The sequence below is a fragment of the Hibiscus syriacus genome, unplaced genomic scaffold (genome assembly GCF_006381635.1).
Source record: "Hibiscus syriacus cultivar Baekdansim isolate YM2019G1 unplaced genomic scaffold, ASM638163v2 tig00111708_pilon, whole genome shotgun sequence".
Classification (NCBI taxonomy): domain Eukaryota; kingdom Viridiplantae; phylum Streptophyta; class Magnoliopsida; order Malvales; family Malvaceae; genus Hibiscus; species Hibiscus syriacus.
The window spans coordinates 2,661,645-2,733,733 of NW_024063159.1; the positions used below are offsets into that span (position 1 = coordinate 2,661,645).

General features: G+C 36.1%; 3 protein-coding genes and 1 pseudogene across 8 annotated transcripts; 1 reads left to right on the top strand and 3 right to left on the bottom strand.

Moving 5' to 3' along the window:
* Positions 1-5,975: 5,975 nt before the first annotated feature.
* On the top strand, positions 5,976-7,096 carry LOC120167922 (non-specific lipid transfer protein GPI-anchored 6-like). The gene is made up of 3 exons (XM_039176811.1): positions 5,976-6,383; positions 6,480-6,573; positions 6,875-7,096. Exons 1-3 carry the CDS (start codon positions 6,050-6,052, stop codon positions 6,885-6,887), a joined length of 441 nt encoding a protein of 146 aa, XP_039032742.1. The 5' UTR covers positions 5,976-6,049; the 3' UTR covers positions 6,888-7,096.
* Positions 7,097-16,764: 9,668 nt separating this feature from the next.
* LOC120168009 lies at positions 16,765-19,370 on the bottom strand (annotated as a pseudogene).
* Positions 19,371-22,726: 3,356 nt separating this feature from the next.
* Positions 22,727-26,796, bottom strand: LOC120167919 (glucan endo-1,3-beta-glucosidase 4-like). Of its 6 annotated transcripts, XM_039176804.1 has the most exons (6): positions 26,633-26,796; positions 26,403-26,472; positions 25,249-25,395; positions 23,761-25,008; positions 23,178-23,205; positions 22,727-23,095 (listed from the first exon to the last, which is right to left on the bottom strand). In XM_039176804.1, the coding sequence occupies exons 3-6, from the start codon at positions 25,313-25,315 to the stop codon at positions 22,954-22,956; spliced, it is 1,485 nt and encodes a 494-aa protein (XP_039032735.1). In that variant the 5' UTR covers positions 25,316-25,395; positions 26,403-26,472; positions 26,633-26,796; the 3' UTR covers positions 22,727-22,953. The 6 variants fall into 6 exon arrangements, with proteins under 6 accessions (XP_039032735.1, XP_039032733.1, XP_039032734.1 ...); XM_039176802.1 differs by lacking the exon at positions 26,403-26,472 and having other exon boundaries at positions 25,249-25,392; XM_039176803.1 differs by lacking the exons at positions 26,403-26,472; positions 26,633-26,796 and adding an exon at positions 25,841-25,972 and having other exon boundaries at positions 25,249-25,392.
* A 4,506-nt stretch (positions 26,797-31,302) lies between these two features.
* LOC120168080 (serine/arginine-rich SC35-like splicing factor SCL30A) lies at positions 31,303-33,362 on the bottom strand. Its single transcript, XM_039176915.1, has 7 exons — positions 33,338-33,362; positions 32,768-32,819; positions 32,442-32,606; positions 32,181-32,183; positions 31,867-32,004; positions 31,437-31,762; positions 31,303-31,398 (listed from the first exon to the last, which is right to left on the bottom strand). The coding sequence occupies exons 1-6, from the start codon at positions 33,360-33,362 to the stop codon at positions 31,513-31,515; spliced, it is 633 nt and encodes a 210-aa protein (XP_039032846.1). The 3' UTR covers positions 31,303-31,398; positions 31,437-31,512.
* Positions 33,363-72,089: the final 38,727 nt, after the last annotated feature.

Sequence of the window (72,089 nt, forward strand, 5' to 3'; positions counted from 1 at the left end):
CGGTTTTCAAGGCTTTAGACAGCTCCTTGACTTCACTTAGCTCCACCACTTTCTTTTCCCATGGCTTTAATCCGAACATGAAGGTGAAGAACCCATCTTCTTCAATCAAACTTGGGACTTTGAGCATGAGTCTTCTGAATCGGCTCACATATTCCTTAAGTGTCCCTTTATGCCTGAGACGCCTTAACTTGGACCAAGCCTCCATCCTGGCATACTGTGAGCGGACTAGCTCACTTTGCACCCTCGGCTTGACGACTTTATCTCTTACTATCTCACCGAGTCCTTTCCTGTGCTCGACTGCTTTGACACCTGCAGTCTCGTTACGCCTCGATCTTAGATTGACTACTTGAGAACTTGTAGTCACACCATCCTTGGCCCTTGATTCATCTACTCTGGAACACGTAGCCTCACCAAGTCTTTCCCCTAACTTGATTGCTTGAACACTCGCAATCGCATCGGGCTTTCTTTTGGGTTTGGCTGCCTCAACATCAACAGCCTTGCCTCGTCTTGTTCCTTGCTTGGCCGCATTGATCCCCTCAATCAGACCAAGTCTTTTCCCTGGCTTGACAGCTTTAACACTTGTGCCTGTGCCAACTTTCGCTACTTCTCCTTCTCTCATCCTCTTCATGATGGTTGTAAGGCGACGCTTCTTGGGACATCCTCTAATTAAGTAAGGACCATCACAGAAGTAGCATTTCAATTTTTCCTTGCTCCCCTTCTTCTTCGCACCAGACTTAGCCTTGACATTCTTTCCCGATGGCTTTCCTTGGCTACAAACAGTCGATGTCACCTTGGCCATTCGAAGAGCTTTCCTTACCATCTCCCCACTGCACCTTTTCCCGGTCTCCCCCACTATTGCCATTATCTCTGGGCATGGGCCTGGACAACACATTGCTACTTGGCTTGTCACCTGCAAGCTCAGTCAGCTTTCCGGCTACACCTATGGCCACTGAAAGTTTTTGGGCATCTCATTCCTCTCCCCCGAGCATAGCCCATGATCTAAGTCCTTCCAAGAAGATCTTGAGCGCACCCCATTCACTCATTGCTACCTTGCATATATGAGCAGCTCCCTCTTGAGCTCATCCACTTCGTTTCTCAAAGTCATCGCTCCCACTCGAATCTGGCTTCTTTTGGATCGTTTTTGACAATTCTTGTGAACCACCGTGTATTAGAACACCTCCATCGACAAACTCGTATCGCCAACCAAATTTTTTTATTCACAAAATTCATTATTCACGTGAATAGTAACCTCGTAGAAAAATCGACAAAATTAACAACCAAAAGCTCTTGATACCAGTTGTTGGGAAATAAACGAGTAATTTCCCTATAACCAGATTAGTGAGAATGCGAAAAAAAAAGTGAAAAAATAATACCCGAAATTGATAACGGAGTTCAACCAATTTTGCCTACATCTCCGGACTGCTGCAGATCTTTTACTAAAGAGAGAAAATTTACATGTGTTTACAAAACACTCACAACTCACAAAAAAACTCTCTAAACTCTTTAGTATTGGGAGAAAGAAATGATTTGGGATGATTTGGGATGATTTTGAAGCTAAATGGGTTAGTGTATTTATAGGTGAAGCTTAATGACTAATCTTGTAAATACCCTAAAATATACAGGGACTAAAATATAATTAACCCTATTTTAAAAAATTCAACAAAAATAAATACACCGAATTCCCTTTAGCCCCCTTTATGACTTTTCTAACAAGCACAACAGCCAATCAATCACTCGTCGATTTAGCTATCCGAAACTCTCGATGTTCTCAAGTCCAAGTTTGCTACCGTGGGGCTCAATACCACTACTGATCTAGTTGCACTTTCAGGTAAACCAGATAATGTATTTGATCGTTCAGGGATATGTACGTTTATATAATATGTTCTTTACCCAAATATTTGCAGGTGCGCACACTTTCGGACGGGCTCAATGTAGTTCTGTCGTCGACCGGCTATATATTTTCAACGGCGCCGGCAATCCCGACCCGACATTGGACAAAACGTACTTAGAGACACTACGTGAAGCATGTCCTGAAGGCGGAATTGAGACAGTCTTGTTGAATTTAGATCCTACAACACCTAATGCATTCGACAATAACTACTACTCGAACCTTCAAGCTGAACAAGGACTTCTTCAGAGTGATCAAGAGTTGTTTTCGACTAGTGGGGAGGATACGATCGACATTGTCGACAGGTTTAGCAGCGATGAAACCACTTTCTTCGAGAGCTTTGCGGTTTCGATGATAAGAATGGGAAATATCAGTCCAATAACAGGGAGCGAAGGAGAGATTAGATTGAGTTGCAGAGAGGTTAATGTGGAGTGCACAAGTTCAAATAAATGGAGCTCTATCTAAGGTCTATCTATTAGAAAGTGTAGAATCATAAATATATACGCGATGAAAGTAAGTCCAACAATAAGAGAGTTCAGGCATGATAGAGAAAATGTATCTTTTGCTTATGTCTAAGTCTAATTATTTGTATTACTTACCGTCTTGTACTGTCTTTTCTTTTATATGATTAATCTATTAATCGAATAATTTAAATTTGATATTGTATAAAATTAGGATAAACTATACGGATGATCTCCTATGTTTTTTATTTGACCGATTTTGGTCACCGGTTAAAAAAAATAGTTTTGGTTTCTTATGATTTCGGTCCGGTTGGTTTTAATCTCTCAATCGTTAATTCCCGTTAATCTTTTAACAAAAGTGTTATGTGGCAATAAAAAAAAGGTAAACTATACGAATAGTCCCTTTTATTTTTTGTCTGACCGACTTTGGTCATCGATTTAAAAATTAAGTGTATTTAATTTTTTATGTTATCTCTTCATTTGATTTTGTTTTTGAGGTATTTATAATCTACTATGTCATTTGTCCAAAAATCTTTGCGTACCAACCAACAATTTTCCCATCGTTAAGTTTTTGTGCAGAAATTTGAATTTGATGCTACGTTTATTGTGCCAAACGCTATTATAATCATTGACTGTTTTCTTCCTGGAAACAAATGAGAAAGGTTTGAATTTGTAGGCATAACCATGTGTGATCTTTCTTATATTTTTTTTCTTCAATATTTATTGACCGATAGCTCCGTATTATTGACGGCGAACCAAGTACCATAAATGTTGCGATCTACAACTAGATTAATCATGTTTGAACTATCTTTACTCGCTGTTAAAACTGGATCAGCTCCTTTTTTTTAATTTGTAATTGTCATGTAACACTTTTTTTAAGGGATTAACAAGAGTTAACGGCTGATAACATAAGGGACCAAACGCATTTAATTTTTAAATCAATGATCAAAGTCGATCATACCGAAAATAAATGGGACTATTCATATAGCTTACCCTTAAAAAACTAAAACAAATCCACGTTTCTAAAGTTCTTGGAACTTTAAAGATAAAGTTTTAGTTTTTCATTTTGATTCTTTTATTGTAGTTTTATTTACATGGATACTTGAGAATTTGTATGGAGACTAGCGGTAGTAGTTTCAGTTTCCCAAATTTTAAGCTTTAAGCTTGTGATATAGCTTGAAAATAGTTGGAAGATCTCGTTCTTCATTCTTTTGATGTTGGCAGTGTCCATGGGAGGCTTGTGTCTGATGTGTGGTTGAGGTACGAGAAACAAGGGGTAGAATTTATGGCTAACTTGCTTGCAACTTGTGATAAGTGAGCACAAGAGTTTAAACTGATAGACGTTTTTTAGTTTCTGATCGAGGAGAAGGAGACACACAACACATATTGAGGGACTAAAATCAAACGACCGATAATATAAAGAACCAAAATTACTCTTTTTTTTAATTAGTAACCAAAATTTGTTAGACAAAATATTGATTATAAGTCTTTTTTAAAAAAATCAAATTAGTTTGACAACATTTCAATTTATTCATTTTTAATAAGTTTTGTTCCCAACCTCTCTGCTTCTTCAGATATCTCTGCTCCATTGTTCTATTGCTCCATTGTTCTATTGTTACATTTGCCTTTTTTTAAGGGCTCATGTTGCATTTCAGTAATAATGAAAGATTTCCAACTTTCGATAACAAATAATAACACCACAAGTTCAGAGAAGAATGATAGGGTAGACATCTAGAGATAAAATGAAGTCGTGTAATCTTAATTATACAAACTACAATTCAATTTCCAAATATTGAGATTGCAGAATGTCAAATCTAACAATGAACAAGAAGAAAAGTCAATGAATTCAAATAACACGATAACCGGATATCACTCTTCATGGTGATTTTTTCCTTGAGAAAGCGCCTCCGATGAAACATAATCAATGGATCCAAACAACCCTGATAATTGGATCCGTGAATTCATCCATTGAATTCAATCCAAATTAATGATTATTCAATGTCGAATCTTTGTTTTTTCTCAAGAATTTTCCGATTCTAGATCTCTATGAATCATCGTTAACTCTTATGACCTGTGTGATATGTCACACCACCGCCATCACGCCGGCCTCCGAGTATCTCATTCTTGCAACGACTTGATCAAAAAACTCACTGCCAGAGCAGAGGTCCAATACTAAGTGAACGTCGGTTTGGTCTTCATAAACGTCATGACGGTCGATCACGTTTGGGTGCGACGAACGTTCTCGACGATCTTTCGCATCACGAGGATTTCATTGGTCAACAACGTGTCGGAAATGGAAACTTCATACTATGTCGTCAATAACACCTCTATTGAAAAAGCTCTTGTTTTCTCGACTCGAGGTTCTGGCGTGGTGGTGGTGGTGAATCTTTTTTTAAAAAATTAATTGTGAATTCTTTGCATTTTTCATTATCTTCATTACTTATTTTATACCTTTTCTACAAATGAGAACCGTCTAATTTGACTTCAAATAATTACAACTAGTGATTAGAAAACAGAAGGCTATTGCAATGGAGCAAAGATGTTTGAATAAGAAGCGGATAGAAGATGAGCAATATTGGGGGTTGGAGAGAAAAATATTAAAAATGGGTAAATTGAAATGTTGTCCATAAACTAATTTGAATTTACAAAAAGATTCATAATTAATATTTTGTCTAAAATTTAGGGTTAAAATAAAAATTAAATCATTTTACTAACGGGTCACCAGTCACGTCATCAAACTAACAACATTCAACGTTCAAGTGATCAAACTTAATAAAATGATACTATAAGTGACCAAAATTTATGTTTCTTGAATTTGGTGAGCAAAAGTGTACAAATATGAAAGGAAAGTGAATAATACTTAATCCACATATAATTTACGTAGAAATGACGTAATTTTAATTTTGTATATTTACCATGTCACGTCAGTAAACCGTTAAAACTTTAACGGTCATTAACCTTTAGTGACCAAATCTTAATTAAAACGAAATGAAAATGACCAAATCTTATTCTTTTTTAATTCAGTGAGAAAAATTTATAAAACTCGAACCAAAATCACAATTTCTGCTGTTTACCCTTGGTTTTATTTTAACCTTAGACTGATGTGTTCTACGTACAATAGTTATGTTTTAATTTATGTTTTTTCCCACCATAAAAACGTGTCCCTCGCGGTCTGGTACGTCTTAACTTACATCAATGTCATTTAAATTGATAACGAAGTCGACACCTCATTCTCACTTATATATATTGTTTAGAGATGAAATAAAAGAAATTGGTTGCAGTAGTACATCATAACTATATAAGGCCAGTCCCTTTGAATAAACAGGTAAAAGTTGCATTAACAATTACTCAAGTTGAATTGATTTATATATAACAAATGCATGCGAGGACCAAGATCAAAGTTAGTTAGGTTGTTAGTCTTTAAAAAAAACATAATAATTTAATTTCAAATTTTGAATAACAAATTTAGTTGAAAAAATGGGATCAAACTAACTTCTTTCGACTCCATTATTATTTTTGCCCAATAATGTGATTTATGTTATGGTTGGATCGGACAGTTGCCACTTGCCACTCTTGAATGTATTTTATCTCTGTTTCGATATTTATAGCATATAAAAAGCCCTGCGACAATCTCTTTACTTCCAAGTTCCACCCCTTACATTTTCTCCTTTGATTTCCTTGGTTCCTACCGATATATCTTATGGAGTCCAAACGTCAAAGTTTGACACTCGCATTCATCTTGCTTCCGATGCTGCTCGGCTTCGCAAGGTCCGATATCAATCAAGACAAGGCGGAATGCGCCACTCAGCTCGCAGCGCTCGCCCCATGTCTCCTGTACGTCGGCAACCAGGCGAAAACCCCGACAGTAGACTGCTGCGGTGGGATCAAACAGGTGCTGGATAAAAGCAAGAAATGTCTCTGTGAGTTGCTTAAAGATAAAGATGATCCAAGCCTCGGCCTTAAGATCAACGGCACTCGTGCGGCTACCCTTCCTAGTACCTGTCATCTCCCTGCTAACATAACCGACTGTGTCTGTAAGTAAAACATATATATATATATTAACAACTTTGATTTTCCCTTTATTCTAACATTGGGTTGCCTTTTATATTTATAATTTTTGGTGAATTCAGCCCTCCTCCACTTAGCACCCAACTCCCAGGACGCAAAGTTATTTGAAGGATATCAAAAGCTGGAAGAGGGACATGCCACTACCCCAACTTCCGGGTAATGGACAGAGGTCTCAGTTGGGATGCTCGCTCACCTAAAAATTTTAAATTATCATATATATATATATATATATATATATATATCATTGTTAATATGTTTTCGTCTTTAAAATTTTATAAGTTCACCCCTCCTAAAATTTTAAAAATTCGCCATTAGCGTATGATCCAATCTATGTACATGTATATATTATTGTTTATTTGAATCTTGTGAATGAAAAATACACGAAGAAGATTATTCTTTTCATTTGGAGACTAATCTCTAAGATTGTAAACCGATTTCCTTTTTATGAAATATGTAGGGAGCTCGAGTAGCAGACCATCAAGTGCTGCAGAGAAGAGTGAGGGAGTAAGAGCGAAGGCATGGGTGGGAGTTGAGATGGCTTTGGCACTTTCACTCTGGATTTCCTATATATAATATTTATGAATTTGTAAATCATGTTTTTTTAATAACTTTCAAATATAATATTTATGGAGTGTAATTCATGCTTTCATACCTTCAAATATAATATTTATGAATTAATTCATGTTTTTAGATCTTTTTCTATATATAAAATAATTATATAATTTCAAGTTTCAACTAATTATTCTCTCATCATGTATATTTCATTTTCATAATTAATAAAACTTTCCTTAAAATAAACCAATAGAATTAGCACACCAGTGGTATACTGAAAACACCAGTTTTTTAGTGAAGGAACTTCAACCGGAAATTAACACTGTCGAGGATTTTAAGAGACCATGATAGTCGGTATTATTTCAATCTTAAACTGATATCAAACAGTTTAAATTTTGTCGTAATAAAAAAATTTGATGTATTTTGATCACTTCAGTATGTTTCATCTCATTTCAGTTAATAAATCATTAATTAATAATTTTACATTTATATTTATATGAATGTTTTTATATACTGATATATTGATACTAATAAATAACGTCTAAGAAAATATTTATAAATCGATAAATTTGAAAATATATCACTGATGTTAGAAGTCAATTTCGGTGGCCAACAATTGTTGAAAATTGACAGAAAGTTTGGCACCGAAAATTGAAGGTGAAATTGTTGAAAAAATATAGAGGGGATAATTGCACATTTAGTCCCTAAATTTTAAGATATTTATAAGATTAATCCTTAAGCTTCAACTATAAATACCCTAACTCATTTAGCTTTAAAATCATCCCAAATCATTCTAACTTTTTCCCAATACTAGAGAATTTATAGAGTTTCTTGAGAGTTGTTTTCTCCTTTTTATTAAGAGAGAATTGTCATTGTTTTTTCCTTGTTAGATCGAGAGAAGTTGTAATTTCTATTTTCTCATAGTGAAATTCTTCTACCATTACCCGTGGTATTTACCCTATATTATTTAGGGGTTTTCCACGTAAAAATTGTGTCTTATTTATCTTCATTTTTATTTTCTCAATTTATCAATTGCGATTTTGCTCTATCCGATAGTCATATTCTGCAACAATTGGTATCATAGCTAGATTTGAGTGTGTAATATCTACTTATTGTCTTTGTGGTTACCACAAAAAAGGTGGATCTCCAACATAAGAAAGTAAGAAGGTATTACCCATTCTTTGAAGATTCTAGAGAACTATTCACGATAGTGAAATAGTGGGAGCTATCCGTAATAGAAGCTATGACAACGAAATTTGATATTGAAAAATTCAATTGGAGAAATTTCTCATTGTGGAAATTGAAGATGAAGGCTATCCTAAGGAAAGACGGGTGTCTAGCAGTTATCAGTGAAAGACCGGTAGATTTCACAGATGACAACAAATGGATCGAAATAGACGGTAATGCTATGACAAACTTTCATCTAGCATTAGCAGATGAAGTATTGTCAAGCATCTAGAAGAAGAAGACAGCTAAGGAGATATGGATCATCTCACCAAGTTGTACGAGGCCAAATCGTTGCACAATAAAATTTTCCTTAAGAGGAAATTGTACACTCTCTGTATGCCAGAATCTACTTCAGTGACGGAGCACTTAAACACACTGAGCACTTTATTTTCTCAACTTACATCCTTAAGATGTACAATAGGAGAACAAGAACGTGCTAAACTTATACTTCAAAGTCTACCTGATTCGTATGATCAACTCATCATCAACTTGACAAACAGTAATGTCACCAGTCTAGTCTTCGATGACGTTGCAGCTGCTGTTCTACAAGAATAAAATCGACGCGAGAACAAGGAAGACAGACAAATAAATCTACAACAAGAAGAAACGTTGACAACGATGAGAGGGAGATCAACAGAACGTGACCAAAGCAACAGTCACAAACATGGTAGATCGAAGACGAGAAGCAAAAAGAATTTAAAGTGCTACAACTGTGGAAAGAATGGTCACTTGAAGAAGGGTTGTTGGAGTCTAAATAAAAACTTCAATCCACAAGGCAATACCGTAAACACTTCAGATGATGAAGATGCTCTATGTTGTGAAGCGTCAACCACCGTGGAAGGTAGAAAAGATTTACAATATATGGCTCATTGATTCAAGAGCAACATATGACCTCAAGAAGAGAATGATTTCATCATTATGAACCTGTCTCAGGAGGATCTGTGTATAGTTGCAATGATCATGCTTTAGAAATCATTGGCGTGGGAACCATCAAATTGAATATGTATGATGAAACAATTAAAGTTGTTTGAGATGTGCGGAACGTGAAAGGCCTGAAGAAAAATTTATTATCCTACGGATTGTTGGATAATAATGCAAGAAAGATTGAAACACAGAAATGAATCATGAAGGTGTTCTGTGGAGCGCTTGTGGTGATGAAAGGCGAAAAGATAACAGCAAACTTGTACATGCTGAAGGGAGAGACTTTGCTAGAAGCATAATCCTCTGTTGCCTTATGTAGTTCAGATTCTGCAATGTTATGGCATCAGAAACTTGGACACGTGTCAGAATAAGGAATGAAAGTCTTTATGGAGAAAAAGCTACTACCAGGCTTAACAAAGGTATCACTTACTTTGTGTGAGCATTGCATAACAAGTAAGCATCGCCGGTTGAAATTCAACACATCAAATTCTAGAGGCAAAAGTGTTCTAGAATTGGTTCACTCTGACATATGGAAAGCACCAGTTGCATCTCTAGGCGGAGCAAAATACTTTGTCTCATTTATTGATGACTACTCCAAGAGATGTTAGGTGAACCCTATTAAGAAGAAGTCAGACGTGTTTTCAACTTTTAAAAACTTCAAAGCGCGGGTGGAACTTGATTCTGAAAATAAGATCAAGTGTTTCATAACAGATAATGGAGGAGAATACACAAGTGAAGAATTTGACGACTTTTGCAGAAAAGAATGCATCAAAAGACAGTTCACAGTGGTGAACACTCCTCAACAAAATGGAGTGGCAGAGCGGATGAACAGAACCTTGTTAGAAAGAACAAGAGCAATATTGAGGGATACAGGCCTAACAAAATTATTTTGGGCAGAAGCAGTCAATACTGCCTATTATTTTGTGAATCGAGTTTCATCAACTGCAATAGAGCTAAAGACACCAATGGAGATGTGAACTGGTAAACTAGTTGATTATTCAAACCTCCATGTATTTAGAAGTATTGTGTACGTGATGTACAACTCCCAAGAAATTTTAAAGTTGGATCCAAAATCCAGGAAATGCAAATTCTTGGGGTATACTGATGGTGTGAAGGAGTATCGTTTGTGGGATCTCATTGCCCACAAAGTGATCATCAGCAGGGATGTTATCTTTGTAAAAGATAAACTACAAAGAAAATAAGATGATGATAGCGTTGAAAAGTTAGAGACGACACATATACATGTGGAAAATGAGGTTGAACAAGGAGATTCTTATAAAGCAGAACCAACACATGATGAACAAGAACCAGAGAGTTCTGAAGCTCCAACAACTCGTCAATCAAATTATGTGAGAAGACGTCCCATTTGACACTTAGATTATGTTATAGAAGGAAATGTTGCATACTACCTTTTAACATATGACGGTGAGCCATCAATATAACAGGAGGCAATAAACAACTCAGATGCTTCACTGTGGATGATGGCGATGCAAGAAGAAATTGAAGCCCTTTAAAAAAAATAATATATGGGACCTTGTGCCACTACCACAAGGAATGAAGCCAATTGATAACAAATGGGTCTTCAAAATCAAGCGAAATGGTGACAATCAAGTTGAGAGGTATCGTACAAGACTGGTGGTCAAAGGATATGCTCAAAAAGAAAGTATTGATTTCAATGAAATTTTTTCTCCTGTGGTTCGACTAACAACAGTTCGAGTAGTCTTGGCAATATTTGCTACATTGACCTTACATCTAGAGCAGCTAGATGTTAAAACAGCTTTTTTCATGGAAATCTTGAAGAAGTGATTTATATGCTCCAGCTTGAAGGTTTTGAAGAATAAAAAAAAAGAACTTGGTTTGCAGGTTAAAAAAATCTATGTACAGTCTAAAGCGGGTGCTGAGTTGTTTGTATAAGAGATTTGATTCCTTCATTATGTGCCTTGGATACAACAGACTTAATGCAGACCCTTGTGCTTATTTCAAGAGGTTTGGTAATAACGATTTTATTATATTGTTGTTGTATGTGGATGACATGTTGGTTGCAGGACCCAACAAAAATCATATTGAAGAATTGAAGGTACGACTGGCTAGGGAATTTGAAATGAATGACTTGGGATCAACAAATAAGATTCTAGGGATGCAAATTCACCGAGACAGAAGTAATAGGAAGATTTGGCTTTCACAAAAGAATTACTTGAAGAAAATATTGTCACGATTCAACATGCAAGATTGTAAGTCAATTTCTACCCCTCTTTCTATTAACTTCCAATTATCCTCCAGTATGAGTCCTAGCAGTGAACAAGAGAGGATGGAGATGTCTCGAGTGTCGTATGCATTGGCAGTGGGAAGTTTAATGTTCGCTATGATATGCACAAGACCAGACATTGCACAAGAAGTGAGAGTGGTTAGTCAGTACATGGCGAATCCAGGCAAAGAGCATTGAAATACAGTAAAGAGGATCCTGATATACATCAAATAGACCTCAAATATTGCATTATGTTACGGATGATCAAACTTATTAATCAATGGGTATGTAGATTCTGACTATGCAGGGGATTTGGAAAAAAACAAGTCTACTACAAGATATGTGTTCAAAATTGTTGGTGGAGCTGTAAGCTGAGTTTCAAAATTACAGTTAGTTGTGGCTACATCCACAACAGAGGCAGAATATGTAGCAACTACACAAGCCAGTAAAGAAGCAATTTGGTTGAAAATGCTATTGGAGGAGCTTGAGCACAATCAAGAGATGTCTCTTAGTTTTGTGACAGTCAAAGCGCCTTGCATCTAACAAGAAATCCAGCATTTCATTCAAGGACAAAACACATATGAGTTCAGTACCATTTCATTCGTGAAAATGTGGAAGAAGTGACGGTAGATATGCAGAAGATTCATACCAAAGACAACATAGAATATTTCACGTCGAAGGCAATCAATGCTGATAAATTTACTTGGTGTCGATCCACTTGTGGCATGTCAGAAACGTAAGCAACATGAAGGTACAAGGTAGAAAGAATGGTGCGAAGATACGATTGTTCCAATCAAATCTTCAAGTGGGAGATTGTTAGAAGTCAATTTCGGTGGCCAACAATTATTGAAAATTGGCAGGAAATTTGGCACAGAAAATTGAAGTTAAAATTATTGAAAAAATGAAAAGGGGATAATTACACATTTAGTCCCTAAACTTTAAGATATTTATAAGATTAGTCCTTAAGCTTTAACTATAAATACCTTAACCCATTTAGCTTCAAAATCATCTCAAATCATTCTAGCTTTCCCAATACTAGAGAATTTAGATAGTTTCTTGAGAGTTATTTTCTCCTTTTTATCAAGAGAGAATTGTCATTATTTCTCCTTGTTAGATCGAGAGAAGTTGTAATTTCTATTTTCTCATAGTGAAATTCTTCTACCATTGCCCGTGGTTTTTACCCTATATTATTTAGGGGTTTTCCACGTAAAATTTGTGTCTTCTTTATCTTCATTTTTATTTTCTTAAATTATCAATTGTGATTTTTCTCTATCCGATAGTCGTATTCCGCAACAACGGACACATGATTTTATGTTAAGGATAAGTTTATAATTTTTTGGGTAAAAAACATTATCGGAACACAAGGGAAACTTTTGCTTGGCAAAGGATGGTCGTGTGTATATATCGAGACATGTAGTTTTTGATGAGTTCGCTTTTCCGTTTGCTACGTGTAGTAATGTGAGTTCTTGTCCTGTCACTTCTATGTATTTTAATTCGGATATTTTATGGTACCTGGGGTTGTGGAATTGCTTCGTCGTTACCTGTGTAATGATCTTTGTTGTCTTCTACTGAAGGTGTTGATTCGGCACCTTTATTAATGGGTGCATTAGATTCAGTAGCTACAGGGCCTGGGGACATAGTTTGTTCTACTCCACTTGAGCACAATTGTGACAATGTGGCACCTTCATGCATGGGTGTTTTAGATCCTGCGCATGAGACTGTCGTTGCTCCTTAAATTTTTAGGCGGTTACATGAGGATATTATACAAGACGAGTCAGCACGAGATGGTACTTCATCACGTGATGATAGGCATGGGTTAGCACATGAGTTTGATGATGCTGGTCTCAATTAAATGCAAGGTAGGTCAGGGTAAGATGCAATTAATTCTCTTGGTGAGGGTGATGATATTACTTTTGTGGGTCATGAGGAGTCTCGGGTTCCTTCCTCGGTTTTATTGTTTGTGGTTCAAAATAGTCACCCTATGGTGACTTGTGGTAAGGTGGGTATTTTTAGGCCACGGGACCAACGTAGAGACTGAACTGACAATGATACGACTAACTCTTACTTCTCCTAAATGGAAACAAGCAATTTTGGAAGAGTATGATGCTCTCATCAAGAATGGGACGTGGAAGGTTGTTTCATTGCCAGAAAATCGTACTGCGATTGGTTGTAAGTGGTTATTTTGCATAAAGAAAAATATGGATGGTTATGTAGCTCGTTATAAGGCAAGGTTGGTGGCAAAGGGATTTGTTCAAGTCCCGAGTCATGATTTTTGTGATAAGTTTAGTCCGTTGTGAAAGCATCCACGGTTCATGTTGTGCTAGCCTTAACAGTTCAACATAATTAGAAGCTTCAACAAGTTGATGTTAATAACGTTTTCTTACTGGTGATTTGGTTGAGGATGTTTTTATGGTTCAACCATCTGGGTTTTAACAAGAGTTTGTCATAGGTGAACCTCTTGTGTGTAAACTTCAAAAGGCTCTCTAAGGGTTGAAACAGGCACCTCAAAGTTGGTACTCAAGTTGATGTGTCACTCTTTATTAAACGAGATAGTACCAAGTGTGTATATGTGCTTGTTTATGTTGATGACATTGTTATCACTGGTGATAGTGATGATATTGTTGAAATAGAAATTTGAAGTTTTTGACAAGTTTAAGCTGTGGAAAGATGAGATAGAGAACCAAACTGGAAGAAAGATCAAGTATTTAAGGACTGATAATGGAACAGAGTACACTGATTCAAAGTTTTTTAAATTCTATGAGGAGCTTGAGATTCAGATGCATTTTACAATGCACAAGACACTACATCAAAATGGTGTTACAGAAAGGATGAATGAAAGCACAAGATGCTTGAGACTGAATGTAGAGCTTCCTAGAAGCTTCTGGGCAGAGGTTGTGAGCATGGCATACCTTATTAACAGATCATCAAGGGCATCATTGGGTGGAAATGTTGCAGAATAGGTATAGACAGGTAATGCAGTTGATTTTGGTCACTTATGGATTTTTGGTTGTCCTGCTTATGTGCATGTACCTAGTAATAAGAGATCAAAATTTGATGCAAAGTCGAAGAAGTGCATCTTTCTGGGCTACAAGAAATGTGTCCAAAGTTACAAGTTTTGGGATCCGATTTTAAAGAAAGTAGTGATCAGTAAAGATGTTGTCTTTGATAAGCAGTTCATGTTGCAGTAGAACCAAGACAAGACACTGATGGATTTAGAACAATATCCAGTAGCAGCTGAGAGAGATAAAAGTTCTAATCCAACTTCTGGTGATTCTAATATAATTAATTTGCAGGATTATAATTTAGCCAGAGACAGAGAGAAACGCACGAATATAAAGGCTCCAGATAGATTGAGTTTTGAATATATGGTCTCATTTGCACTTCACATTAGTAGTGATCCAACTACTTTCCAAGGGGATATTACTAGTCAGGAGAAAGGGAAATAGATAGCTGCAATGGTTAAGGAGATGGAGTTTTTACAGAAAAATCATACATGTGAGTTGGTTCGACTTCCTGAGTGAAAGAATGCTATTGGTTGCAAATATGTGTATAAAAGGAAACCAGCAGTACAAGGAAAAAAAAGAGGAAAAGTTCAACGCTCGATTGGTAGCAAAAGGTTTTTCACAGTAGGAGGGAGTAGATTATGATGAAATATTTTCTCTTGTGGTTAGGCATACTTCAATCAGGGCATTAGTCGTATTAATAGCTACTTGAGATTTGTATTTGGAGCATATGGATGTTAAAATTGTATTTTTGAATGATGATTTAGAGGAGAAGATTTATATGCAGCGGCCAGAAGGGTTCACTCAACCTAGACATGAGCATTTGGTTTGTAGGTTGAAGAAATCCTTATATGGGTTGAAACAGTCTCCAAGACAATGGTATAAACTGTTCGAATCCTATATGATTAAGATTGGCTACAGAGATGTGAGTATGATTGTTGTGTTTATGTTAAGAGCCTTGATGATGGTTCTTTTATTTTTCTGTAATTGTATGTTGATGATATGTTGATTGTTGCAAAGAATATGCATGATGTTGTTGGCTTGAAAGCTTTATTGAGCCAGGAATTTGAAATGAAAGACTTAGGTGCTACAAAGAAAATTCTTGGAATGGATATTCACAGGGATAGAGGCTCAAGGAAACTGTGGTTATCTCAACAGGGTTATGTTGAGGAAGTGTTAGACAAGTTTGGGAATAGCAATGCAAAGCCAATAAGAACTACATTGGCAAATCATTTTAAGATAAATAGTGTCCTAAGACAGATAAGGAACTTGTAGACATGGCAAAGGTTTCATATGCCAGTGTTGTTGGTTGCTTGATGTATGCAATGGTATGTACTCGCTCTGATTTAGCTCATGCTGTTAGTCAAGTATGTAAATACATGTCTAAATCAGGTAGGCGACATTAGGAAGAAATCAAGTGGATTTTCAAGTATTTGAAGGGCAATGTAGGCAATGGAAATGTTTTTGGTAATCAGCAAGATAATCCTTTGGTATAGGATATGTGGATTCAAACTATGCAGATGATTTGGATCATAGAATATCTACAATTGGGTATGTTTTTACTCTTGGTAGAGGGCTTATATGTTGGAAGCCAATTGTTCGGTCTATTGTGGCATTATCTACAACTGAAATTGCAAAAGAATTTTTATGGCTTACTGGGCTAACAAAGGAATTGGGTATTCAGTAAGGTGGAGTTCAGTTGCATTGTAACAGCCAAAGTTCTATTCATTTGGCTAAGAATCAGATGTATCATGCTAGAACTAAGCATATTGGCGTAAGGTTTCACAAGATTAGAGAGTTGATTGCATCTGGAGAGATATTGTTACAGAAGGTTCATACTAGTGAGAATGCAGTTAATATGTTGACCAAGCTAGTTACTACTGACAAGTTCATGCATTGCTTGGACTTGTTAAATGTTTGTAGTTGCTAGAGAAACATGGTAGCCCAACCCACTTTGATGTTTGGTAAACTCTTGGTTTTCTATTTCATCTCCTAAGGGGCAGGATATTCACCAAGGTTGAGATTTGTTAGGTATGGCTCATATACCAGCTGGAGGACAGATGCTGGAGTGAAGTGAGCGAAGCGAACGGAGTGATCAACATATGTCCATTGGGAAAGTTTTGTTATAGTCTGTGGGCTAGGATTAAGTGGGTTGGGGATGCGAAGTCAAAACCTTTATGGTACGATACGGGGTTATTTTGGTAATTATATTGGGGCTGTTTTTATATTATGTAATTGTAATCTAATTGTTAATTATTGTTGTTAATAATAAGAAAAAAACTGCTCATCGCTCCCAAGGACGTAGGCACCTTGCCATACCTCGTTCAATCTTTTGTTCTTTTATTTTATTTATTGTTCGTTTATTTCCTGTGTTACTTACCTGATTTCCCAACACATAGCAGCTGGTAGTTTTTATATTAACATCAACTCGCCTACATGTGGTTTAGTTCGAACTTTATTATTTCTTATATTGCTCCGTAAACCATTACTCACGGATTATTTAGCAAACCGCAGCGTCCACTCTGCAGCCATTTCATCGTGTTTAGCTTTATCAGCCAAGTACAAGCAAGCAACACCGAAGAGGAGAGGAGTATCTGTTATACAAAAAGAACAGCCATATCTTCAGCATGATCATGGCATATTTTACACGAGCAAACTCATGATATTTGAAGCAGTTGCAGAATTGCAACTTCATTTTGGCTTTAGAGAGCTTAAAGATAACAATACTGTGAAGTGTTGAACACGAATCAGATACTGTTTGTTGCTACTTGTGCAAAAAGTTGCACCTACCTGTTAAGAAATGATAGACAAATTCAAGAGGTATTGGAGAACGTACAAGGGTCGGGGTTTGTGAAAATTGCTCTGACTGTCGTTAGAACCTTTGTAATCGTTAGGGCAGGGCTCTAACTATCCTTCAAGATGTCTAAACTAAGATTGCAAGCAGCATCGACATTGCAGTGATATATTCGAGTTATGAATACTACCTGAAAAAGAGACATGTAATCAAAAGGAATAAGGGAAAAAGTATGGAAGTAGTGCAAAAGAATTACATAATTTTCATAGAAAAGTAACTCAAAAGAAGCATCAAGCTTTATGTAGAATATAAGATATTTGTTTGGCGTTACACGTATCGAGTAAGACCACATACAGCTCTCATATATAAAGAGAACCTCATATGCTCATGAATCTTCTAGCCCTTTGTTTGAAGGTTTTTGAGACTTGGGAAAGTGCGGCACTATTTAGTTATAGTCAAAGGCTCAAAGCAAAGCTAGTGTGGATCCAGGTTTGTAAGCGGGAAACAAAGAAATTAGGATTTTTCAAGCCTAATTCTTTTATTGGCGCTTGTCGAACCCCCAACTATTTGAAATCTATACAGATATAACTAGAATACCATGCATATTATTGATTTAATCTCATTTCCAATTTACCATAGAGAAAACAAGGCTAATGTTAGTCAAAATCTATACTACCATATAGAATACCATGCATATTACAGATTTAATGAAATTTCAAGTACCTCCCACTTTCATAAAACATTCCATCACCCTCTCCTTCCAACATAACTAAAAATTTGAGCGGCAAGAGAAACAGCACGAGAGGAACAAGAAAAAAGATAAAAAAAAAACCGTAAATTATAAGTACTTGATCCAAAGAACAATATTAGACAACAAAAATATTGTTTAAGAATCTTCAACAATATGATTAATGAGAATACCTTGGGAGGTTTATAGGGATAATGACTTGGAAATGTTATGTCAAGGAAAAATATGCCACCTTGGTATGGTGTTCCTAGAAACGTGAACATTATGAAGTTTGTCAATATAAAGTTAACCTTTTTCATAGGACAATAACAAAAACAAACGACGACCAATTTGGGAAGCTAGAATTGAAACCAAATTAATTCAAACATGCATCTGTTACCGAAAAACACATTCACAAAACTTTTCAATTGTTTGTTTTCTCTAAAGGAATCTGTAATTTGTGTAAGGTTCAACTAATCTTCCCTTCAGCTTTTCATCCTTTCTCATTTTAAACAAGTAAGTTTCAATCTAACATTCAAATCCAAAGGTGTTGACGAAAACGGGTAAAGAAAACAAAAGAACACGAGAATTTTACGAGGTTCGGCAATGTGCTTACGTCCTCGGTGCCTAGGCGGCGCTAGAAGTTTTTATTCAATGATTTAATTTTTTAGGTCTAGGTTACATCTCTATTTATAATAGAAAATCCTGGTACATAATTACAAAATTAACCCTGTACCGTACCGCGGGGGCTGCGCCCCCGCACCCTCAACCCACATAATTCGTAACCCCACAACGAGACTTTCTTTGCAAGGACATTTGATGTTCACTTCGCTAACTCCATCTCCTGTCCTCTTTACTGGTATATTTATGAGCCATACCTAACAAAAGGAAAGTACTACAGAAGTAACAGAACAGTAAGTTCAAGCAGGAAACAAGAAAACACGTAAACTGAACAAAATCCAATTTCTAGAAAAGCAAGAATTTGGCCAGAGATTAGAAAAAAGAGATTTAACAAGCACCCATTTCTCAGGAAGGGGGAAAAGTTTGAAAAGAAAAAGGAAAGGGAGATAGAGAAGAAGAGTTGTAAACCAGGACCAATGATGGTGGCGATCCAATGGAAGAGATTATCACCGTTGGGGGCAGCAGAGCAATGGGGAGGAGGGTCCGCGTTGAGCTCCGACATCTCCCTTTGTATCCACTTCCTTGAAGCCGACACCGAGGTTGTTGAAACCCATGTTCCTCCGGCTGCTGTCGCATTTGTTGAAGACGAGGATGATCTTCCGCCTCCTATCATTTTTGTGATCTTCCCTCGGTCTTCTTTTTGCTGTAATAAAGGAAACATCTAATTTCTTCTTATATCTTTCACTCACTAACAAATTCCCTGCTGATCAGAACACAATCTGATTTCTCATAGTGCTTTCTCGTCGGATTAATTTAAATTGATGTTTATAAGCTGAAAAAACTAAAGAGATAAATTAACATTTAGTCATCAAATTTGATCTTTTAAAAAAAATAACCATCAAATTCTTTTATATTAATTTTAAAATTTGATAACCTTTTCAAGAGCTTTAAATTTTACTTAGTACTTAAAACATCGTTGTTATTCTTAGAGGTTATAGATTCGAACACCAGCAATTGTAGCAGGATAATTGAGTGTTCATTATCAAATAATTAAAAGTATTTAGAACATATACTACTTTGTAATCACCTTCAGTTTACTCAAAAAAAATTAACTTCAGTTTTCAAGCGTTTACAATAGTTGATAATTAAAATATTATATAAAATCTAAAATTATATTTTTTAAAATATTGATACCTCACAACATTAAAATGGCACATCATTCAATTTTAAAATCAAATTAAAATAAATTTATTAAACTAACCGAATGATAAAAATAAAGATTTTTCTCTCTATAAAGTTTCAAGTTCAAACAGTTGTATCTATGTAGTATATATCATTCATTGTTAAATACTTAAAAAATTAAACAAATATCACCTTATAATAAGATATATCTCATTCTATATTGAGTTAATATATTATTTGGCATAATATCAAAATGGATAAACTATTTGGATGATTACTTTTATTTTCAGTCTGACTGATTTTGATTACCGGTTCAAAAAGAGAGTGGTTTTAGTCTTTTATGTTATCGATTCGTTTGATTTTAGTCCCTCGACAATTAACTTATGTTAACCCCTTAACAAAAGTATTACGTGAGAATTAAAAAATTAAAAAAATCACATGTTGCATCTCTTATTATTATTGTTAGGGTAAAGTATAGTAATGGTCACTGAATATTTTTGAAGTTTGCATTTAGGTCCCCCAACTTTTAAAACTTGCAATACAATCCCCCAACATTTATTCCGTTTGCAATATGATCCCCCAACTTAAATCACTGTTAGAAAATTATGGTAAATTATATAAACGGTCATTGAACTTTTCAGGCACTTGAATTTAGGTCCCCAACTTTTAAAACTTGCAAAACAGTCATCAATTTCATTCTAAACCCCAATTTTCAAAGTAATTCAATTTCATTCTAAACCCTAAATTCCAAAATAATTCAATTAAATTTAATTATGTCAGATTTATTATTATTTAATTTCATCTTATTTCATGTGATACGTATTTTTTATATAAATATAATAGTATAATTCTTATCTGTTGAATAAATTTTTTAATTAAAAAAAGTAGTTAGGATATAGAAGAGGTTGAAAATAATTCGAATTTTAAATTTATAAAATGTTATTTTGACGTATAAATAAAAGTGTAAACTACTAGGTTGACAACTTAACTATCTAGCCCTTTTTACTTTTGTCATCGATCTTTTAAATTTATCAATCATACAACATGATTATTTAACTGTTTCAACTAAGCCACTAGTCGTTACCAATTGATACAAATGATGAAGTGGCAGTTAAAAGGAATTGACATTATTATACATTCAGTCTTTATTATTTATATAATCAATTTGGTCCTAAATTAAATAGAATTTAATAAATTAATCATTTAATTAGGATCTGACATGTGTTAACACATGATCATGACACGTGTCATTGGTGACACATGTCACCACCTAATTATTTATATATGCTATCAATTTGGTCCTAAATTAAATAAAATTTAATAAATTAATCATTTAACCATGATCTGACATGTGTTAACACATGATCATGATATATGTTATTGGTGACACATGTCACCACCTAATTAGAAGAAAATTAAGTTACAAAGAAGTAAAATTTGGGTCTTGGGCAAACTCAAACTTGAGTCACGCAAATGAAAGATACAGGGTGGAGCCACTAAGCTAACACCATCGTTTGTGTTAAGAGATATACAATAATACATATACTAATAGTATGACCAATGCCAGAAAAAAAAGAATATAATGGAAAATGGAAATAATGAGATTTGAACTCTGGCAAAAAATTTGAAAGCAATAAATGATGGGAAAATATTATATTTCTTTACAATAAAAATATTATATTTGATAAATTGTTTGATAGATTTAATATATTTTTAAATATTAGTTGATACAATATTTTAAAAGAATAAATTTAAAATTTATATATTTTAAACTAAATTTAATAATTATTTTTCATATTTATAATTCATGATTATATATATAATCTTAAGTTGAGTATTTCTAATATAATTAATAATTTTAATTTCTTATTAAAAATAAAATATTCAAAAATATAAATGATTCATACATTAATATGAATATATTTTTTTATTTATACATCTAAATATAAATATACATTTATATAAATATATTTTTATTCGTATATTGAAATATTTTGATTAAAATATAAACATATTTTAAATACTAGTTTATACAAGAAAAATAAAATATATCAAAAATATAAATGATTCATACATTTAAATATAAATTGAATCATTTATATTTTCTATACATCTATATTTAATAAGAAAATAAAATTATTAGGGGACTGTTTTGCAAGTTTTAAAAGTTGGGGACCTAAATTCAAGTGCCTGAAAAGTTCAATGACCGTTTATATAATTTACCCTAATTTTCTAACCGTGATTTAAGTTGGGGACTATATTGCAAACGGAATAAATGTTGGGAGACTGTATTGCAAGTTTTAAAAGTTGGGGGACTTAAATGCAAGCTTCAGAAATGTTCAGTGACCATTACTATACTTTACCCTTATTGTTATTATTATTATTCCGTTAAAGCTTAAAGAATCATTTACGAACGAGGGTAAAGATAAGTGGTGGTGTACTTTCTTTTTCTCGAATTTTTCATCTCTTCTCTCTGTATCTTAGTACCCTCGCTCTGTCTGATGTGTTGAATTAGTCCCTTTGTTGCACCACTGTCTGATGTGTATGACCCCGTTGGATTTGAAGGCAAAGACCAAGTTGACGGAATCATGCCGAGGCTACGGTGACGCGCTCGTGTCGACAAGTGAGAGGAGTGACGTTATAGATGTCGCGACCATAGGTGAAGAAGAAGACACACAACACATGCAGATTCTTTTTAGTTTTCTAATTGCAATTAAACACTTTTATTATTGGTTAACAGGAGTTGACAATTAAGAAACTAAGATCGAAGTGACAATGTAATGGACCAAAATCACTCTTCCTTAAATCGATGATAAAAAATGATAAGATCAAAAACATAAAAGATCATTCGTGTAATTTACCCATATTTTAATATAATAAAATACAAATTCGCATATCAACGTGGATAAATGCAAGGACCGATAAAGTTAAATTCAAATACCAAATAGGATATTAGGCTTAGCCCATACCGGTTCAAACCAACTACCAGTTCCAATTCAACCGGTACTAACATTAAATAAATATAATGTGAAGAAAACAAAATCAAAGTCTACTTATAATGTCCCTAAAAATTCATGGCTGGAAATTTCAGGCCTGCTTGCTGACTTCAGAACACATAATTGAAAGAGGAAGCAATAATGGTTAAGGATGAACAAGTGAATACCAACACGATCCGCGACAGATTAAAACAACAATCGGTTATCGCGGTGCATCGCTCACGGATTTTGCTGGATAATCATCTTCGGCCCTAACGAGGTTTCCGATGTTATAGCAAGATTATTAACAGACAAGCTGCTGAGATTATGAATCGAAACTTCGACATAGAAAGCTTTGGACTCTCTCCCATTGGACTTACTGGACCAAATGCTCCGGCAGGAAACAGCCCTCGGCCGGCACTCAAATCGGAACTGTTTCAAGAAAAGAAAAGGGTCATAATCCTGCATAAGGATTTGTTAAAATGGAACACCGTAAAAGGTTTTTGAACCTCACCTTCCCGTAAATATGCAGGACCTGTAACCTGCACAAGTTATTTACCAATGAAGTAATTAGCCGAAAATTACTATTAAAGTGACGAACAACTAATGCATTCGAACTAAAAAAGCAAAAAAGAAAATACAGGGCTAAAAATGATCATGAATGGTTAATCACGGCAAAGATTTCAATGCAGCTTCACACTCAGTTCCATGGCAAAATGTTGATGTATGAAGTCGAAGCGAGTAAATTCGGCTAAAAACGCGATGTGCTATGATAAATTTAATGGAAAGCTTCAAACTTTTTTATTGATAAGGTTTTCTACTCCAGAAAACCATTGGAGTTAATCTGATAGATACAGCATGGAACTATGGTACTAATGCAGTATCCTTCACCGACTCGGGTTTTCGAAGTTTTCACAATATATCTTTGTAGGAGCCTGAGTGAAACTTTAAACACAAGTAAAGAGTCACTTGCAAAAATAAGATATGCATACTTATAGCTTAAGCTGAGTTAAATTCTACTTTAAGTATCTTAAAAGATCAAAATTACAGAAAAAATTAATAAGATCAATAATTATGAGAAAACTTGTCATACTTACTTGGATCATTAGTGGTAATTGTGGCAGTGCCATCAAAATCACATGTCCCGCCAACTCTACGCATTTTTTGATAATAATCGTTGTAAGCATAAGATGCATGGTTCTTGATGCTATTCGGGAGATAACAGGGCTGTCCAGATTGTATAAAACTGCAATTGGCCTGACCTTGCCCACATGCCCAGTTAAGTCCATCCTGCAACTTATCTTCACTGGCGTCGTCTTTTGCCACACAGAAAACTCCAGTAGAATTTCCCGTAATCTGACTAGAACCACTCAAACTCAAAGGAAAAACAGCAGTGCCGTTCGTAGAGATCACCCCCCAGTTCTTCTCGGAGACAGGCCCCGGTCTCTTGTCTTCGTTAAACAATTCGTAAATGTATGTGTTGATGGGAATGTTCGGCCGGCTGGGCGGACCTGAATTATTAGAAACCCGACGGATCAAATTATTAATGAAGGTCCCAGCATTTTCCACTGTGGCATCAGATTCATTAGGTCCACCTTGTGAAGGCCATCCTGTTTCTGTGACAACGATAGGGATCCCGGAAAAGTTGAGAGCATCCATAGAATAATAGGTTGCATCAACCAGTGCATCAAACATGCTGTTATAGTGAAAGAGAGTGTTCGGGTCAACGATTTGTTTGACAGAGGGGAGAGGCTGGAAAAGTGCATAATCAAGTGGAAAAATGCCATTTCCATTAGTGTAACCATAATAGGGATATGCATTTAACATAAAATAGGAGTTAGTGTTCTTCAAAAACTGAAGAAGCTGGTATATTGTCGAGTTCGGCGAGGAATTAAAGGTGGCAGTAGAGGGAGGGAAAGGCTTGGGGATGATGTCCAAGGATTGGGGGCTGGAGACTTTAACATGAAAATTCAGATCGGAAGCAACAAGAGCTTTATGGAGGTTGTTCATAGCAGTAACTAAAACCGGCGCAACATGGGGGACTGAGGAAAGAATCTCACTGCCAACAGCAATGGCTGTAATGTTAGTTGCAGGGACATAGGAAGCAACATTCTTGTTGACCCAGGCTGCTGCTACTGATGCCGATTGTCCGATTCCTAGGACTTCCTGATTTGTCACACCGACTGTTACTTCAACCCCACTGCCGGCAAGGGCTTTCAGCATGTGAGAATCGGCATCATAAAGTCGTACATGAGTGATTTGATGGTCTCTGATAATGGAAACGACATCTGAAGCTGACGGCATGTTGGAAACATCTGTTCCAATGTTTACCCCAATGAATGCACCTATAAAGTCAATAATCTGCATCAGTAAGAACCGGCCAAAAACACTATGCCATGTTGTGGTTCATATTTTTTTAGCTTATAATTGTTTCAAGGATGATCTCCGGTACAGTAAATACCCGAACCATCAGTTGGTTTACTTCCTAAACACAAATATTAACAACACTCAATTAACTAACTGTCCTAGCTTTCAAATAGAATTTGGCATAAAAGATAAACGATCAATGAAAACTTCTAAATTACCTAGCACATTGGCAAACATGCCAATTAGAACCAGAAGCGAGCTTCCAAAACATCTGACAGGAATCATCTGATCATAAAAGAATTCCAACCTAAAGGAGCTGTCTCGTGCTGTTTACTCTCGGACGGAGCTTAGATGGTAATATTCTGCATCAGAAGTAAGAATCAGATATAGCAGCCAATAGCTAGCAAATGGTGAGAACCCACAGGAAAAAAGGAAAGCATAATAAACTCATAAAAACCATAATAAAATGCATACACACACACATATCTTATGCAAGGAAAATGCACACTGAGAAGATTAGTGAAACTAAACTTCCATAATCATTGCAAAATAGATACAACTACAAGTCAACTTCATCAACAACAGTTGTCCTATATGAAATCAAAAACTCTACTCTTGGGCACCTACTCTAAACAAAAATATCAAGAAGACAAATTTGATCATGCTAATGCTTGCCAGCCAATGAAGAGAAGAACAAATTCAGAAAATATTTGAGTTCCCGAAGTTGAAAAGCAGTGTTACATGTAATAACCATGTAGGCTACACCAAATTCAGCAACAGAAAGAAGAATTTATCAAAGTCATATGTGACCTTTCAAAGCACATTGTCAAGGAATGCACCTTCATGTATTACAGGGCAGGGAAAACAGACATCGACCACATTTTTTCAGGAACAAGATATCGACCTCTTTCGACTCCTTACAAATAAATAAGTAAAAACGTTACATAGCATTAATTAAGTGCATTAACGCTAAGTGAACATTCTGTACACATTATGTCAAGCGAAATCTTAGTATTAGCAAGAGTTATTAAGTCCAGACCAGACTTCCACAATGATTTTAAAACCTGTCCCGCTACTAATTTTGCTCATCAAGGCCAGTATTTTCATACGTATTGCACAGAAAAGAAAAAAAGAGAAACATTTATGAAGGGAAGCTAAGAAACTAAAATATCTAAAACACCCTTTCACATTCTGAGCATAAAAAAAGCCATTAAAGGCAAGCAACGCAACTGTGAAAGAAAAGTCTAGTTCCAAAATGCCCAGATGCAAAAGGGTCCCCGAAGTTGCATTTTTTAAACTACCGAGTAGCCAACTCCACTAAATAAAATCACCCAGATAAAGAAATCAAGAGAAGGAAGTTCTAAAGCATCTAATCCAAGTTCCCAAGCTGCAAACAAAGGAATTCTGGATAGAAAAAAACACACGCAGCTGTAAAGCTTCAGCTGAAAAACATAAAAGATCTCTCATTTACATTATTAAATACATTTTTCATGGTAATGAAAGAAAGAAGCATCAACTTACTTTTACAAGTAGGAGAAGAAAAACAGAACTTCAATAAGAAAGAAAGAAAAGAAAGGTGTTTGAGATGGAGAGTTAAGAAACCTGGGTGATGGCAGCTTGAGTTTTGTTTGATCTTTGAGGTTCTCAGTAGGCAGTGACTGTTTTTGAAACAAGAGGCTTTAGTGGTGCTTTGCAAGTCTTTGTTGTTTTCTGGGTATCTTTCTTGCAATTATTTATATGAAAATAGACAATTTTGGCACAAGAAGAATATAGAAGCAGCAGAATATTTGATTGGGAAGTGTATAGTAAATAAATGAACCATTAAATTTAATTAAATTTTAGACATAGGCATCGAGTTTGTCGCCGAGCGTCGTGTAATTTTCATTTAGCTAAAGGAAACTTTCAAAGGGAGGTTGTAAACAGCTGGGTTCGAGCACAACGAGACAAGGGTTTCTGTTTTTTTCTTGTCCAAACCAGGGTCTATCCATCCCTCGATCGGGCTAGATCGGAATTTTGATTAACCTCATTTAATTTGTTTAAATTATATTTTTCACTTGATATTTTATCTGATCTAAATTTAAGATGATTTCATTCTACTCGAATTGAGAATCAACATTTAATATATATTTGCATAAACTTTTTATTTTATTTGATAAAATAAGGATATAGTTGAAAAAAATAATATAAAAATATATATTATAATTATTCTTAAATATATAAAATATAAATATAATATTTTTAGATTACCGCAAATCATGTATTTTTCGTCTAAAAACATCAACCCAAACCTTCCCTAAATGTTTTTCCTGTTTAATTCAATTAAATCGAATGAAATTGAAATTTGATGGATTTGAATCTCATATAAATCTCTTTTCTTGACTAATCACTACTATCGTCGTGCTAAGTGAGCGACAAAATAAAACAGAGTATTCAATTTTTATGTTAATCATTTAAAAAATATATATATAATTAAATTTAATAAAATAATGTTTAGATCGAACAACATAACAATACTGAATTATAATATATTTTTATAATTTGAACCTTTTTTATTTTGGATTTGTGCGATCTTCCCTCCAAAAGTAATCCAAATTTTGATGGAGTTGTAAAAGCCTATGGAACGGAAACATTTCTCGTTCTTTTATATTTTAGGAACGTGAAAAAGTAACTTTTAAAAGTTGAAAAGAAATAACTAAATAATTTAATATCTCACTTTAATTTTATGTATCTTTTATGAAGTACTCAGTGATAAATACAGTAGATTAAACTAGAATAACACAAGTATTCTATCACGGCTTAATACAAAAATAAGTTATTAAATTTTACCTCAAAAAATTATTTGGTGTCTAAAATTTTTTTTATTAAAAATTAGTGTCTAAAGTTTTTTAGTTACAATTTTAAGTGTACACCGTTATTTCTTACAAAAAATATTTTTTTAATAATAAAATGTTTTAATGAAATTATAATTAAACTCTAAAAAATTAAAATATCTCATTTCAATCATGTTACCAACCGTCACCGACCCTCTCCGACCACCATCGTCATCCCCGAACGATCACCCACCCGTCACCCAAATCCCCTAAATCTCTAATATACAAATCCCTAAACCTTTAAAATCTTAATCTCCACGACTGAACGTCGGAAGAGCAACGACGAAACGACGACGAGGATGAGTTTTGAGCGGACTTACACGGTGTACTGAATGTTGGTGGTTGTGTGGCTTATTGACGTCGGGATCGGTCGAAATTGATAAAAACAACGACAGTAGCTTAAAATACGACAAAACCTTTGAATGTTTCTCTACGGCAAACGGTGACAGCTTACGGAGAAAGGTTAATGGGGGTTTGGTCGGGGGCGTCGTCGGTGTTAATGAAGGTGGTGGTGACGATCACGAATAGTCGACCGACGACCATGGAAAGGGAAAGGGAAAGGGAAAGGGAAAGGGAGAAGGGGGCTGAGCATGAGGGATTTGGGTTTTTTTAGAAAAAAATTAAAAAATATTTTTAGTTATTAAAATATTTTTTAAAATTACCATACATGTGTTAATTAACAGTCAAATTTAAAGGCCGTTACGATCCAACCACCTAAAAGTGCTATGATAAAAACGTTAGACACTTAATTTTAACAAAAAAATCTTTAAGCACTAAAATTTTTTTTAGGCAAAGTTTAGGTACTTGTTTTTGTATTAATCCTTCAATGTAGATTATTAAGGTACATGGTAAAATTATCAATAGAAAATAAGGATTTTAAATTTCAATTAAAAAAAGTAACATGTTGATCTTAGACAAGATTATATTTTATAATTTCAAATTTCATAACATAATTTTATTAAATTTCCTAAAGCAATTTAAATGGAGAAAAAATGAAAACCAATTTAACGAGGAAAAACTTTAAAAATAACTTGACCAATACTATTTTTTTATTAATTGACCAAAACTATTAAATTAGATATAATGTAAAAAAAATGTTATTAACGTTTGATTAAATAGTTAATTTAATTTTTATTCTTTTTTTTTGGAGATCTTTAGCCTGTAATAGTTTACTTTCGGATAAAAAAATTCATAATATTTGATTAAATAATCACTTTAACATTTATTCTTTTTTGTTTTGTATTTTGATCCCACTGTTTATTGTATGATTAAAAAACTCTATTTTAAAGTGTTAATCATTTATTAACTAATAATTTTCATATCAACCTTTGATCAAAAGAAATTAAAATATCGTAAGTTAAAAATAAATAATAAAGATGAAAATGACTATTTAAATAAATATAAAAAACATTTACATTATATGTAATTGATTAAATATTGTAAGACAGTGTGAAATGACACTGCATAATAATATGTTATTAAAATAGCCATAGCAAGTGGTGAAGGATGTGATTCTATGGACAGTGTTGGGTCAAAAAGTTATGAGACAAGATGGAGCAATCGGAGGAAAGGAAACGCAACAAATTTCAAAAGGTAACCTCAATTTATGTTATGATAATCCCAAAAAGGCATCCACTTTGTCCCTTATTTTTATATGTAATGAGATAAGGAGAAATAAGATAGTAGGCTGCCTTCAACATCAAGGTAAGAGTAATTTCCGTAGAAGATCTCTAAATTTTAAAATGTTCTCCGTAAGACTCGATCGTACGAATTCAAGATTAAAAACTTTGTGTTCTACCAAATTAGAGTAGTAATGGTGGGGAATTGAACAAAAACCGCATCTCTTTTGTCTGTATAGTCGGAATGCACGGACTGGAGATCCCATCCGTCAAAAAAGTCTCTTTTAAATCTCAATTGTTTCACACACAAATAAGATAAACTTTTCATTATAGACAACATTTCTTTTTCTTTTACAATATTCGAAAATAAAATCTTATTTAATCAATGCCCAAATCTTTCCCTTTATACCTTTTAGCTGGATAAATTACACCATCAGTCACAGCTCTATTACTTCTTTTCTTTATGGGTAAACTACAGAGTTGGTCAGGCTCACGTAATCATCTTTCTTTCTTTAATATAATCTTAAAGATTTGTTTAACGGTTGCAGTATTTGAAATGCAGTTCTTATTTAGGAAACTTTGAGATCGATGTTGGATGTAAGGTTTATCTCATCATCGGAGGAAAGGATATGGAAGATGCAAGACAAAGATTGAAGAAGGAAGAGTGTTCTTTATTCAACGATAGCTTTATAGAGTTTTTCCAGTTTGAGAATCATTCATTTTTTTTTATCAATTAGATTGTGGATATAGAGCTTTTCAAGTTTGTAAAGCAAAAACATGGGAAAAACTACGAAGCCTGTGGCTGGAGATATTTGCCATCCCACACTTGGGATGCAACAAGATTTAGCTGTTGAAATTGCCAAACATGTCCAAATCATTATCAACGTCGCAGCTGACACTGGATTCGATCAAAGGTTAGATCGTAAAACGAACATGGAAGATACGATGCTTATAACAAAGTAAAATGATTCTGCAGATATGATGTTGCTCTTCAAGTAAATGCAACGGGACTTTGCAATCTATTGAATTTTTACAGCAAGTGCAGAAATATCGAGCTCTTCGTGCATACTTCAACAAGTATGAAGTAAAAAAACATTTATTTTGTTATGTTTTCGACATCTAAACGTGGAACTTTGTTTGTCATGAGATATTTGCAGGCTCTGCTAAAAGATATTCAAGAGAAGGAAGATTCATGGAGGAAAAGGAATGTTTAATGGTGGTAGGAGAGTTAAAGGTCACCGAAGCAGTGGTTTAAAGATGACGGGGGAAATAAGTGTAAGAAAGAAAACATAGGAAAAAAAAGATAAATTGATATTTTATCTCTAAATTATTTTGGATTTATAAAAAAATCCATAATTAGTAATTTATTTAAAATTTAAGGGTTTAAATAAAAAATAAACTTTTTTTTACAAATGTGTCATGTCATCCAACTCATGACAACTAGAGTCTCGACGACCACATTCTAATTAAAACAAAAAAAAAGTGACAAATTTTTACTCAAGCGACCATACTTTTATAAAATTGAAATAAAGTAACCTACTATGTAGTTTACCCTTTTTTTTATTTTGGTTATCAAACTTCTTTTTTCAAAAACATTAGTAGCATTACGTTTTTTTCCTGATTAAAGTGATATTGACAATTGGGAAATAAAAACACATGACAAAGCATTGATGTTGTAAAGACGCCCACCGCTGTCGTTCGCCCATCCCCTGCTTCATTCATCCACAATAAGCTAATAATACCTGCGTAATTCACAAGTACGATAAAAAAAAAGGGGGGTCACCAACTAATTGTGGACAAAACATCTCTTCAATTTCAGTACTAGATTACTAGTTAAAATAGGGTCTTAATAAAGAATATCTCAGGAGCATTAACTCCATAATGACAGTACCAGTTGGACACTCAAAACCACGAAATTATCCTAACAAATTTTAGTTTAAACATCAGCCTACATCAAATACACCAAACCATACAAAAGATGGCAGGACATATATCATTGACTGGGAGTCCTTTCCCCATTTAGGTCCCTCTTGTACTCCTCCAGGCATGGACTCCGGCTCCTGCTTCTGAATGGGCTTCCAACTTCTCGTGGTGGGCGGCTTCTGCTCTGTCTTGGGCTACGGCTCCTTCCCTGGCTTGGGCCTTGACCCCTGTCTAGACTCCGGCTCCTTGAGCCATTGTATGGTGGGGGAGAACGTGAATACCTCACTCGGCTGTGGCGCCTTTCTTGGGGTGAAACAGATCTGCATAGAGCAAACATCCAGAGAATTATATTGACTTTAAGAAACATGGCATAAACATATGAAAAAAGAGAATATTAGACCTGAGGAAGAAACAAATCTACTACCTTGAGTAATGCCTATCTTTAGGAGGGGAATAATCATGACATCGAGATCTGTATCTTCCATGACAAGGCGAAAAGCGAGAATAACGAGGTGAATGAGAGTATGGAGGAGGGGACCTTCTCCTTTCACGATATCGACATTGAAAGTTGAGAAACAAGCAGAAAGCATAACAATTTTACTAGAACGTGTAAAGCAAATCCAAATTTTACTAGGAAATTTCTTTGTTGCATGGGATTTATGGATATGTTTAGCAGCACAAATTTTACACAACACACAAAACAAAGAAAATTGAAGTTACTAGACACGCATTATCCGACCTCTACTAACATCGATGTACCGTAAACATTGTGTCCCAAATACATGCAGATAACCTACATACATATAAAAAATGCTCCTTCAAAATACCAAAGGAATCTCAACAGGTCCATTTTATTATGCATCATCTACGCCAAGGAAGTTGGGAATTTTAAATGAATTAAATTGTTCCTACATTTCTTTCAATTATTATAAGATATCAAAAAAAAAAAAAACTCGACCACTTATGAGGCCAGGACTATAAATATACTGGAAAGCATACCTTGCTCGCTCTCTGTACCTCATTTCAGTAGGTTTCTTCCTCTTTTCTTCAGCAAAGACAACGGTCAACTCTCGACCAAGAAGAACCTGCCCATCCATCTGGTATTTGGCTTCAGCAGCATCAGCAGGATCGACATATTGGACAAAAACAAAACCTCGAGGTTCCCTGAAGAATTACATCAAAGTGTCACAGCAATGCAACAGCAGAAAATAAAATCTAACAAGAACCATACCGTCCTATAACCTTTTCAAAAGATATTTCCAACATAATCCCCATTAATATGGAAGATCATCATAAGCATGAAAAGGCAAGCATTGCCTGCTAACCTTGCAAGTATCAGTTTAAAGATCACATGAAATTCTTCAAGACTTGGAACAGCTTCAAAATTTAATCAAACCAACTTTCTTCCAATCGTCACTATCATTAACATCATCTTCAAAAGAACTCTAATTACTTGCTTGGTGTCTTCAAAACTCTAGTTTCACTGTTAAACCTCAACAACTTCAATTAACAAACCCAATTTGTGATTACAAAAGAGAATACTTAAAGAACTGCCCCAACATCAAAATGGATATTCAGATGAAGGAGCAGTTATTGGTAAAAGCAAAGAGAGAAAAAGATGGGTTTTTAAAACTTTGCTAGAACCATTAAAATTAGAGACAAGAAATTTGAAGAACCGTAAATTTCTCAATATACAATCTACTTGGAACATGGAAGTTATGAATTTTTTATACCAAAAGAAATCATAAAAATGTACAAATTACGCACTAGAATTTATGTGGTTCCAAAAAGAATGAAATGTCACCAAACATGGCTGATGATTGTTGAAGTATGTTGAAGCTGCAGGCTGGGTTACTTGTGCATGGCTGATGCATGACTAAATGATCGGTTCACACGTGCATGGTTGTTATTAAACGCCATAGCAACTATGTTCTATTAGGCTGTTAGTTAGTTTGCATTTCTGTTAGAAGAGGCAGTTAGAGTTCTTGCTAATGTGCTTGAAATCTTGGAAACTATATAAGGCATGTAAGGGTGATGACTAAATGATAAGAAAGAAAGCATTTCTTCTACTTCCTATTGTTCATACTTAAAACACGAGCTCCAAGCTCTTTCAATATGGTATCATTCGCTACTACATCCTAGGATGCGTTTTCGTTGTCCGTTCTTCTCAATGGATCAAAGTTTATCTTCTACAGCCACTTCATTGGAGTTCTCTTCAAGAAACACAAAAGTATTCACCAACAAAAGGGTGAACATGGTTATCGATGAAATGAAGTTATATCTTTGGAAACAGCAGGTGCTACTCACTGTAAGGAGCCACCGTCTCGAGCGAATGTTGAATGGCACAATGCTGCCACCTCCAGAAACGATTATTGGTGAAGAAGGAGTTGCAGTTGTGAATGAAGAACATAAAGAATTCTTGGCTCAAGACAGTGTGTTGGCTTCTTGGCTACTGTCAACAGTCAGTCCCTATTTGCTTCCTCAATTTGTTGGCGCTGAAACATCTGCCCAGGTATGGAGCAAAGTCTTGCAATTTTTCGCTAACCGTTCTGCTACTGCCATCATGAGTTTACACAACAAGCTCCAATCCCTCAAGAAAGGAGGAGATAGCATGCGAACTTACCTCGCAAAAGTAAAAGAGGTCACTGATTCATTGAACTCATGTGGTAGTCCAGTGTTAGTCTCTGAGCATGTTCCGAGCATTCTCAAAGGCCTTATAAGGGAATATCAGCCATTCATATCAGTTATATCTGCTATGTGTGACACATTGTCACTTGACAGCATTTGCACAATGCTTATTGATGTTGAAACTCAACTTGAAGGATTTGAGTATCAGCTTGATTCTTTACCTTTCAGTGCAAATCTTGCACAAGGGAAGGCTGAACATGAGTCTCGCAAGAACCATAAAAAGTAACACTTTCAATCAAATCATTCATCTTACACGCGTGGGAGATCTCGTGGCAGGAAAAGAACTAGACCTAAAGTCCAATGCCAGCTATCTGGCAAGAATGGACATCTTGTTAGTCAATGTTGGCACAGATTCGATGAAGATTTTTCAGGCATAACGATCGACGATCACAATTCTGAGCTAGAGTCTTCAAAAGTCTACTGTGCTGCAAATGGTAATAATGAAAGTGCGTGCACGCACTGCAATCACAGTGGCACGTATCATGATGACAGCAAGAATGTTGGGAGAGGTCAAGCACATGCAATGTCTGCTGGCCAAGATCAATGGGTAATTAATTCTGGTGCAACGCACCATATTACCTCCAATGCAGCCTCGATCATGCATCACTCGAATACTAGCAACCCTGGTAAGTTGATGGTAAGATATGTGTTGAAACATTTTAATATTTCGATATAACAAATTAAGTTAAATGGATTTTAAGATTTTCCAAATGATTTTCTAAGTATATTCGATATAACTATTCGAATATCAAAACATTACTCCAAATATTTCAAAAATCATTTTTGATCCTTACTTAAGTGTAAAATTAAGTTTTAATCATAAAACAATTTCAAAATATTTTACAAAGTATTTCGAACCAATTCAAAGCCAAAAATTCCAGAATACTCAGAGGGAACCGATTCCCCCCCATAGGAGGAACCGATTCCCCCCTGAATGGTTTGGCTCCGAGATTTCCAGAATGCTCGGAGGGAACCGATTCCCCCCAAGGGGGTACCGATTCCCCCCTGTTCAACGGTCGAAATATTTGAATTTTACACTTAGGGAACCGATTCCCTATGATAGGGAACCGATTCCCCCCCACTGTCCAAGCTGTTTTATTAAATGTTTTCACACTAAAACGGCTATAATATCTTCTCTAATTATCCCCAACGTTCAGAAGTGATTCAAGGTGTATTTAAGCAAGCTTAGAAGCCATTGATCAACAACAAAAAACATCAAGCAACTAGAATCAAGAGAGAATCAAAGAGAAAGCATCAAACCTCAAGTTTGAGCATTTCAAGCCCATTTTCATTCAATATTCATTTTGCTTTCAAGAACACTTTTGTGCTCAATTGTATTCATCTTTGAGTGTTCTTTTCTTTGTTCTAGAATTGTGCAAACATCTTACCTTGTGAGGTTTTCTTGTAAGTTTGCAAATTTGTAATCTTCTCTTTGAGAAAAGAGTGTTCTCAAGAGTTGGGGTATACTCTTGAGGGAATTGTAAGGTTATCTCTTTGGCCTCAAAAGAAAGAACAAATTAGTGAATTTGTTGGAAAATCCTTAGTGTGGATAGCTAAGGTAGTGGACGTAGACTTTGTTTGAGAAAGTCGAACCACTGTAAATCGCTGTGCAATTGCTTTCAATTTTCTGCAAAAGCTTCCACAAAATTTTTATTGCCAATTCACCCCCCTCTTGGCCAATTTCGTCATTCGATTAACTCAACAATTGGCATCAGAGCCTAACTCATTTGAAGGTTTAATCGCCTCTTGAGTCGATCCGGGAAGAGTTACATCGATTACAAAGTCATCAATGGCCTCCACTTCAAACTTCGACTCCGGTCTTGATTCGATGCCCGTCAACAAGCCTCCTTTCTTCAATGGAGCTAACTATGCCTATTGGAAGAATAGAATGATGTACTTCATTCAAGCAAGTGACATGGGAGCATGGAATGCTGTAGAAGAAGGATACATCAAACCTCTCACTCATCCAAGGTTGTGGAGTGAAGGAGAGACAAGAATGTTCCAGCTCAACTCCAAAGTCATCCATATTATTTTTTGTGCTCTTGGACCAGATGAATACGGAAGAGTTTCATCGTGTACAACCGCCAAAGAAATATGGGACAAACTTCAAGTCACACATGAAGGTACAGATGAGGTAAAGAAATCAAAAATTAGTATTCTAACGCATAGCTATGAAAATTTCAGGATGAAACCAAATGAAGACATCAAAGCTATGACGGATAGATTTTCAACGATTGTCAATGGTCTCAAATCATATGGAGAGATCATCTCAAATGAAAAGCTTGTGAGGAAGTTAGTCTACTCCCTCCCAAAATCATGGCAATCAAAGAAGACGGCAATCATCGAGTCTAAGGACCTATCGTCTTTAACTCTTGAAGAACTTATCGGTTCACTCCTCACTCATGAGATGATGCTTGAAGATGAGGTGGACCTTGATAAAGTTGAAGAGACACCAAAGGAGAAGGAGAAGAAGAAAAACATTGGAGTTGCTCTCAAATCCACAAAAGATGAGAGTGATTCTAATGATGATGATGACGAGGAAATGGCATTGTTTGCCAAACGGTTCAGAAAAATGATGAGACCTTACCAAGGAAGAAAATTCAACGAAACGAAGGCCTCAAAAATGAACCAAAAGAGAAGGACCCAATTATTTGCTATGAATGCAAAAAGCCGGGGCATGTCAAATATGATTGCCCACAATTGAAGAAAAAGGGTCAATCAAAGAATAAGCACAAGGCTCATGTGGCTACATGGAGCGATGAAGAAGGTTCCGATGAAGAGGAACAAGAAGTAGCAAACTTGTGCTTGATGGCATTCGGGGAAGATTCTAAGGTAACCTCTAACTCATCTGATTTTGATGATTTATCTTATGATGAGCTATTAGAGGAATATAATGGGTTGGCTTCGGATTATGAGAAATTATTTTTAAAATATAAAAATGATGTTTCAAAATTGAAAAATGAAAATAAACTCATATCCAAAACCAACAATGATCTTGAAAGTAAAATTAAAGATTTGCAAATCAAACTAGAAGAGTTTGAAAAGAAAAATTTAGATTTGCAAAATTTACTTTCAAAGGTCAATGATGATCATCAAAAGAAAATTGATGATCTTAAAATCTCTTTTGAAAAAGTTGGAACAAAACGTTTTGAAAAAGGAGAAAATTCAAAATCCAACTTTGTTAGAAAAGATTTTAGAAACTACAATCATAGAAATCCTCAACGAACCTTAAATGGTAAAATATTTAGAAGTATATGGGTTCCTAAAGGACTCATTACTACTAAAGATAAAGATATCCTACAAAAATGGATACCTAAGGGAACTAGGATTTTGGAAACTAATGAATATGGACCCAAAAGAATTTGGGTACCAAAAATCAAAAATTAATCTATGTTTGTAGGGAAAGGAGCATTGCTACAAGGCACGGGAAACAAATTCAAACTCATGGTACCTTGATAGTGGATGCTCAAGACATATGACCGGAGACAAAAGCCGGTTCATTGAGCTTAACGCCAAAAATGGAGGAGAAGTGACTTTTGGAGACAATTCAAAAGGTCACATTGAAGGTATTGGTACAATAGGTAATACCTCTTCCATACAAATTAAAAATGTTTTATGTGAATGGATTAAAGCATAATCTATTGAGTATTAGTCAATATGCGATAAAGGATTCAATGTCTTATTTGAAATTAATGGTTGTAAAGTCATTGACATTGCATCTAATCGGATTATGCTTGTTGGTCATAGAATAGGAAACATTTACATGGTGCATTTAGATTCTATTGATATGACTAATTTATGCCTAGTTGCTAAGGATGAGCATGATAATTGGTTATGGCATAGGAGATTAGGTCATGCTAGTATGAGTGTTTTGCAACGACTAATTCAAGGTGATTTAGTTCGAGGGTTGCCTAAGCTTAAATTTGATAATGATAAAATCTGTGATGCTTGTGCTAAAGGAAAACAAAAACGAGTTTCTTTTAAATCTATTAATGATGTATCAACTAGTAGAGTATTACAATTGATCCATTTAGATCTTTTTGGGCCAACTAGAACTACTAGCTTGGGAGGAAAACAATATGCATTTGTCTGGTAGATGACTATTCTAGATACACTTGGGTTCTATTCTTAAGTACTAAAGATGAAGCATTAGAAAATTTCATCACATTTTCAAAAATAATCCAAAATGAAAAAGGTTACTCTATCACTAGTGTTAGAAGTGATCATGGAACTGAATTTGAAAATCTTGGATTTATTGAGTTTTGTAATTCTAATGGTATTAGCCACAATTTTTCAGCACCTAGAACCCCTCAACAAAATGGAGTTGTTGAGAGGAAAAATCGAACTTTAGAAGAAATGGCTAGAACCATGCTTTGTGAAAATAATTGCCAAAATATTTTTGGGCGGAAGCCACAAATACCGCTTGTTATGTTATAAATCGAGTAATGATTAGGCCAATTTTAAAGAAAACTCCATATGAAATTCTCAAAAATAAAAAGCCTAACATTAGCTATTTTCATCCTTTTGGATGTAAATGTTTTGTTTAAACAACGGTAAAGAAAATATTGGTAAATTTGATGCTAAAAGTGATGAAGGAATTTTTCTGGGTTATTCCTTAAACTCTAAAGCTTATCGTGTATTTAATAAAAGAACTTAGTTGTAGAAGAGTCTATACATGTTGTTTTCGATGATAATCCCCTTCCGAGGAAGGATTCTTCTGTTAATGATGATGTAGGTATTGTACAAGCAAATGACGTTAGATATGACGTTGGAGAATCATCATCAAAGGAAGAAACAAAAGATGAGGAAACTCATGATCCCCTCGAGAATCCAACCATTGAAGAAAGGGAAGTATCTTTTCCAAGAGAGTACAACTATGTCAAAGATGGTGAAATTATAGGTGATCCATCAAAAGGGGTAACTACTCGATCTTCTCTTAGAAATATCTGTAATTATGTTGCATTTATTTCATGCATAGAGCCTAAGAACATCAAAGAAGCATTAAAAGATGAACATTGGATTATGGCTATGCAAGAAGAATTAAATCAATTTGAGAGAAGTAAAGTATGGACATTAGTTGAAAGGCCTAGTGATAAATCTACTGTAGGTACTAGATGGGTTTTTAGAAATAAACTTGATGAAAGTGGTAATATAGTGAGGAACAAGGCTAGACTTGTTGCTCAAGGCTATACTCAAGAAGAAGGCATAGACTATGATGAAACATACGCTCCCGTAGCTAGGATGGAAGCAATTAGAATGTTATTAGCATTTGCATGTTTCAATGAATTTAATTATATCAAATGGATGTTAAAAGTGCATTTTTAAATGGTTTTATAAAAGAAGAAGTGTACGTGGAACAACCTCCAGGTTTTGAAGATTCAAATTTTCCGGATCATGTTTTAAAATTGACAAAAGCTCTTTATGGTTTAAAACAAGCTCCTAGAGCTTGGTATGAAAGATTGTCAAATTTTTAATTGAAAAAGATTTTTTAAAAGGAAAGGTTGACACTACATTGTTTTTAAAAAGAAAAGGTAAAGATTTATTAGTAGTTCAAATTTATGTTGATGATATAATATTTGGTTCTACTAATGATGTTCTTTGCCAAGAATTTTCTAAGCTAATGCAAAGTGAGTTTGAGATGAGCATGATGGGGGAGCTCTCATTTTTCTTGGGACTCCAAATCAAGCAAAGAAAAGATGGCATCTTCATTAATCAAGCTAAGTACGTCAAAGATATGCTCAAGAAGTTTGGACTGGAAAATGGGAAACCTCATAACACTCCAATGAGCTCTTCAACAAAGCTTGACTTAGATGAAGGAGGTAAATGTGTAGATGTTAAATTATATAGGTCAATGATTGGCTCTTTGCTTTATCTAACTGCAAGTAGACCGGACATTATGTTTAGTGTTTGCTTATGTGCTAGATTTCAATCATGTCCTAAGGAATCACATTTACTAGCTGTTAAGAGAATCTTTAGATACCTTAAGGACACTCCTAGTTTAGGACTTTGGTATCCTAGAGACTCTAGTTTTAGCTTGCATGCTTTTTCTGATGCGGATTATGGAGGATGCAAATTAGATAGGAAAAGCACCTCCGGTACTTGCCAATTCCTTGGAAATATGCTGATTTCTTGGTTTTCAAAGAAACAAAATTGTGTTGCATTATCTACCACTGAAGCGGAATACATTTCAGCCGGTAGTTGCTGTGCACAAGTTTTTGGATGAAACAACAACTTTTTGATTATGGAATTGAAGTAGGTACTATTCCTATCAAGTGTGACAATACTAGTGCTATTTGTCTCACTAAAAATCCCATCCAACACTCTAGAACTAAGCACATTGAAATAAGACATCACTTCATTAGAGACCATGTCACTAAGGAAGATGTAGTTCTAGAATTTGTTGATACTTTGCACCAATTAGCGGATATCTTTACAAAACCCTTAGACAAGGAAAGATTTTGGACACTTAGGAGAGAATTAGGTTTGACCAATCTATCTTCACTTAGTGTTTAAAATAATTTTAGCACTTTAATAAATCTTGAAAAATGCTTATATTTTTTGATTGCATTCTTGCTATTAGTTAGGGGAGTTTGTGATTCTTAATGAAAATTAATTTTATGCTCAAAAATCAATTAAAGATTAATTTAATTATTTGAACATAATTAAAGTTTGATATAGAGTTGCCAAAACCACTAGAAAAGATTAATTTAGCATTTTGTGCTTAAAAATTCGGATTTTAGCATTTTTGTGCAGAGGGAATCGATCCCCCCCTGAGGGAACCGATTCCCCCTTTGAAGGGGAACCGATTCCCCCCACAGGGGAATCGATACCCCCTGGGGTTCTGCTAAAATCGGGCAGAATAACCTAAACTCTCCAAAAACCCTCTTCCTCTCTCTCTCTCCGCCGTTCTCACTCTCTAAACCCCTCAATCTCCATTTTTGCCTCAAATCAACGATAATAATCGGATTTTGCTTCATAAATCATCTTCCAAACCTGTTGGAATCATTAAAATCGTGCAAACAACATCTAAATCCCCTCAATCTTCATATTTCAAGGTAAATTTTTCTAAACTCTTTATTTCATTATTTTTGAACATAGGATTAGTTTCAATTAGTTCTAGGTTGAAATAGTGATCGGGCATTGGTTATTTAGTGATTAGAAACTAGATGTTACAACTAATTTCATCAAAAACACAAGAATTTTTCAAATTTTTTAAAATTTTCGAAATAAAAAAAAAATGTTATTTTTCAAATTATTGTGTTTTGATCAAATTATATTGTTATTATGAAAAACTATACATATATTGTTTCTCAAAACCATATTTTTCAAAAGTTTTTCAAAAACTTTGCCCATTAGGATTGTTTTAGAGAATCTTGAAATATTGAGGACTCATTTGAGTTTTGGGATTAATTGAATTGCATACACTTGTTTTAAATTGCAGGTTATTATCTATTCCGATTTTCTTCACCATGTCAAATCCTAAACGTCCTAGGTCTTCATCTAGTCGTTCTAGTCGTCAACCAAATCCACCTCAAAATCCTCCTTCTATTCCAATTTCTAATCCCAATCCCACTGATCCTAACTTGACTATCCAAAATTCGTGTTTCAATCATCCTGGGTCTAGAAATCACCGATATTGGTATTATCAGTATTTCGATTCTTACAAAATCCGGGAAGAACGTATTCCTTCTCGTCAAGCTATGTTAGCTATCAATTTTAAATATCTTCCCATTTTACAAGAATGGAAATTTGATAAACTATTTGATCTTGAACCCATCGTTTACCATCAACTTGTTCGTATATTCTACTCTAATGCCGTATGTGTTAAAAACCAAGCTGAAACCGAAACCATAGGAATTCGTTCCTACCTTCTAGGACAATTCTTATATATTGACCCGGCATATATAGCCAATACTTTTGGATTAGATAATGATGGTATTTCGAATGAAAAACAAATCTTAGGTTCTCGTTATAAAAGAAGGGATAGTGCGAGTGTCTTAGACCTACATGAGCGTTTTCTTCATCTAATGATTTCTTGGTGGTTTCGACCATCCGGAGGTCGTTATTCTACTCTTAGAGCTTTGGATCTTTGGTGGTTACATTGTTTTGAAAACCGTATTAAAATTAACCTACCTCAGATTATTTTTGCTGAAATTGTTGAAACCGTAAATCTTGTTCCTAACAAGAAACACTGTTCATCTCTAGTTTACGGTTGCTTTTTGAGTAATCTGTTTTCCAAAGCTGGGCTTAGAGTCGGTCTAGATGCCGTTTTTCCTCTTAAGAAACAAATAAATCTTCTTTCCTTAACGAGAGCGGGATGGGTAAAGGACAAAGAAACCGGTGAATGGGTTCGTTCTTCTACTCCGGGAGCTAGTTCTTCACAAGCTCCACCCGAAGCTGACGAAGATCCCGAGTTTGAACAATTAATGAGGGATATTGATGAAGTTGAAGAAGAACCTGATCAGCCCGAAGAGCAGCCCGAGGAGCAAGCACAACAAACGCATCAAATGCCTCCATATTTTCAATCCTTTATGGAGACATTCGATTACCGATACGCTACCATGGACTCGCGTTTTTCCTCTATAGAGTCTCATTTATCCACAATGGGAGCTCAACAATTAGAGATTCTTCGGGAGATGCGTGCAAACAATGAATCAACCAACGCTCGTATCAATGAACTCACACACGAGATGGCCGCTATGCGAGCCCATTTTCCTCCTACCGATCCGGATGCTTGATTTTATGTTTAGCTTTAAAACTTTGAACAAAATGAATATTGTTTCAACATTTTGATATGTTTGATTTTGTGGATTGTTGGATTTTGGATATATGAATGGTGTGAACTTATATGTTTGGTGTGTTTTATTCATTTTTGCATCATTTACATTATCATTAGCAATATGACCAATTTTGCCATATCACATTATTTATGAATATTGATTTATGAAACTAATGGCTAACCTCTCTTTTGATTATGATCTTAGCAGCTTAAGCTTATAATTAATAAATTAATTGGCTAAATGATTTACAAAACCTTGTTTTACAATGTCTTTTTGATTTAACAAAAAGGGGGAGAAGAATAAGTGTTAAAGTAAGGGGGAGTAAATTAGTAATTTCTAATTTTAATTTTCTAATTTCAAAACTTGATTTCAAAAATCTTAAAATTACTAAAATGTTTTGTTATATCAAAAAGGGGGAGATTGTTGAAACATTTTAATATTTCGATATAACAAATTAAGTTAAATGGATTTTAAGATTTTCCAAATGATTTTCTAAGTATATTCGATATAACTATTCGAATATCAAAACATTACTCCAAATATTTCAAAAATCATTTTGATCCTTACTTAAGTGTAAAATTAAGTTTTAATCATAAAACAATTTCAAAATATTTTACAAAGTATTTCGAACCAATTCAAAGCCAAAAATTCCAGAATACTCAGAGGGAACCGATTCCCCCCCATAGGAGGAACCGATTCCCCCCTGAATGGTTTGGCTCCGAGATTTCCAGAATGCTCGGAGGGAACCGATTCCCCCCAAGGGGGTACCGATTCCCCCCTGTTCAACGGTCGAAATATTTGAATTTTACACTTAGGGAACCGATTCCCTATGATAGGAACCGATTCCCCCCCACTGTCCAAGCTGTTTTATTAAATGTTTTCACACTAAAACGGCTATAATATCTTCTCTAATTATCCCCAACGTTCAGAAGTGATTCAAGGTGTATTTAAGCAAGCTTAGAAGCCATTGATCAACAACAAAAAACATCAAGCAACTAGAATCAAGAGAGAATCAAAGAGAAAGCATCAAACCTCAAGTTTGAGCATTTCAAGCCCATTTTCATTCAATATTCATTTTGCTTTCAAGAACACTTTTTGTGCTCAATTGTATTCATCTTTGAGTGTTCTTTTCTTTGTTCTAGAATTGTGCAAACATCTTACCTTGTGAGGTTTTCTTGTAAGTTTGCAAATTTGTAATCTTCTCTTTGAGAAAAGAGTGTTCTCAAGAGTTGGGGTATACTCTTGAGGGAATTGTAAGGTTATCTCTTTGGCCTCAAAAGAAAGAACAAATTAGTGAATTTGTTGGAAAATCCTTAGTGTGGATAGCTAAGGTAGTGGACGTAGACTTTGTTTGAGAAAGTCGAACCACTGTAAATCGCTGTGCAATTGCTTTCAATTTTCTGCAAAAGCTTCCACAAAATTTTTATTGCCAATTCACCCCCCTCTTGGCCAATTTCGTCATTCGATTAACTCAACAATATGGTGAATCTCTACCCGTTCATTTGGTTGGCAAGGCTGAGCTGCCTGTCCTATCACGAACCCTGTCATTAAGCAACGTTCTTCACGTTCCTCAATAACTAAAAATCTACTTTCTGTTTTTAAGCTTGCTAGGGATAATCGAGTGTACCTTGAGTTCCATGCCAAAACATGTTATGTTCGAGATGAGGCCACTAAGGCTATTTTGCTGCAAGGTGAAGAATGTAATGGATTGTATACCTTCAAATCTAGTAGGACTCAATACAAAGATAGTGTGGCTGAAGTACAAGCTGCCATGACTTCCTCTATAATAATAGAAATCTGGCATAGAAGACTTGGCCACCCTACTTATGATACACTAGTCAAAATCTGTAAACAAATAGATGTAAAAATGTTTCATGATGTTAATAAGAATTGTGTTGCCTGTCATTTGGGTAAAAGCCACAAACTACCCTTCCCTCGTTCAGACAGTGTGTGCAATGAGCCTTTCGAGCTGGTTTACTCGGATCTATGGGGACCCCCCACATATTTCATCTAATGGATTTAGATTTTATGTATCCTTTGTTGATTCTGCTACTCGATTTACGTGGCTATACTTGCTTCGATCAAAGGCTGAGGCTATAACTACGTTTCAATTATTCCAGAAACTAGTTGCTACGTAGTTTGGGAAAACGATTAAAGCTCTACAAACCGATTGGGGAGGAGAGTTTCGACCTCTAACTGACAAACTAAGCAAAGCTGGAGTTATTCACAGACTCACTTGCCCCCACACTTTTGAACAGAATGAAGTAGTGGAGTGAAAACACAAACACTTGGTTGAAATGTCCCTGGTGCTGCTTGGTCATGCCTCCATGCCCAACAAGTTCTAGTCCTATGCCATTTAGACCACGGTGCACCTCATCAATAGATTGTCAACCAAGGTGTTGTTTGACAAATCTCCGTTTGAGATGATATACGGGAAGGTACCAGATTACAATTGATTAAGGGTATTTGGATACATATGTTTTCCTCACCTAAGACCATTCTTGCATCACAAACTTGAGTTCAGATCTCAACTGTGCACCTTCTTAGGCTACAGCACACAACACAAAGGGTTCTAGTGCCTGGCAAGAAATGGGCGTGTATATGTTTCCAGACATTTCGTATTTAAAGAAGATATTTCTCCTTTTGCGTGCAGGTAGTTATGCCAGAAATCCTGAAGCAGTCTCAAGTGGAAAGTCATCTCGGTCGCTTGAGTTGGTCACTGACATCACAAACTTCAAATCTTTACAACCAGAAAACAACAGGCTGCCATCGAGCGCTAGCAGTAGCAGTCCATCAGGCAATATTCAAGTTCCAGATACTAGTAATGCTATGGTGGAAACTGAGGTGATTTCTGAAGTACCTACAGTGAATACCTATGAAGATGACTAACACGAGATAGGCCCAGATCAACATTTGGAGAGTTCAGTCGAGAATGATGATGATGATGTAACAACCAGTCGTGGAAACAATCAACCCATGATGATTCACAACAAATGTTGGGTGTTTAAACCCAAAGTGTACATAGGACTGCTGATGTTGATGTTCCAAGCAGCGTGCATGAAGCTCTTAAAGTTCCAGACTGGAAGGCAGCCGTTTATGAAGAATACAATGTTCTACAATGCAATGACACATGAGATCCGACTAAACTACTACAAGGGAGGAAATTTATCGACTGTAAATGGCTATTGTCGAAACGATTTTTAAACCCGTGTGGGGGAGCGAGGGTGAGATTTTGGAAACCACGTCATTTTTTATTATTCTCTTTTCAATTGAATTTTTAATTAAAAACAAAGTGATTTTTAGAAAACCTCTCGTTTCGAAAATTTGGAAATCCTTTTACGATAAAAACATATGGTTCGAGGAGTCGCCACCAATCTTTGATTAGGGTGTGATTGGGCACCAAAACACGTTGTCATTTTAAATAAAAATTAATTTTAATTAAAACGACAAATTTACGGTCTACATTACCAAAATCCAAGTTCAGGAGTCGGTTACGTGTGGGGAAGGATTAGCACCCCCACAACACCCTAAATCGGTACCTAGTCGATTAATTAATGTCTTTGCAACGAATTTCACAAGTTCGAGTTTAATTTGATTAATAATCCCTTAGAACAACAAAATGTGATATTTGTAATATTCAAAAGCAACAAAGTATATTAAATTAGAATTATCAAACCATTAGAAAGATAAATAATATTCGATTATTTAAAGATATCGAGACCAGATCTTTAGTTCAGTTCTAACGACCTTTTCTCGAAAAATTTAAATGGTCGAATATTTCCTTTTCTTTCGTTCCCAAATTTTAAAGTGAAGAAACAAAATTTCTTTAGGTTTTACTGTTGGGATACACTTGTAATTTAAAACTATCAAGAACAACTTTCCTGTAAGTTAAGAAAAGCTATTCTGAAAGTTTTAAATTAAAAGGGTATTACCCTTAATCTGATTATGTAATGGTGTCGGGTCATGCACACGAGATTAACATGCTTTCAAAAAAGAAAAAAGAATACACCTAAATATATTCATATGAAAAACATGCTTAAGATAAAATATACATGCATACACTTAAAGTACATCTAAATTAAACCTAAAACATGCATAAAATGGTAAACAAAGGGACTAAAAATAATGGGCCAGAAACACAAAAGATGCAAAATTCGATTAAACACACTAAATGGACTAAAATAGAACATGCAAAACATTCAAAGTCAAAAGTTTAAAACAACGAAGATTCAGCTACAACAATACTTAAGGCTAAAATAAAAGAACTCGAAACAACAGGCCAGAAATATAAACAACACAAAATACGAATTAACAGACGAGATGGACTAAAATAAATGTTCTGAAATTTAAGAGTCAAATACATAAAGTTGTTAAAAACTTTAAACAACATGGTTCGTACTAAAATGTAACAAACATAAAGATTGAGAGCCCAATTTAAGATTTCCACAACATCAAAGCAAGGATTAAAATGAAACAACTGAGACCTACAGGGACTGCGATGCGGTTAAACCTCTCCTAGGCTTGGGTTCCAAACTTTAACCTAATTTTCATTCTCCCTTTAGTTTCATTTTAGCAAACTTATCCCCCCCGCCATTCTCAACTTCTCTCCCTCAAACTCTCTCCTAACCCTCAACGAAGCCCAAAGCCTCCATGGTTTCCGCCACCCTACGCTCTGACGAGGAGCTAAGACTCCATCTAAACCGATCCCGAGGATGAATCTTCTAGAAACCCCTCAAAACCTGAAAACTAACCCTAAAAATACCCTCAAAATTACCCATTCTGCTCCCTTCTCCTATCAAAGGCCAACGCCGTGGCCAACCTTGTACCACTGGTTCCGATGAGAAACCTAGACCTCTCGGTTCCCTCACTCTCCCCTCACCCAGAAACCTAGCCTCATAGAACCTGAACTCAAGCTTCCTAGACCTGAAAACCCCTCAAGTCCCTAAACCAGAGGCCCAAACAGACATGCACGACTGGAAAGCAATGAGAGACGAAGGGGTTTACCTTTGATTCGATGAGGTATTGGTTCCTAGCAAAGGTGATGAACGTATCTGAGCAGGAAAGGTAAGGATTTCTGACTTTTGGGTTTTCTAGCGGCTGATGGCTTTTTATTTGTTCGAATCTTCTCTCGATGATCACTGGTTTTGTGATTATGTTTTTTTGGTTTTGTGCTTTTTTCCTTCGATGATAGCTGATGAGTTGAGCGATTTTTGTTTGGATGATGATTGATAACTTTAGGGTTCTGGTTCTCTGATAATCGATGATTCCCCCTTTTTCTCTGGTTTCTTTGTGGTTATTTCTAATTGATTTCCCCTCTCCATTTTCTGTGCCTCTCGTTTTGTTTCTTGTTTGGTGTGTTTACAGGGCACTGGCGAGAGCAGGTCACGGATGGCAGCTGTGGGGAGCCGAGCTGTTGTCCGGTTAGGCGTGCGTGATCTGGCAGCGTGGTGGTGGCTTCACGTGGGTCTGCAATTGGCTTGGGAATCATGGAGAGCTGGGAACCAATGGATCTTGAAGCCAGATCCAACGGCCTTCCTGCTGCGGCGCTGAAGGCTGGTGACAGCCCTAACGGTTTAGGGTTTTATTTTAGGGTTGGGCTATAGCACTGGGCTATTGAATTCCAAGCCTGTTACTTCAGTTTGGGCTTGTTTAGTTCAATCTGTTTAGGGATTAACATTGGCATGTAACAACAATAATAAATTTTAGTATATGTAATAATAATAATTTTTTGTTTGCATATATTTATATATATATATATATATATGTATTAATACCTACAAAATACCAAACTTAAAATAATAACCAAAATTATAACAACAATAACAATAATAAAATCCCAAATTAAATTTGAATGACACCCCGGACAAATCAAGCATCTACAGCTGCTCCTCTTTGCTCATTGTCATGAAACGAGAATAGAGCAAAGATTAATAGATGGTCAAATTTGTCTGGTCATGAAATATTCAAAAGATTAATATGCTTCACTGCTATTTCAGGGTAAGTGAGACTTGAAAAGAATCTTCTAAAAACAGGTTCGCTCCCTATTTCTTTTAGGGAATATGGAACTCGAATAATCTTTAACAATCGTGTTTGCTCCCTATTCGTTCAGAGAGTATGAGACACGAACAATCTTCAATAATCTTGTCTGCTCTCTATTCGTTCAGAGAGTATAAGACTCGAACAATCTTCAATAAACTGGTTCTCTCCTTCTCTCTCTAGGGAGTATAGAACTTGAACATCTTCAAACGGGTTCGCTTCCTCTTTCTCTAGGGAGTATAGAACTCGAACATCTTCAAACGGTTTCGCTCCCTCTTTCTTTTAGGAAGTATAGAACTCGAATAATCTTCTGCAAACGGGTTCACTCCCTCTTTCTCTAGGGAGTATAGAACTCGAACATATTCTTCTTACGGGTTCGTTCCCTCTTTATCTAGGGAGTTTGGAACTCGAATATCTTCTTCAAACGGGTTCACTCTCTCTTTCTTTCAGGAAGTATAGAACTCGAATAATCTTCTGCAAACGAGTTCGCTCCCTCTTTCTCTAGGGAGTATAGAACTCGAACATCTTCTTCTTACAGGTTCATTCTCTCTTTATCTAGGGAGTATGGAACTCGAACATCTTCAAACGGGTTCGCTCCCTCTTTCTTCAGGGAGAATAGAACTCGAATATCTTCTTCAAACGGGTTCGCTCCCTCTTTCTCTAAGGAGTATGGAACTCGAACATCTTCAAACGGGTTCGCTCCCTCTTTCTTTAGGGAGTATAGAACTCAAAAATCTTCAAACATGTCTGCTCCCTATTTCTTCAAAGAGTATAAGACCCACAATCTTCATCAATCATGTCTTCCCCCTATTTCTTCAGAGAGTATAAGACTCGCACCATCTTCTTTTGCCTCACCACTTTTTGTGAAGGCTTTAGTTTGGTTTTCTTCAAAGGTCGAACCTGAAAATAAAACATTATCAATCATTAATGTATGCTTGAAAACATCATACTCAAAAATTCAGAGTTCTAGAATTTTTCTGAAAATTCATCTCCATCGTGAAAACTTGTCTGGAAGCCATTAGATACGTGAATCTCCTTTGGCCCAATTGTCGTCATCATTCTTTCTAGGACTTCAAAAGTAGTCATCCTCATATTGATGCTTCAATATATTCAATCTTCCACTATCATTGGGAAACCTGTAGATATTTAATTCATCATGCAATGCCATGATCCTATTCATGCCTAAAATGTATGCGATTATACAATTCAACGCATTTTTTCTTCGAAGGAACATCATCTTCTTTGATTTTGATGGACTTCGATTTCATCTTGAGCATTGAACATTTGACCAGTTCACCCCAGTTAACAATCTCAGTACCATATCTTTCGGCTTGACGTAACTTTGACTTCTTTCATTCTTGAAACCCGCCAATACCCATGACCAACTTCTTGATAAATGACAACATCTTTGGGTCATCTATTAATGGCTGTGATTTTCCGTGAATCCCAAAGTTTTAGCTTTTCGCAACCATACAAGCTTATGGGTTAAAACCATTGTTAGCTTCAGAATACCTGCATTTCCAAAACCTTTTGCATAATAATACAAAATGATCTCATATACCACAAGTTGAGCTATGCGTTTTAACTTTTTCAAAATTAGATGCTTGTAAAAGGGAAATTGAAAAGGGAAAATGTCTATTTATTTATATACATGCAGATAATTTTTAGGCAACTACATGGCAAACATTTAATTGGAAAAAGAAAAAAGATAGGCGTCTTTAAATATCAATAACACAAATGCTTTTGAACTGGCACGCCGTCAGAATGACTCTAGTGTAGCTTCTGTCAAAAGGATCTCCAAAATTGCGATGACACCTAAGAGTGTGAAGCTCTTTCTGAATCCCAAAATCTCCCATTATTGGATGTCGTAAACCAGTATTGAATCTCATGTGCATTCAACTTCTCCCTTAGTTGTTTCCATCGAGACTTATTAATCTTCTGTCTCACTCCTGATCACTAACTGTCATTGTTGTTACCCATATCAAGAGCTCTTTATACTTCCAAAATCAATTCAGAATCTCCACCGTGCACGAATTCTGAACAAAACTCAAGTCGCCCTTTGCGGGTTTTCAACTTGAGACCTCATTTGGCTTTAAGACGCTCTTTTCGAGTTTTCATCTTGAACCCTCATCTTTTGTTTCTTTTTTTCATTCTTCATTCTTCATTTTTTTTCTCTCTTTTTTTTATTTCATTTTTTCATCATTTTTTTCAAGCAAAATATTTCTTAACTGCATCAGAATTCACTGGGTAGGATAATTCAGACCCATCCATCACAGTTAAGACTAGAGCTCCCCCAGAGAAGGCTTTCTTGACAACATAGGGTCATTCCCACTTGGGCATCCATTTCCCTCGGAAATCTTTTTGAATGGGCAATATCCTCTTGAGCACCAGATCATCTTCGTGGATTTCTCGAGGGCGAATTTTCTTATTGTGTGCTCGTATCATCCACTTCTGGTACATCTGACCGTGACAAATAGCTTTCAGTCTCTTTTCTTCAATTAGATTCAATTGGTCATATCTGGCCTGTACCCATTCTGCCTCATTTAGCTTCACCTCCGATAAAACCCGGAGCGAGGGAATTTCCACTTCAACAGGGAGGACAGCTTCCATCCCATACACTAGAGAAAACAGAGTTGCCCCAGTTGACGTCCGTACAGAAGTCCGATAGGCTAACAGAGCAAATGGCAACTTCTCATGCCAATCTTTATAAGTTTCAATCATCTTCTCCATAAGCCTCTTAATGTTCTTATTAGCCGCCTCCACTGCCCCATTCATCTTTGGGCGATAAATAGTGGAATTATGGTGCTTTATTTTGAATTGCTCACATACAGATTTCATCATCTTGTTGTTTAAGTTCAATGCTGTTGAGTTAATCGATCGACGGAATCGGCCAAGAGGGGGGTGAATTGGCAATTAAAAATTTCGTGGAAGCTTTTGCAGAAAAATTAAAAGTAATTGCACAGCGATTTACAGTGGTTCGACTTTCTCAAACAAAGTCTACGTCCACTACCTTAGCTATCCACACTAAGGATTTTCCAACAAATTCACTAATTTGTTCTTTCTTTTGAGGCCAAAGAGATAACCTTACAAAATCCCTCAAGAGTATACCCCAACTCTTGAGAACACTCTTTTTCCCAAAGAGAAGATTACAAATTTGCAAACTTACAAGAAAACCTCACAAGGTAAGATGTTTGCACAATTCTAGAACAAGAAAAGAACACTCAAAGATAATTACAAATGAGCACAAATGGTGTTCTTGAAAGCAAATTGAATATTGAAAGGAAAATTGGCTTGATTTGCACAAACTTGGTGTTTGATGCTTTCTCTCTTGTTTCTCTATGATTTCTTGTTGATCAAGGGCTTCAGAACTTGTTTAAATACACCTTGAATCACTTCTGAATGTTGGGGATAATTAATGAAGATAATATAGCCGTTTTAGTGTGAAAACAATTAATAAAACAGCTTGGAGCGTGGGGGGAATCGGTTCCCCCTCATAGGGAATCGGTTCCCTAAGTGTAAAATTCAAATATTTCGACCGTTGAACAGGGGGGAATCGGTTCCCTCCGAGCATTCTGGAAATCTCGGAGCCAAACCCTTCAGGGGGGAATCGGTACCCCCTTTGGGGGGGAATCGGTTCCCTCTGAGCAATCTGGAATTTTTGGCTTTGAAATGGTTCGAAATACTTTGAAAGATTATTTTGAAATTGTTTTAAGATTAAAACTTATTTTTACACTTAAGTAAGGATTAAAAATGATTTTTGAAATATTTTGAGTAATGTTTTGATATTCGAATAATTATATCGAATATACTTAGAAAATCATTTTGGAAAATCTTAAAATTCATTTAACTTAATTTGTTATATCGAAATATCAAAATGTTTTCAACAATCTCCCCCTTTTTGATATAACAAAACATTTTAGTAATTTTAAGATTTTGAAATCAAGTTTTGAAATTACTCCCCCTTACTTTAACACTTCTCCCCATTTATCATTTAAAAACACACTTAAAACTTAAAACACACTTCTCCCCCTTTTTGTTAAATCAAAAAGATTCAAATAAACGTGAAGAATATTAAGCCAATTGATTAGGGATATGTATGCATAAGCTGCTAAGATCACAATTAAGAGAAACGTTAGCCATTAGTTCCGTAATCAATATTCATAAATAATGTGATATGGCAAAACTGGTCATATTGCTAATAATGATGTAAATGATGCAATAACGAATAAAACACACCAAACATATAAGTTCACACCATCAATAAATCCAAAATCCAATAATACACAAAATCAAACAATTCAAAAATGTTGAAACAATATTCATTTTGTTCAAAGTTTTTAAGCTAAACACAAAATCAAGCATCTGAATCTGTAGGAGGAAAACGGGCTCGCATAGCAGCCATTTCGTGAGTGAGTTCATTAATACGAGCGTTGGTTGCTTCATTATTTGCACGCATTTCCCGAAGAATTTCTAATTGTTGAGCTCCCATTGTGGATAAATGGGACTCTATAGAAATAAAGCGCGAATCCATGGTCGCATATCGGTAATCAAATGTCTCCATAAAAGATTGAAAATATGGAGGCATTTGAGTCGATTGTTGTGCTTGCTCTTCGGGCTGCTCCTCGGCCTGCTCAAGTTCAGCTTCAGCTTCATCGATGTCTCGTATTAGTTGCTCAAGCTCGAGATCTTCGTCAGCTTCGGGTGGAGCTCATGAAGAACTAGCTCCCGGAGTAGTTGCAGAAGATCGAACCCATTCTCCGGTTTCCTTATCCTTAATCCATCCCGCTCTCGTTAAGGAAAGAAGGTTAATTTGTTTCTTAAGAGGAAAAGCGGCATCTAGACCAACTCGAAGCTCGGCTTTAGAAAAGAGATTACTAAGGATACAACCGTAAACTAGTGAAGAACAGAGTTTCTTATTTGGCACTAGGTTAACGGTTTCAACGATCTCAGCAAAGATAATCTCGGAAAGGTTTATTTTTATGTTGTGTTCAAAAAAATGCAACCACCAAAGGTCTAAAGCTCTAAGAGTAGAATAACGACCCCTGGATGGTCGAAACCACCAAGTGATCATGAGATAAAGAAAATGCTCATGAAGATCTAGAACACTTGCACTATCATTCCGTTTATATCGTGAGCCTAAAACTTGTTTTTCGTTTGATAAACCTTCATTATCCAAGCCTAAGGCATTGGCTATGTAATCCGGATCAAGATGGAAATATTGACCTAGGAGGTAGGAACGTACTCCTATGGTTTTGGTTTTGTCATGATTTTTGATACAAACGGCATTACAGTAGAAGATACGAACAAGTTGATGATAGACAATGGGTTCAAGTTCGAAAAGTTTATCAAATTTCCATTCGTGCAAGATAGGGAGATATTTAAAGTTAATATCAACCATAGTTTGAAGAGATGGGATACGTTCTTCCCTAATCTTATACGAGTCAAAATATTGGTAAAACCAATAACGATAATCTTTAGGACCCGGTTGATTGAAACAAGAATTTTGGATAGTCAAGTTAGGATCAAGATTTGGAATAGGATTTTGAGGAATAGGAGGAGGATTTGGTTGACGACTAGAACGACTAGATGAAGACCTAGCACGTTTAGGATTGGACATGGTTTAGGAAATCGGAATAGAATTGATAACCTGCAATTTTAAAAACAAATGTATGCAATTCAATTAATCCCAAAACTCAATTGAGTCCTCAATATTTCAAGGTTCTCTAAATCAATCCTAATGGGCAAAGTTTTCGAAAAACTTTTGAAAAATATGGTTTTGAGAAACAATATATGTATAGTTTTCATAACAACAACATAATTTAATCAAAACACAATAATTTGAAAATTAACATTTTTTTTTATTTTGAAAATTTAAAAAAAAATTGGAAAATTCTTGTGTTTTTGATGAAATTAGTTGTAACATCTAGTTTTTTAATCACTAAACAATCAATGCCCGATCACTATTTTAACCTAGAACTAATTAAAACTAATCCTATGTTCAAAATCAATGTAATAGAGAGTTTAGAAAAATTTACCTTGAAAGATGAAGATTGAGGGGATTTTGATGTTGTTTGCACGATTTTAATGATTCCAACAGGTTTAGAATATGATATTTGAAGCAAATTTCGATTAATATCGTTGATTTGAGGCAAAAATGGAGATTTGAGAGATTTAGAGGTGAAGAACGGCGGAAGAAGAAGAAAAGGAGGGTTTTGGGGTTTTTGGGGGTGTTCTGCCCGATTTAACAGAACCCCAGGGGGTATCGATTCCCCTGTGGGGGGAATCGGTTCCCCTTCAAAGGAGGAATCGGTTCCCTCATGGGGGGATCGATTCCCTCTGCACCAAAATGCTAAAATCCGACTTTTAAGCACATAAAATGCTAAATTAATCTTTTCTAGTGGTACAGGCAACTCATATATTGAAAAATAATCATGTTCAAACAATTAAATTAATCTTTAAACATTATTTGAACATAAAATTAATTTTCACTAAGAATCATAAACTTCCCCTAACTAATAGCAAGAATGCAATCAAAAATTATTATTATAAGCATTTTTCAGTATTTATTAAAAGTGCTAAATTATTTTAAACACTAAGTGAAGATAGGTTAGTTAAACCTAATTCTCTTCTAAGTGTCCAAAACCTTTCCTTGTCTAAGTATTTTGTAAAGATATCCGCTAATTGATGCAAAGTATCAACATATTCTAGAACTACATCTTCCTTAGTGACATGGTCTCTAATGAAGTGATGTCTTATTTCAATGTGCTTAGTTCTAGAGTGTTGGATGGGATTTTTAGTGAGACAAATAGCACTAGTATTGTCACACTTGATAGGAATGGTACCTACTTCAATTCCATAATCAAAAAGTTGTTGTTTCATCCATAAAACTTGTGCACAACAACTACCGGCTGAAATGTATTCTGCTTCAGTGGTAGATAATGCCACACAATTTTGTTTCTTTGAAAACCAAGAAATCAACATATTTCCAAGGAATTGGCAAGTACCGGAGGTGCTTTTCCTATCTAATTGCATCCTCCATAATCCGCATCAGAAAAGGCATGCAAGCTAAGCTAGAGTCTCTAGGATACCAAAGTCCTAAACTAGGAGTGTCCTTAAGGTATCTAAAGATTCTCTTAACAGCTAGTAAATGTGATTCTTTAGGACATGATTGAAACCTAGCACAAGCAAACACTAAACATAATATCCGGTCTACTTGCGGTTAGATAAAGCAAAGAGCCAATCATTGACCTATATAATTTAACATCTACACATTTACCTCCTTCATCTAAGTCAAGCTTTGTTGAAGAGCTCATTGGAGTGTTATGAGGTTTCCCATTTTCCAGTCCAAACTTTTTGAGCATATCTTTGACGTACTTAGCTTGATTAATGAAGATGCCATCTTTTCTTTGCTTGATTTGGAGTCCCAAGAAAAATGAGAGCTCCCCCATCATGCTCATCTCAAACTCACTTTGCATTAGCTTAGAAAATTCTTGGCAAAGAACATCATTAGTAGAACCAAATATTATATCATCAACGTAAATTTGAACTACTAATAAATCTTTACCTTTTCTCTTTAAAAATAATATAGTGTCAACCTTTCCTTTTAAAAAACCTTTTTCAATTAAAAAATTTGACAATCTTTCATACCAAGCTCTAGGAGCTTGTTTTAAACCATAAAGAGCTTTTGTCAATTTTAAAACATGTTCCAGAAAATTTGAATCTTCAAAACCGTGAGGTTGTTCCACGTACACTTCTTCTTTTATAAAACCATTTAAAAATGCACTTTTAACATCCATTTGATATAATTTAAATTCATTGAAACATGCAAATGCTAATAACATTCTAATTGCTTCCATCCTAGCTATGGGAGCATATGTTTCATCATAGTCTATGCTCTCTTCTTGAGTATAGCCTTGAGCAACAAGTCTAGCCTTGTTCCTCACTATATTACCACTTTCATCAAGTTTATTTCTAAAAACCCATCTAGTACCTACAGTAGATTTATTACTAGGCCTTTCAACTAATGTCCATACTTTACTTCTCTCAAATTGATTTAATTCTTCTTGCATAGCCATAATCCAATGTTCATCTTTTAATGCTTCTTTGATGTTCTTAGGCTCTATGCATGAAATAAATGCAACATAATTACATATATTTCTAAGAGAAGATCGAGTAGTTATCCCTTTTGATGGATCACCTATAATTTCACCATCCTTGACATAGTTATACTCCCTTGGAAAAGAAACTTCCCTTTCTTCACTGGTTGAATTCTCGAGGGGATCATGAGTTTCCTCATCTTTTGTTTCTTCATTTGATGATGATTCTCCAACGTCATGTCTAACGTCATTTGCTTGTATAATACCTACATCATCATTAACAGAAGAATCCTTCCTCGGAAGGGGATTATCATTGAAAACAACATGTATAGACTCTTCTACAACTAAAGTTCTTTTATTAAATACACGATAAGCTTTAGAATTTAAGGAATAACCCAGAAAAATTCCTTCAACACTTTTAGCATCAAATTTGCCAAGGTTTTCTTTACCGTTGTTTAAAACAAAACATTTACATCCAAAAGGATGAAAATAACTAATGTTAAGCTTTTTATTTTTGAGAATTTCATATGGAGTTTTCTTTAAAATTGGCCTAATCATTACTCGATTTACAACATAACAAGCGGTATTTGTGGCTTCCGCCCAAAAATATTTTGGCAAATTATTTTCACAAAGCATGGTTCTAGCCATTTCTTCTAAAGTTCAATTTTTCCTCTCAACAACTCCATTTTGTTGAGGGGTTCTAGGTGCTGAAAAATTATGGCTAATACCATTAGAATTACAAAACTCAATAAATCCAAGATTTTCAAATTCAGTTCCATGATCACTTCTAACACTAGTGATAGAGTAACCTTTTTCATTTTGGATTATTTTTGAAAATGTGATGAAATTTTCTAATGCTTCATCTTTAGTACTTAAGAATAGAACCCAAGTGTATCTAGAATAGTCATCTACCAAGACAAATGCATATTGTTTTCCTCCCAAGCTAGTAGTTCTAGTTGGCCCAAAAAGATCTAAATGGATCAATTGTAATACTCTATAGTTGATACATCATTAATAGATTTAAAAGAAACTCGTTTTTGTTTTCCTTTAGCACAAGCATCACAGATTTTATCATTATCAAATTTAAGCTTAGGCAACCCTCTTACTAAGTCTCCTTGAATTAACCGTTGCAAAACACTCATACTAGCATGACCTAGTCTCCTATGCCATAACCAACTATCATGCTCATCCTTAGCAACTAGGCATAAATTAGTCATATCAATAGAATCTAAATGCACCATGTAAATGTTTCCTATTCTATGACCAAAAGCATAATCCGATTAGATGCAATGTCAATGACTTTACAACCATTAATTTCAAATAAGACATTGAATCCTTTATCGCATAATTGACTAATACTCAATAGATTATGCTTTAATCCATTCACATATAAAACATTCTTAATTTGTATGGAAGAGGTATTACCTATTGTACCAATACCTTCAATGTGACCTTTTGAATTGTCTCCAAAAGTCACTTCTCCTCCATTTTTGGCGTTAAGCTCAATGAACCGGCTTTTGTCTCCGGTCATATGTCTTGAGCATCCACTATCAAGGTACCATGATTTGAATTTGTTTCCCGTGCCTTGTAGCAATGCTCCTTTCCCTACAAACATAGATTAATTTTTATTTTTGGTACCCAAATTCTTTTGGGTCCATATTCATTAGTTTCCAAAATCCTAGTCCCCTTAGGTATCCATTTGTGTAGGATATTTTTATCTTTAGTAGTAATGAGTTCTTTAGGAACCCACATACTTCTAATGATTTTTCCATTAGAGGTTCTTTGGGGACCCCTATGATTGTAGTTTCTAAAACTTTTTCTAACAAAGTTGGATTTTGAATTTCCACCTTTTTCAAAATGTTTTGTTCCAACTTTATCAAAAGAAGTTTTAAGATCATCAATTTTCTTTTGATGATCATCATTGATCTTTGAAAGTAAATTTTGCAAATCTAAATTTTTCTTTTCAAACTCTTCTAGTTTGATTTTCAAATCTTTGATTTTACTTTCAAGATCGTTGTTGGTTTTGGATATGAGTTTGTTTTCATTTTTCAATTTTGAAACATCATTTTTATATTTTAAAAACAATTTCTCATAATCTGAAGCCAACCCATTGTACTCCTCAAATAACTCATCATAAGATAAATCATCAAAATCGGATGAGTTAGAGGTTACCTTAGAATCTTCCCCGAATGCCATCAAGCACAAGTTTGCTACTTCTTGTTCCTCTTCAACGGAACTTTCTTCATCGCTCCATGTAGCCACATGAGCCTTGTGCTTATTCTTTGATTGACCCTTTTTCTTCAATTGTGGGCAATCATATTTGACATGCCCCGGCTTTTTTCATTCATAGCAAATGATTGGGTCCTTCTCTTTTGGTTCATTTTTGAGACCTTCGTTTCGTTTGAATTTTCTTCCTTGGTAAGGTCTCATCATTTTTCTGAACCGTTTGGCAAACAATGCCATTTCTCGTCATCATCATCATTATTAGAATCACTCTCATCTTTTGTGGATTTGAGAGCAACTCCAATATTTTTCTTCTTCTCCTTTTCCTTTGGTGTCTCTTCAACTTTATCAAGGTCCACCTCATCTTCAAGCATCATCTTATGAGTGAGGAGTGAACCGATAAGTTCTTCAAGAGTTAAGGACGATAGGTCCTTAGACTCGATGATTGTCGTCTTCTTTGATTGCCATGATTTTGGGAGGGAGTATACTAACTTCCTCACAAACTTTTCATTTGAGATGATCTCTCCATATGATTTGAGACCATTGACAATCGTTGAAAATCTATCCTTCATAGCTTTGATGTCTTCATTTGGTTTCATCCTGAAATTTTCATAGCTATGCGTTAGAATACTAATTTTTGATTTCTTTACCTCATATGTACCTTCATGTGTGACTTGAAGCTTGTCCCATATTTCTTTGGCGGTTGTACACGATGAAACTCTTCCGTATTCATCTGGTCCAAGAGCACAAAAAATAATATGGATGGCTTTGGAGTTGAGCTGGAACATTCTTGTCTCTCCTTCACTCCACAACCTTGGATGAGTGAGAGGTTTGATGTATCCTTCTTCTACAGCATTCCATGCTCCCATGTCACTTGCTTGAATGAAGTACATCATTATATTCTTCCAATAGACATAGTTATCTCCATTGAAGAAAGGAGGCTTGTTGACGGGCATCGAATCGAGACCGGAGTCGAAGTTTGAAGCGGAGGCCATTGATGACTTTAATAATCGATATAACTCTTCCCGAATCGACTCAAGAGGCGATTAAACCTTCAAATGAGTTAGGCTCTGATACCAATTGTTGAGTTAATCGATCGACGGAATCGGCCAAGAGGGGGTGAATTGGCAATTAAAAATTTCGTGGAAGCTTTTGCAGAAAAATTGAAAGTAATTGCACAACGATTTACAGTGGTTCGACTTTCTCAAACAAAGTCTACGTCCACTACCTTAGCTATCCACACTAAGGATTTCCCAACAAATTCACTAATTTGTTCTTTCTTTTGAGGCCAAAGAGATAACCTTACAAAATCCCTCAAGAGTATACCCCAACTCTTGAGAACACTCTTTTTCCCAAAGAGAAGATTACAAATTTGCAAACTTACAAGAAAACCTCACAAGGTAAGATGTTTGCACAATTCTAGAACAAGAAAAGAACACTCAAAGATAATTACAAATGAGCACAATGGTGTTCTTGAAAGCAAATTGAATATTGAAAGGAAAATTGGCTTGATTTGCACAAACTTGGTGTTTGATGCTTTCTCTCTTGTTTCTCTATGATTTCTTGTTGATCAAGGGCTTCAGAACTTGTTTAAATACACCTTGAATCACTTTTGAACGTTGAGGATAATTAATGAAGATAATATAGCCGTTTTAGTGTGAAAACAATTAATAAAACAACTTGGAGCGTGGGGGGAATCGGTTCCCCCTCATAGGGAATCGGTTCCCTAAGTGTAAAATTCAAATATTTCGACCGTTGAACAGGGGGGAATCGGTACCCCCTATGGGGGAATCGGTTCCCTCCGAGCATTCTGGAAATCTCGGAGCCAAACCCTTCAGGGGGAATCGGTACCCCCTTTGGGGGGAATCAGTTCCCTCTGAGCAATCTGGAATTTTTGGCTTTGAAATGGTTCGAAATACTTTGAAAGATTATTTTGAAATTGTTTTAAGATTAAAACTTATTTTTACACTTAAGTAAGGATTAAAAATGATTTTTGAAATATTTTGAGTAATGTTTTGATATTCGAATAATTATATCGAATATACTTAGAAAATCATTTTGGAAAATCTTAAAATTCATTTAACTTAATTTGTTATATCGAAATATCAAAATGTTTTCAAAAAATGCATTGTCAGAGATAATTCTCTCCGATAATCCATATCTGCAGATGATTTCCTTCTTCAAGAACCTACATACCGTTGACTGGGTAACACTTGCATAGGAAGCTGCTTCTACCCACTTGGTGAAGTAATCTATTGCTACCAGAATGAAGCGATGGCCTTTTGACGCTTTTGGTAAAATTTGTCCAATAACATCCATGCCCCACATAGATAACGACCACGGGGCTGTCATCACATGCAACGGATGAGGAGGATGGTGCATTCTATCCCCATAAATCTGACACTTGTGACACTTTCGGGCATAATTGATGCAATCAGTTTCCATAGTTGACCAATAATACCCAAATCTCATAATCTGTCTGGCCATTACATATCCATTAGCATGGGTGCCACATATTCCTTCATGTACTTCTTCAAGAATCATTTTCGCTTCTTTAGTGTCCACACACCTTAATAAGACCTGATCCATGCTTTTCTTATACAAGGTCTCACCATTAAGCACATACCCCGCTGCCATTCTTCTAATGGTCCTTTTGTCATTCTCAGTTGCCTGTTCGGGGTAATTTTGATACCTTATATATTGGAAGATATCATAGTACCAAGGTCTTTCATCATCTTCTTCTTCAATGTTAAAGTAGTGGGTTGGGTACTCATAAGCCTTCATCTCAACAGGCATCATTTTTTAACGCTCGTTCATCTTAAAGGCTGCTGCCAAAGTAGCCAAGGCGTCCGCCATTTGATTTTCTTCTCTGGGGAGGTAATTGAAAGTCACTTCTTCAAATTCTTCAATAAGTCCCAAAACTAGTTTACGATATTCCATAAGTTTGGGATCTTTCGTTTCCCATTCTCCTCTGAGCTGGTAAATTACCAAGGTTGAATCCCCATATACCCTCAGCATTTTTGCTTTGAGTTCAATAGCTGCTCTAAGACTTATAACACAAGCCTCATATTCAGCCATATTATTTGTACAATCAAAATTGAGCCGACTGGTAAAAGGATAATGCTCTTCACTTGGTGAGACCAAGATTGCCCTAATCCCATGCCCCAAGGCGTTTGAAGCACCATCAAAGGTCATCTTCCATTATTTACCGGTGAGCGTAACTGTTTTTTCCTCCGAGATAGCCATTAAATCATCATCTGGAAAATCGAATTTCAACTGTTCATATTCTTCTGAAGCACTACTTGCAATGAATTCTGCTATGGCGCTCCCTTTAACTGACTTCTGGCTTACATACTGGATATCAAATTCGGATAACAGGATTTGCCAACGGGCTAATCTTCCAGACAATGCAGGTATACCCATTAGATACTTTAAAGGGTCCAGCTTGGATATGAGCCAGGTAGTATGATACAACATATACTGTCTAAGTCTCCTGGTGGCCCACATTAAAGTGCAACATAGTTTTTCAATTGGTGAGTATCTGGTCTCACACTCAGTGAACTTCTTACTGAGATAATAGATAGCCCTCTCCATCTTCTCAGTTTGATCATGTTACCCCAACACGCATCCCATTGAATTGTTATGAACGGACAAGTAAAGAATTAAAGGCTTGCCTGGGATAGGTGGGGCTAGGATCGGAGTATTCGAAAGATATCTCTTTACTGCCTCAAAAGCCTCTTGAAAATCCTCACTCCATTCTCCTGAATCATTCTTACAAAGAAGGCGGAATATGGGATCACATTTTTTGGTCAGCTGCGAGATAAACCGAGCAATGTAATTTAGTCTCCCCAAAAATCCTCGAACCTCTTTCTGTGTTCTTGGAGCTGGCAAATCTTGAATGGCTTTTACTTTATCGGGATCTATTTTAATTCCCTTTCGGCTCACTACGAAGCCCAATAGTTTTCCCGATGTCACCCCAAAAGTACACTTATTAGGGTTAAGTTTTAGTTGGCACTTCTTTAATCTTTGAAAGAGCTTCCTCAAATTCTCGATATGTCCCTCCTCCGTCTTGGCTTTGACAATCATATCATCGACATAGACTTCAATCTCTTTATGCATCATGTCATGAAATAACGTTACCATGGCCCTCTGATAGGTTGCCCCTGCATTCTTCAATCCAAACGGTATGACTTTATAACAGAACGTCCCCCACATAGTGACAAACGTTGTTTTCTCCATATCTTCAGGGTACATTTTAATTTGATTATAGCCGGAGAAACCATCCATAAATGAGAATAAGGAATTTCCGGCAGTATTGTCCACCAGAGTATCTATATGTGGCAAAGGAAAATTATCCTTTGGACTAGCTATATTCAGATCTTTAAAGTCGACACACATTCGTATTTTCCCATCCTTATTTGGTACTGGGACAATATTTGCTACCCACTCAGGATATTTGGCCACTGTGAGAAACCCAACATCAAATTGTTTCTTCACTTCTTCTTTAATTTTGAGCAGCATCTCAGGTCTCATTCTTCTCAGCTTCTGTTGTACAGGCTTAAGATCAGGCTTTATCTGCAGTTTATAGACAACCAACCCTGTATCCAAACCCGGCATATCTTCGTACGACCAAGCAAATACATGTTTGAATTCTTGAAGTAGTTCTATCAAACTCTGCATTCCTTCAGCGGACAGGGTGGTACCAATCTTAACTTCTTTTATATCCTCATCCGTACCCAAATTCAAGATCTCTATAAGCTCTTTGTGAGGCAGAATCTGTTTATCTTCATGTTCCACCATCTTTAGCAATTCTGGAGGTAGTTCACATCCATCATCGTCATCATAACCTTCGATTTCCCCTTGACATATGGGCATCTCGAAATCAATCTCTGGGTCAGGGTCATCAGCATTCGTATCATTGATATCTGAGTTCCTGAAAGGATAACAGAAGAGAAGATATATATACATATGTGAGAATCTTTTCCCATATAAACAAATAGAAAGAAATAATATATATGCATATATTCAAACAAAAATGCATGAGAAAATGTTTTCCATTTGGGAATTAACAGAACACATCTTTTATTGAAAGCAAGTAAAAACACACAGCTTAGCCCTTTACATCAAATCACCTATTGCCCCAGGGTATGAACAATAGGGAAAAGTTCTAGTGTATTACTCTGCAAAAGACTTGTAAACTACAGGCAATTCCTCCACAGTCCAGTTGGTCAACACAAATCCTGGTGGCGCAGGGTAAATGCCCGTAGCTCTCATTTCTTTGAACTCCTCATCGGTTATGACATTAATGCCCAAGTCCTCCAAGGTATTCTCAACTATCACTTTACTGCTTTCCAAAGTCCCTTGAAATATATACCCTCCTGACACGAAAATGCTGCTTAATGGCGGGAATGTCATGGGCTCCCAGCTTGGTTCCTCACCAGTCAACCTTGCCTTCCTCAATTCCTGACCCTTCTCGATGATTCTCAGTTTTTCTTTTAAAGTTGGCTGATACCCTAAACTGAACTTGTCTCTTTTAGTTATAGGGTAGATTGGACTCACCGGTCATTGTAATCGACGTCCAAGCCCTTTGACAGTTCTCGCTCCTCTTCCAAGAGTCAGTTTAAGCCCCATTTTGGTGCAGTTTGACAATCTAGGCTTCGGGATCTTCTTTCCTTCTACCACGAACGTGGTATTGACATACTCTAAAGATCTGAAAGAACATTCAACAGCTTGTTCTTCCACTTCAATGTATGGAGTCGTAGTCGAAACTGAAGCGATAATGTCTTCTTCAGCATCAATGCATATAAGCCTTCCATCAATTGCAAATTTTATCCTCTGGTGCAAAGTTTACGGAACCGCACCGGCCTGGTGAATCCAGGGCCTTCCTAACAAGCAGTTGTATATAGGCATGATGTCCATCACAAGAAACTCCACTTCATATATCGCTGGACCAATAGTCAGAGGAATATCAAACTTGTCTAGAACTTCTCTTTTCATTTCGTCAAAAGCTCGAACCACACTTTGGCAGTTTCTCATTAGGGAACTATCAACTGGCAGTTGTTTTAGGGTCACCAAGGGCATCACATTTAACGCTGAACCGTTATCTATCAGTACTCTGGATAAAACGTGCCCTTTGCACCTAACTGTAATGTGTAGAGCCTTATGATTGCCAATCATCCCTGAAGGGATCTCGTCCTCAGAAAAAGATAAAAAGTTATCGACTTGTATGTTGGCAACTAGTCGGTCCAGTTTTTCTGTGGGTATCTCTTTCGGGACAAAGGTTTGGTTCAAAACTTTTAACAAGGCGTTGCGATGAGCCTCTAAACTCAGAAGAAGTGATAGGACAGAAATACGGGCAGACAGCTTGTGTAGTTGTTCAATAATATTGTATTCACTATGCTTTAAAAATTTTAAAAATTCCACCGCTTCATACTCCGTTACCGGCTCATTGACGACGGGCTCATCTTCTTTTATCTGCACGGTAACACTTTTTCTTTTCTCGACAGCAATCTTTTTCTCAGGCTCTTTGTAATAACATCTACCACTCCTGGTCATGTGTCCCACTTCGTCTACTTCTTCTTGTTGCTTTGTCACCTCTCCTAGTTGATAAGTATAACTCCAGGGCACCTGTTTATTATTTTTGTATGGGAAAGAAGATGGAGGTGTAATAATCACCTTTGGAGCTACCTTCTCAGCCACTCGGTTCTTGGGAGTAATGACGAGGGGACAACTAGCACTGTAGACCCCTTTGGATGACCCCTCAGAAGCGTAAACTTCTACTTCTTCTTCCTCAGCCACTTCTTTGAAGAATTCGATTTCTTTACTATCCATCATCTCTTGTACTAGCCCTAAGAAATCAGGACACTGTTGTATACTATGTCCTGTGCAGTCATGGTAGTGGCACATCTCTTCATTGGTGATCTGTTCACATGGTAGATTGGTCTTTAAGAGTCCTACTTTGACCATTTAGCCCCATACCCAAGACATGGGCGACATCACCTCACTAACATTCTTTATAGTCATCATTCTTTTCTCTTCAGCGACTGCGTTAATCCCGGCTCCTGCATGATTTGGCAATAGATTCTAGGCTACGTTTGGCTGTTCGTTGTCGCCAAAATTGATGACGTTTCTTCTTCTCAGAGCTCGGATGACTTTTTGGAACGTGGAACAATTCTCAATGGAATGTCCGGAAACCCCTGCATGGTATTCACATTTAGCACTAGCATCATACCATTTGGGATAAGGGGGTTGTATAGGGTCCAGATGATAAGGTGAGACTACATGTCGATCGTATAGTTCATGGAATAACTCCTTATAGGTCATAGGAATTGGATCAAATTGAGGCCTCTCTCTCCTCGGATCCCTTGCCCCTTGTCTATTGTCAATTTGGGGTGGTGTTTTCATTCCCTGAGGTCGGGACACCATGATGTTTTGGGAATCATACTGCCTTATATTGCTGACTTTGCTTTCCTTTTTCTTCATCGGCGGTCTCTTACTGGGCTCTCATCCTTCGAGTTTTCCACTTTTAATAGCCATTTCAATCATTTCTCCTGCCGTAACTATATCGGCAAAACTTCGAGAAGGATTGCCAATGAAGTGCAAGAAAAAAGGAGCCTTCAAGGTATTAACAAAAAGTAGGTTTGTTTCCTCCTCTACCAACGATGGGTGGACTTGCACTACTACCTCCCTCCAACTTTGAGCATACTGTCTAAAACTTTCATTATGCTTCTTCTCCATTACTTGCAGCACCATTCTGTTAGGCCTGACGTCCTTCACATGTTTATACTAGTCAAGAAAGGATTTGGCCAGGTCTTTCCATGTCCTGACATCAACTCTCCTTAGTTGATTATAACATCGCAATGCTGAGCCTGTCAAGCTTTCCTGGAAACAGTGGATCAATAGCTGGTCGTCCTCTATGTACCCGGTCATTTTCCTGCAAAATAGTGTGATATGGGCAGAAGGGCATTGGGTACCGTCATATTTCTCGAAGTCAAGAGTTTTGAACTTTAGAGGTAGGACCAGTTCGGGAACTAAACTCAATTCCTTAGCTTCAAGTCCGTACAAGCTGGTGTCTTCTTTCATAGCTTGGACTTCACTTGCCAGCTGTTTGTATTGTTCCTGCAACAACTTGTTTTCATTCTTTTTTGCTTCTTCATCAAGGTCCGGGACCTGGTGATATAGGCTTTCCTCGGGATAAGAACAAGACCCATATTACGGATTAACAGCAATGCCGACGGGATTTATGTGTACTTTGGTAGGGACAGACGTTCCTGGGATATTCGGAGACTGTGCCGGGGTAAATCCTGGAGGATAAAGTGGTTCTTCACTTGTTTGCTCATGGGCCTTTCCGTGCTCTGGATTTCTCCATCCCAGCATACTTGCCAACTTAGACAACATATCCTCTTGAGCTTTAAGCATATCCTCTTGCATTTTCCTCAGATCATCTTGCAACTGCAGTTGAGTTCTTTCAATTTGAGCAATCTCATCATCCATGGCCTTCCTCGTGTTATAGTGATGCTTGAAATTTCCCAGTATTCTGTAATGTATTCCTTATTGTTAATTTTAATGCTTTGAGGATGAATGCAAAAATTCAACACAAGATTTAAATTAATAATAAAATGCAAATGCATGTAGAAAGGTATTGATTCATAAGACGTGATCAGTCTTAGAACAACTTTCATTTAGGACAAAAGCATCATCTTTACAAGAAAAGTCCATTACAGAAAAGGCCTAGCTCTAATGTTTAGCTCCATTATCTGATTAACAAGCTAATCAACCCTCTTTCCTATATCTGATGCTGGATTTGTGTAGCTCTAGATGACTTTTGCCTGGAGGTCCATCTCTCCCAGCTGCCTCGCAATGCCGCTTAACTGATTCATGGTTTCACGGATCACATGATTGACGTTTATCTTCCAATCTCTAAAGTTATCATTTGAGTTTTGCCATTGCAGCCTGGTGTCTTGGACGGTACGCTTGAGACCAGCGATTTGTGTCTGGCAGCTTCGTAAGTCAGCCTCTAAATCATGAATCTTCTTTTGCAAAGCAACGCTCTCCTCGAGGCCAACCCTTTGATCCGTTGGAGAACGCTGACTGCTTTCTGCAAATAAGGAACTTTCAAGCTGCATAACATAGGCACTGTACTCTTCATTCTTTGCCTTGGCTCGAGCTAACTCTTCCTCGCGCCTTGATTCTATTTCATGCATCTCTTGATTGAGTATCTCTATTCGTTTGTTCTTTGCTCCGCACCTTTGTATCCAGAGGAATACTTCATCCTATTTACCTTGGAGCACACTCTTCCGATGTTGCCTTTCTAATTTTAGCTCCTCTTTGCTTTGCCTCTTCTCAGTTTCGAGCTCGTCGATCTTTTGCTTTCTAATCTCAAGTTCTAGCTGCATGCTATTTGCCTTCATTCTGAGTTCTTCAATATTAGCCTGCAACTCTTCTTCTCGGTTCTTGCTCAAGGTGTACCTTTGTCTTAACTCTTTAGCCTCTGTCATTTCGCTCTTCAGTGCCCTAACCCAGGACCTTCTCTCGGACTCAAGTTCTTGATTTCTTTTCTTATTCTCTGCTTCTATTTCTCTGACTCAGTGTTCTTTTTCAGCTCTGACGTCTCTAACTCGACGATCCCTCTCAACTTGGAGCTCCAACCGCCACTGGTCTGAAGTTCTCCCTAGGCCAGAAATTCCCCGTGCTCGACTCATCTTTTGGTAATCGCTCTGTAAACTAGTGATATTGGCCTCGACTTTATCCTTTCTCTTACGCATAAGCTCAAACTGTGTATTATAGAACCCCCTATCGATGTCCAACATGAAATTCTTTTGTCTAAGGGCCTCACACTCTGCTTCCTTTCTGGCGATTTCCTCTTCGAATTCACTCTTCAGTATCTCCAACTTAGACGATACGTATTTAAACTGTGCTTCCAAAGGAATTGCTTGATCACGATCCGCCAAAGGAAGGATATCATTATTTCGCGCTGCTCTCCATGCCACGTAATCTGGTGTCAGTATGACCTCAGCTGCTACCAAATCAGTTCTAAAGGTTGACTTCCATGCCTCTAACATTGCACAAGCAGTTTTCTTGTAGTGATCTCCACAGTACACAAAATCAGATGTCTTCAGACCGGATGTAGCTGGGACGAATTGGCGTGCCCCAAATTGCCTTAGTATCATCAGTGGTGCGTAGCCTACTCTACCCCATAACCCTAATAGGGTTACCCAATCAGAATCCCCGCATTTGTACAACACATCCACAAAAGCTAACCAGGGGATACGCCACACTATATCATGCTCCTATAGATTTCTGAAGAGTAAAACCCAATCCTTCCTGGTGAAATGCTCTGGCCACTCTTTAGTGAAGAAATCCTTTAAGGGTGAATAGGCCGTAGAAAACCGACGACTATACTCTCGGTCAATCTTCCAAAAGTGACTGCGTATCCAAAAGTAAGCAACTGGACACACCCGGTGAAGCGACTACTCTCAGCTCTTCTACAAGTGCTAAGTGCTCTGAATGTTTCGGCCAAAACTGCAGGGACATGATTCACCTTCCTTTCCAAACACTCAAATAGAACGACCACTGCGGCTTCCACATGATAAAGAACTTTTGGGAAAATCATCAAACCATAAATTCCCAAGGCGAGCATCTCCATGCTCTTCTCGATATCGCTATGCTTGACGATAAGCTCTTTGAGGCATGACCAAGAGAAGCAATCAGACTCTCCTTTCTTTTAGATTCGATCAGCAACCTACTTCTCTCTCATTCCAGTAATCCTTGCGAGCTTACTCTTGAAGGATTGTGTTCTTGAGGCCTTTGAGTAGATCCGGTCCAAGTGTACCGTCTCGAAATGAAACAAGGAGGTGTATTCTTCTAACGTAGGAGTCATGTCTTCCTTGTTGAAAGTGAAGCAGCTATATGCGGGATTCCAAAACTGGATGAGAGCCTTGATTAGGAGCTCGTTTACTTTCATGTACAACAGAAGGGCGATGTCAACATACTTTTGCCAGAAAGAGTACTTCACATCAGAATTCCAACTTTCCCAAATTTCGCGTAACTCTTGCAAATTGTTTTGCTTTAGACTGACCAGAGCAACCTCTGGTAGTACTGATATGTAACATGCAGTCAAACTGTCGCCTTTCTTCCTCTGAGTTTCCTCGGACCATAACCGTACTTCTACATTATCCACTTCCTTGTTATGAAAGCTCTTGTCCATTTTATGACCGCCTTCTACTTTTATGACCACCTCGTGAACCAACACATTTCTTCATGAATTATGATGCAATGCAGCAATAATAAATAAAACATAAAACACAAACAAAAATAAAACTGTGTTAGTATATACAATGAATAGTCGAAGAATAAATAAACAACATGAAGATAGAAAATATATACATCTTAAACCTTATTCACATGGTATCTACCCAACATGGTATATATCCAATCATGCTTTAGTAGATCCTACCCAACATGATATCTACCCATATGCTTTGTTGCTCACAAAAAATCCTAACCGCACGGTATCTAATTCGCATGCTTGTTCGAAAAATAAACCTAACCACATGATCTCTAGTTCGCATACTTTTCGCAAAAATAAATAAATTCGAGGGAAAGGTTAGAATGAGTTTCCCCTTTGTGTCTACGGGAAGAGATTCAGCATAAAACAGGAAGAGTTTCGGTGTCACTAAAAAGGGTCCTCGAATTGTCCTTTGATGGTGCTCTCTTGAGCTTGCCAGACCCTCGATCCTCACCCATTATAGGCTTAAAACGAATCAAGTTCAATTAGAGATGATACACTTCCCTATGTCCATGCGAGAAAACTCAATGTTTCACTCGTAAACATAAGGCATGTACCCCAGAGGTTAATTGTTAAAGCCCATGCAGAGAAAAGTAATTTTTCTCACGTAAGCGTAGCGTTCACCCCTACCAAATGGGACAGAGCACAGTAAGAAGGCTCTAAATATTGAAAGGTTCTAGCGATAGTAAGGGGAAACCCATAATCATTTGCCTCGATCCAAGGAAATCAACAAACTAAGGTCAGAAAACTTCTCACGCAAATCACACGTTAGTACAACTATTTATTCGTTAACCAAATAACCAATTAAATGCAAATAAGAAATTTAAAATAAACAAGGGATCAAAAATCAAATTAAAACGAACTTATAAATTTCATTTGCAAAGACAATTAATTAATCGACAATCGGCCTGACTCTCTAAAAAAAGTCCCCAGCGGAGTCGCCAAGCTGTAGAAACGATTTTTAACGTGTGGGGGAGCGAGGGTGAGATTTTGGAAACCACGTCATTTTTTATTATTCTCTTTTCAATTGAATTTTTAATTAAAAACAAAATGATTTTTAGAAATCATCTCGTTTCGAAAATTTGGAAATCCTTTTACGATAAAAACATATGGTTCGAGGAGTCGCCACCAATCTTTGATTAGGGTGTGATTGGGCACCCAAAAACATTGTCATTTTAAATAAAAATTAATTTTAATTAAAACGACAAATTTACGGTCTACATTACCAAAATCCAAGTTCGGGAGTCGGTTACGTGTGGGGAAGGATTAGCACCCCCACAACGCCCTAAATCGGTACCTAGATGATTAATTAATGTCTTTGCAACGAATTTCACAAGTTCGAGTTTAATTTGATTAATAATCCCTTAGAACAACAAAATGTGATATTTGTAATATTCAAAAGCAACAAAGTATATTAAATTAGAATTATCAAACCATTAGAAAGATAAAGAATATTCGATTATTTAAAGATATCGAGACCAGATCTTTAGTTCAATTCTAACGACCTTTTCTCGAAAATTTTAAATGGTCGAATATT

Bases quoted from the DNA above. Each gene is read 5' to 3' on its own strand.
- LOC120167922 (XM_039176811.1), top strand. From the start codon at position 6,050: ATGGAGTCCAAACGTCAAAGTTTGACACTCGCATTCATCTTGCTTCCG. The intron at 6,384-6,479 runs GTAAGTAAAACA...TGGTGAATTCAG, and splicing joins TAACATAACCGACTGTGTCT to CCCTCCTCCACTTAGCACCC.
- LOC120167919 (XM_039176802.1), bottom strand. From the start codon at position 25,315: ATGATTCCTGTCAGATGTTTTGGAAGCTCGCTTCTGGTTCTAATTGGC. The intron at 25,009-25,248 runs GTAATTTAGAAG...TTGACTTTATAG, and splicing joins CATGTTTGCCAATGTGCTAG to GTGCATTCATTGGGGTAAAC. The intron at 23,096-23,177 runs GTGAGGTTCAAA...TTCTTGAAACAG, and splicing joins TCCTGCATATTTACGGGAAG to TTCCGATTTGAGTGCCGGCC.
- LOC120168080 (XM_039176915.1), bottom strand. From the start codon at position 33,362: ATGGCGTTTAATAACAACCATGCAC. The intron at 32,820-33,337 runs GTGTGAACCGAT...TAAATTTTGAAG, and splicing joins GTTTAATAACAACCATGCAC to CTGTTCCAAGTCTTGAAGAA. The intron at 31,763-31,866 runs GTAGTAGATTTG...TGCTCTATGCAG, and splicing joins AAAGATAGGCATTACTCAAG to ATCTGTTTCACCCCAAGAAA.